Source organism: Panthera leo, chromosome D4 (assembly GCF_018350215.1).
Source record: "Panthera leo isolate Ple1 chromosome D4, P.leo_Ple1_pat1.1, whole genome shotgun sequence".
NCBI classification, from domain to species: domain Eukaryota; kingdom Metazoa; phylum Chordata; class Mammalia; order Carnivora; family Felidae; genus Panthera; species Panthera leo.
In genome coordinates this window covers 71722336-71780832 of record NC_056691.1, presented here as the reverse complement: position 1 = coordinate 71780832, position 58497 = coordinate 71722336, and the positions used below count along the sequence as shown (strand labels likewise).

The 58497-nt window shown below is 40.0% G+C and overlaps 2 protein-coding genes and 1 long non-coding RNA gene across 3 annotated transcripts; all 3 read right to left on the bottom strand.

Annotated features, from left to right (window-relative positions):
- Window positions 1-3933: 3933 nt before the first annotated feature.
- On the bottom strand, window positions 3934-10410 carry GNG10 (G protein subunit gamma 10). Its single transcript, XM_042912298.1, has 3 exons — window positions 10273-10410; window positions 5918-6049; window positions 3934-4884 (listed from the first exon to the last, which is right to left on the bottom strand). The coding sequence occupies exons 1-2, from the start codon at window positions 10351-10353 to the stop codon at window positions 5924-5926; spliced, it is 207 nt and encodes a 68-aa protein (XP_042768232.1). The 5' UTR covers window positions 10354-10410; the 3' UTR covers window positions 3934-4884; window positions 5918-5923.
- Window positions 10411-20210: 9800 nt separating this feature from the next.
- Window positions 20211-39992, bottom strand: LOC122204701 (dnaJ homolog subfamily C member 25). Its single transcript, XM_042912297.1, has 4 exons — window positions 39586-39992; window positions 26700-26852; window positions 23937-24407; window positions 20211-21429 (listed from the first exon to the last, which is right to left on the bottom strand). The coding sequence occupies exons 1-4, from the start codon at window positions 39916-39918 to the stop codon at window positions 21307-21309; spliced, it is 1080 nt and encodes a 359-aa protein (XP_042768231.1). The 5' UTR covers window positions 39919-39992; the 3' UTR covers window positions 20211-21306.
- On the bottom strand, window positions 36294-39135 carry LOC122204703. The gene is made up of 3 exons (XR_006195750.1): window positions 38694-39135; window positions 37777-37930; window positions 36294-37017 (listed from the first exon to the last, which is right to left on the bottom strand). It is a non-coding gene; the product is annotated as an uncharacterized LOC122204703 (long non-coding RNA).
- Window positions 39993-58497: the final 18505 nt, after the last annotated feature.

The window sequence follows — 58497 nt, the reverse complement described above, 5'->3', positions numbered from 1 at the left end:
ACTTCGATTTTTTTCTCTGAGAGCATTTCCCAGTGAGGTTTTTCATGTTCTAAAGAGACTTACTTGCTCTTAGATCCATTGCTGGTGATAGTGCTGCTCACTTTTGAGGGCTTTTGAACCACCTTACTTCAGGTTTCTAGGTTCAGCCCTAACTGTATAGGCCTCACCAGAACATCAGCTGTCCCTTCCAACTGTGTATGGACATATAGATACTCCTTCCCTTGCCACTGAGACTCAGGGTACAAATGGAAATCAACACCAGGGTGATCCATGCCTTGCCTCTCACAGTCATAGCTTGATTATCCTCCCCAAATAATAAGCCAGCCCTCAAACAAGGGATACAACAATTTCAATAAATAGAGCAGCCTCGGTTGGTGAGCTGGGGTGGGGTGGGAGGTAGTGCAAACGAGCAATCCAAAATGAAGACTGAAAAAGTACATGTTTTTCTGATTTTTGCTTTTTTATTCAGTTTCTTATGATTTTATCATACAAGATTTTTAAACTTAATACTTAAATTGAATTGCTTGTTTATTTAAGTTCATTATTTAAATTTTATATAGTCAAGTGTACACACTTTCCCCCCTCCTGGGTTTCCTGCCTTGCTTAGGAAGACCTCTTTTACCCTAGTTATATAACTATTCTCCTAATTTTTCTTCTAAAGTTTTTGTATTATCCTTCTTTAACCTATGTGGATTTTTTTTTTTTACATAATACAGGCCAATTTTATTTCCTTCCAAATGGACAGCCAATAATGCCAGCACCATTTAAGTAAATGATACTTTCCTACTGAATAGACAAAAAATCTATTACTAAGCTGTTGCCTATTCCTATCCCACAATATTATTTTCTTTTTAATTTTTTTAAAAATCATAGTTTTGATTCAGCATCTTGAAGTAAGTTTTAATACCCATTAAGGCATGTTTCACCCTCCCATGTTTTATACATACATACACACACACACAGAGTTTTAAAAACTATTCTTGGACACTTCATTTTCCGTATGAACCTTCTGATATTTTAACTAATTTCCCTTTAAAAAAATAGGAATTCCATTAATTTTATATATGAGTTTTAGTAAGATTGCATTTTAATGGAATTGTTTTAATATCCCCAAATTTTAGACCCTGTTAATAAAACGTTTTATTAATCTTGCACTTTGTTAAGTGTATTCTTAAGTATTTTTATAGTTTTGTCCTTAAAGTCAAAATGAGATATAATGCCCATTTCCAACTAGCTATTGCCAGTGTAGAAAATGCTTTTAATTCTTCTACATAAACTTTGTATGCAGCCAGCCCCTCACACTCTTGTCACAAATTCAAGTATTTATTTTCCTATATCCTCATCAGTTTTCAAAATGTACAATTGTATATAATCCATAAATAGATATTTCTTCTCAAATGTTTACCCCATTTCATTTTTTCATCTCACTGCATTAGGTAAGACCTCTAAAGCAATGCTGAACAATAGTAGCGATAGAACGTATCTTTGTCTTGGGTGCCTGGGTGGCTCAGTTGGTTAAACGTCTGACTCTTGATTTCAGCTCAGGTCATGATTTCACTGTTTGTGAGATCACGCCCCATGTTGAGCTCTGTACTGACAGCACAGAGCCTGCTTGGCATTTTCTCTCTCCCTCTCTCTCTGCCCCTCCCCTGCTCTCAAAATAAATAAACGTTTAAAAAAAAAAAAAAAGTATCCTTGTTTTGTTCTCAACATGCTGCTGAATGCTTCCACATTTCAACATGTAGTATGAAATTTGCCACTGCTGCTGATAAAATCTTTATCATCTTTCTTCTTCTTCCTATTTCACTAAGCCATGTAGTTCTTATCCAGAACAGCTACTGAATTTTGTCAAATGACTTGTTGGCATTGATGCTCTTCTTTAAACCACTTATGTAATGAATTATAATGACAGATTTCCATATATTGAACTAGCTTTGTCAGATTGTATCTTCTCTTGAATTTGATTTGCTAATATTTAGGACAAAGCTATATTCCTAAGTGAGACATCTATGGTTTCTTGTACTGTCTTATCAAGTTCTTGCTAAAGGAGAAACTGGAACCAAGAAACTATGTATGTATGTATGTGTGTGTGTGTGTGTGTGTGTATTACATATCAACGGCTGTACATAATAATGTGTACAACTTAATGAGTTTGGGGGTAAGTATACATTTCTGAAACCATTATCACAATCTATGCCATAAACTTACCCATCACCTCCAAAAGTTTCCTTCTACCCTCTTTTTATTTTTTAATTTTTTTTATTTTATTTAATTTATTATTTTTATTTGTTACTTTTACTTTTTGTGGTAAAAACACCTATCATAAGATCTACCCTCTAGGGGAGCCTGGGTGGCCCAGGTGGTTGAGCATCTGACTCTTGATTTCAGCTCAGGTCATGGTCCCAGGATCCTGGGATCAAGCCCAGCGCTGGGCTCCACACAGAGCTTGGGGCCTGCTTGAGATTCTCTCTCTCTCTCTCTCTCTCTCTCTCTCTCTCTCTCCCTTCTCTACAGAGGTGCAAGAATCTTTTTTTTAATATGAAATTTATTGTCAAATTAGTTTCCATACAACACCCAGTGCTCCTCCCAACAGGCGCCCTCCTTAATGCCCATCACCCACTTTCCCCTCCCTCCCACCCCCTATCAACCCTCAGTTTATTCTCAGTTTTTAAGAGTCTCTTATGGTTTGCCTCATTCCCTCTCTGTAACTTTTTTCCCCCTCCCCCTCCCCCTCCCCCATGGTCTTCTGTTAAGTTTCTCAGGATCCACGTAAGAGTGAAAACATATGGTATCTGTCTTTCTCTGTATGGCTTATTTCACTTAGCATAACACTCTCCAGTTCCATCCACCTTGCTACAAAGGGCCATATTTCATTCTTTCTCATTGCCAAGTAGTATTCCATTGTATATATAAACCACAACTTCTTTAGCCATTCATCAGTGGATGGACATGTAGGCTCTTTCCATAATTTGGCTATTGTTGAAAGTGCTGCTATAAACATTGGGGTACAAGTGCCCCTATGCATCAGCACTCCTGTATCCCTTGGGTAAATTCCTAGCAGTGCCATTGCTGGGTCATAGGGTAGATCTATTTTTAATTTTTTGAGGAACCTCCACACTGTTTTCCAGAGCGGCTGCACTAGTTTGCATTCCTACCAACAGTGCAAGAGGGTTCCCGTTTCTAATGGAGATTTTTTAAATGCTTGTTGTTGTTAAGACAAAGAATGGAACATGTTTAAATGTTGACAGAAAGGTTCCAATGGAGGAGTTGAAGATAAAAGAGAAAGGATAATTGACAGTGTAATGTCAGAGAACGTGAAACAGATCCAGAGAATAAATAGGATTAGAAGAGGGACACCTGAATTTTGATCAAATAGAAGAGACTCAGATCACTTAGATTTCGAAGTTTAGTGGCTGAAATTAAGGGAGTTTCCATATAATGGCTTCTATTTTTTCTATAGTAACACTAATTATGCTAAAAGATATTTTCATTTATTTATTTATGGATTTATACATAACTATTTCAAAGTGCAGGGGTGCCTGGGTGGCTCAGTCAGTTAAGTGTCTGACTCTCGATTTCAGCTGAGGTCATGGTCTCCCGTCCTGAGATTGAGCCCTACATCAGACTCCATGCTATAGACTGAACATGAAGCCTGCTGGAGATTCTCTTTCCCTCTCCCTCTCCTCTGCTTGTGCTCTCTCCAAAAAAAAAAAGAAAAAAAAAATTAAATATAAGTGTAAATGTTGCCAGAAATTGAGATTTCTCAGCAAGTTATACATACATCTTTTTTTTTTAAACAAAGTTCTACAAGCACTTATAAACAAAAATTTCACTTCCCGCTTCCAGCACTCAATTTCACAAGGCAACAAAAGTCCATGAAGCCTTAAAACAAACAAAATCAGACACAAAATGTTGCTGCCATAGAAAACGATGAATTAAGCAAAAAATTTTATTTCCAAGCTCATCAAAGATAATTACAAACACAAATCAAGTATCCTTTTAAAAGTGTCCCAAATTAAATCAAAGGCACATCATCAAAGTAAAACCTACTTGTGACAGTAAGAATTCATTTAGGCTGTAATATTTTCACATTATTTTGTTTTTAATCATTTGCAATGTTCTGAAGATCACATTTAAACATTTTTTTTAAAGACCTAATGTAGTTTTGTTTTGTTTTTTTAAATACAACCACAACTATAAAATAGAGGAACTTAAGAAGACAAAGACCAAATCTGGTTCATACACAGGATGGGGCAATCTCATACACAACACAACATGAATCTTTCCAAACAAGTTTGCTAAGAAATAGCTCCCATGTTTAGTGTTACAAATAAAACAATCTTCTCATTTAGGAAAATCAAGACATCATTTGATTGATAAAGCCTATTCTTCCCCCAGTTTTATACTTGCTTGTCTTTATTTAGAAACTGTAAATTCACAAGAAAAGAACAAGTTTTGTGGTATAAAAAATCTTAGGAACAACAAATTACAAATATTCAATTTTTTAACAAACAAAAATGTTTTCCTTCCCAAAATGTAAACATCCAGTAAATGAAACAAACATAATTTCCAGGTATAGAAACACCAGTAATTCGCTTATTAAAGAGGTGTATTTGGTGGTAACATTTTTGTCTGTCTTAAATATAAAAGAACTTTACCAAAAGAATCAGGCCATTATTATTTAAAGTCTACTCTTTCACCCAGTTTCCTTATCTGAGTAGAAACTCATCAATTTCTATAGAATTTTGGCTATAGGACCAGGCCATAGGAAAGGTATGAAATATCTAAAAGTCATTTGGCTGGAGAAAAGTGTTTTCTTGAGACTTGGAGGCAGTTATTCATCACTTTGCGCTTAAAAGCATTCCTCAGTGAACTTCTTCCCTACTGGAAACAGAATTGGGTAGGTTTTCACTTTAGTAAGATTTATACATAAAATTAACTAGTCATCATTTCAGGTCACTTTAGTGTTCTCAAAGTACAAAGTAACAATATAAAAAACATCCAAGCCACACCATTGAATGAGTAACATCCATTAAAGTGCTTTATAAAAAGGAAAATGCTATGCCAGCATAAGACTATTATTTTAATACCATAAATGTGAACATTTTCCATCAAGAGGTACAATAGTATCCGATAATATGATTACTTCCTTCTTGTTAATATGAATAATTTCCTTTTGCAAATATATGAAAAAAGGCCTAAGATGATTACTCACTGTATGAAAACCCCTCAGAACACATAATTTGAAATGTGTTGGCCCCAAAAGACTCTAGTAATCTATACCTTGACCTCTTCCAAAAAAAGGAAAAAAAAAACAAGTGAAAATGTGAATGAAACCCCATACAACACATTAGAACCTATGAAATTTCTAATATGCCACCAAAGAGGTGTTTTCATTTCAGTAATCAATTTTTAAAGTTCTTTTAATTCTACCCACACTTTTCCCTAATAGCTACATTTCTTCTTCCATTAAAACAGATCTATTGTTGAAAGCCTCCAGGAAAGAAATCACAGCTGGTGGTAGGAACAAGACTCCACTGCGGAGTCCTTAGTCCCCAGAGCAGCAAGTCAGCTGATAGCACCGAGCAGCAAATCACAACTCTGGGATGGTGTCAGGACAGAGACGGTGGGATTAAGGTCATGAAATTACTATCAGCCAACTCGGTTAAAGAGCTCAAGTACAGAAGGATATTAACATCTCAGGAGTTAGTACCAAAGAGGATTGAGACTCTCTTAATGAGATGTATTCCACAGGCAGCCACCTAGACTCACCTTCAGGGAAAGTTGTGCATTTTGCTATTCTTACTTTAATTCCCCCAACAATAGTAGATATTGAAAACTCTGTTGCTCAAGCCCTTGGGGAGCCCTGGGATAATGCCACAGCCCCTAGACAGCATGGTGGTGTATCATTACTCACCAGCCTTTAGAATAAAGCACAGGATCTGGGCTCCCGGAAGGGGTTGCTTCCAGCTGGAACACCTACAAGCAGGGCGTCCTTGCAGGCATTCTGCATGCAGTACTGTTGAAGCTCTGCAGCTGCCTGCGAGACCTGAAACAAAGGGACCACAGCTTGACATGCTGCTCACAGCCAGAGCCATCTGACAGCCATTTGATAGTCTGAGAAATGATCCCACAACTTGATAAAGGCCACACATCCTGTGATCTCCACAAGTCTCTTTTTTGATGAAAGTTCTAATACCTGAACTCGAAAGGGAAATGTTACCATTTCTATGATTTAGGGTTGCTTCTTCAATAAAGATAAAGCTGCATCTTTGATCCATTTAGAATCCTAGTTTTGAGACTGAGTTTGAGTTTTGGTAAAGAAAATAGCTCATTCTAGCACATCTGTTACAAATTTTCACTTATATAAAAAAGCATGCATTGATATATTCAGGTTTGCCATGTGAGCAAACTGTTTTAATGTTTACAAGGCTGGCACCTTATCCAGTCTGCCCAAAACAAGTGACAAGTTTTCTCCACCATGCTTTTGAAGCAGGATAGCTTATTGGTTATGAGCATAGCCTCTGGAACCAGACTGCCTGGACTCAAATTCAGCTCCATCACTACCTGTAGGATCTTGGGCAAATTAACTTAATTTCTCAGTTTTTGTTTTCTCATCTGTGAAATGTATTTTGTAACAGTACCTGACTCAGTGAGTTGAGACAATTAAATGAGCTAAATGCATGTAAAACACTTAGAATAGTGCTGACACACAGTCAGCAATACATTGTGGTAGACTGCAAGAACAGTCACAATATTTTGCAGTTCCTCTCACCAAAATGTAGAGTCTGTACCCAACCCTTGAATCTGGGCTGGCCTTGTGACTTGCTTTGACCAGGAAAATGTGGCAGAAATAATGGGCAAGTTCCAAGCCTAGGCTTCAAGAGCCTTTCCAACTACTCTTGCTGTGGTTTGAACTCTAAGACCACCATCCAATGAGCCCAGGCTAGCCTACTGGAGATCGTGTGGAGAAGAATCAGTGAGCCAGCTCCCACCACCTGCCTACCAACCTCCAGACATGTAAGTGAAACCATCCTGGATCATCCAGCTACCAACCAACCCTCCATTTGATTGCAGATCCATGGAAGAGCCCAGCAAAGAGCAAGCAGCAGAACTATACAGCTGAACCCACCTCAAACTGTAGACCTAAGAATTGTGAGTTAATAAATGTTGCTTTAAATCACTAAGTTTTAGAGAAGTTTATTAGCTTGCTTTTCCCTCAAAAGAAGTTCTGACATTTTCATGTTAATTATAATTGGAATTAATGGTTATAAAATAAGTTATTTATTCAAAACGAATTTAGAACCAATTATGCTCATGCTTACTAACTCTATATCAGAGGGAACAGATGAACTCCACACGTGATGGGTAGGAGGAGACTACCTTCCTGGATCCCTGGAGAAATGGGACTAACTGGACCCCATCCTACAGAACATGGTCAAAAAGTTGAGGGGATATGCAGAGAAAAATAAGAGAAAATTAAAGGGTGCAGCATTTCTCTAGCACCTTTATAGAAGAGACTCTGGAGGGGGTGGAATACAAGCCCAAACACTTAGAAGTTGTCACTGCCATTGGAGGTGGGATACCCAAAGTATATGACTTTCCTTCATTTGAGTCCATGCTTACACAGCAACTTCTGAGAGAATTCTCCAAAACAGAGAAGGGGTCCTTGGAAGGATATGGAACAGTCCAATCACTGGGAAGGGATGCCTTCCATTATATGCTAGAAAATTGATGTCCTGGTTTATTTACCAGTTAGCAAGTCTGCTCAAGAGAAGACATCTCTGGGTGTGCTGAGGGCATCCATTCATCACTGAGCCCTGAAATGAGGCAAACTAGACCTGGAATGTCGTGACTCCCAAAGGTGCTGCCTGAGAGAAGCCCACCAAACACCTGAAACCATACTACCGTGAGAACACCCCACAAATAAGCTTATTATCTGGGTGACCTTGAGCAATTGACTTGAATTCTCTCGGTCTGTTTCATCACCTATAATTATTTTTTAAATGTAGAAAGTATCTTCCCTGTCTAGTCCACAGAGTAGGCAGGCATCTGGCTCACAGGTCTCCTTTCCATCTCAGGGGCCAACATCATCTTGAACATTTTTCGACAATCCTAGTTTCAGTTCCCTGACCTCTTTTCCTCAAACAACCTTCTCCCCAGTGCCAAGTTACAGCTAAACCTGTAACTGTTCCACATCTGAAATTTTACACTTCAACATCCTACTTTCTGATCACAATCTCTCCTACCCATCCAGAATGCCGCTTCCTTTCTTCTTACTATTCAAAGGGTTTTACACGGATTTAGCTCATTTAATTGTCTCATCAACTCGCTGAGTCAGGTATTATTACAAAAATACATTTCACAGATGAGAAAACAAAGACTGAGAAATTAAGTTAACTTGCCCAAGATCCTACAGGTAGTGATGGGGCTGAATCTGAGTCCAGGCAGTCTTTGACCTCAGGGAGAACACCTCCTCCCCTTTTGCCCTCCCCATCACCAGCAGGCTGACTCAGTTCCTTCTCTAACCAGCCTAGGTTCAGCCTCTTCCTGGCTAACCCCTCAAACTCCTTGCCCTACATCCCCACCTCCATCTTTCCAGCATACTTCCCCTGATAACCCACTACTTGGATCAACTACTATTCTCCTTGAGTACTCCGAATCCCCAAGCAGGACATTCAGTCTCCAATCTCAAAGTAGCTGGGTCTTTAGAGTCATAAGGTGTCTACCGATGTGCCTGGTTGGGGATCCTCTTCCATTCCCAGCAGCACTTCCCCCACCCTCACTCTAGTGATTCCATTAGCTCCCTCCCCTCTGCCCTGGAGGTAAACTTCACAGAGAAAATCGTCATCCTACAAGTCCTTAAGTCCGTATGTCTAGAAACATCTATCTTCATACACGTCCGGATTTTCTTTCTTCCCGTCTCAGAAGGTGTGCCTCCAATCCCATACCCCCACAGAGTGTCTCCTCTACCTCCAATTCTCCTTCTCTATTTGTTCCTCCTCAACCTAAAAATCGTTTGTTCCCTTCCCTCAACCTCGAAATAAGGCTTTTCATTTTCTAAATTAAAAAAATAAAAGTTGTTTCCTCTTTAAAACCAGATTTCTTTTTTTAAAAAAGTCTGTCTACCCTATTACAATCTAGATTCTGCTTCTACTACCTATGTTATTAAAACCTCTTCTGTGGTCCGTAATTCTTTACCTTGTTTTATAATCTCCACTTATGGTCTGAAATTATTTTACTTGTTGGTTAATGTGTTTATTGATGATCTTTGCCACAATTATTAGCATATTCTCAGCACCTAATACAGTGCCAAATACAGACCAAAGGCACTATGGAGGTACTTGGAATATCACAGCAGGGTGTATTCATACATACGGACATACATTCTACATATGAACATAGGCTGAATACGTGTTCACGCATACGAACATACATACCCTCGTTGCTCAACACAATTACACAACAGATGCTTTCCAATCAACTGACTAAACACTGGCCACAGTGACTAAGATCCCAATTTTTGAAAATGCCTCTTTCCTCACTTCCTCTTGGTTCTCTCTCAGTCACATTTTGGCTGGTCCTGGGTTCCACACTCTGATTTCTTCGTTAATACACTGTTTTCACCCCCATACATTCTAATGACCTCTTTCAGCCTCTTGTTCTCTGAGCTTTGAGCTTCAAGCCCATGCGGCCCAAAACATGGATATCTCCGCAGAGTCCACAAGTCCAACACTGAACTCCATATTCCCCGATCCCGCTCTCCCTCTCTGCCGTGGTGCAGGGCCGGGCCCTACACCCTGTCACCACGCCGAAAACCTGAGCCCCGTCTTCCCGCTCTCGCTCTCGTCCCATCAACCCATCAGCGAGGCCGGTCCTCGTCGCCCCGCAGGCCGGCACCAGCCCAGCCAGGCGAGCCGCGCGGCGCGGGCATCCCTGGTCTGCGCGCGCGCGCCCCGCGCCGCACCGCCTCCCACACCCCGAGTCGCCGTCTGCGCCGGCAACAGGGAGACGCCCCCAGGGCACTCGACCCCGAGGGCGCGCCCGTCTCCCCCGACCCACCAGGCCCGGCCTCCTCCCTCGGGCCCGCGTCCCCGCCGAGCCGCGGCATCCAGCCGGGGCCGGGCCGCCGTCCTCACGGCCGCCATCGCGACCGAGCCGCGGCGAGAGGCAACCGGCCTCTCCTCTCACGGCTCCCGGGCGGCGGCGGCCGCCGCAGGGAGGGAGGGAGGTCCCCGCGCCCTGACCAAAGGGCGCCGCCGCCCGCCTCACCTTGATTCTCTCCACGCCAGCCTCCAGCTTGAGCTGCTCCACCAGGCGCTGCAGGGCGTTCACGCTGGCCCCGGAAGACATGGCGGCGGCGCTGAGCTCCGAGGGCAGGCGAGCCGGGCTGCGGGAGCCGCCAGGCCCCTAGCGCGAGCGCCGCCCCGGGGCGGGGAAGCCGCTGCGCCCGCCCCACCGCCCGCTGCCCCGCCTCTCCCGGCGGTCGCCCCCCGGCTCGACCGGAGCTGCAGGTAAGCGGCAGTGTGGGGTTCCCGAATCACCTGACACTTAAATCTCTCTGCTCTCTAAACATGCAGAGTTACCCGTTCTGAGCCTGGAAGCAGAGCCGCTCTGCGGGCCCACGGGGGGCTTCTGGAGGAGCGAGCGCGACCTGAAGGGGGGTGGCAGGGCGGTGGGGACCGGGAACGCGGAGACGCACCCCTGAGAAACCGGAGCCGTGACTCCGTGTGGCTGCAGCTAAGGTGGCAGAGGAGTTGAAGTAAGCTCATGAAGGCTCCCAGGCCACGCTGAGGTATTAGCTGGGAGAGACCAAGGACGGTTGGTAGGAGCCCCAGGAAACGGTAACAGGTCTGGAAATCACCTGGTACCGTTTCACGGGAATCCCGCCAGTTGACTGGATAGGAAGTAAGGTCAGCAGGGCAAAAATCCCAGGCCCTGACATCTTTGCGGAACGTGTGGAAGAAAATTAAATTCAGCCCCACCCCACCCCCACCCCCGTCCCGTCTCACCATTTAGTTATAACCATTGTTTCTGTTGTGCTGCATTCTTTTTATTTTTTTCATTGTGTACCTGGGTTTGTTTTACAAAACTGGCATCATTCCTATGTGTAAAATACATGTTTTGTGTTAATCTTTTCACTTATTGTATCATGAATACTGCCTTTATTATTATTATACATCATTGTACAGTGGTAGATCTGTGAGCAACACGGGTTTGAACTGTGCGGTTGCACTTATTCGTGAATTGTTTTCAGTGCAGTACTGAAAAATATTTTCTCTTCCTTATGATTTCCTTAATGTTTTATTTAGCTTTGTTGGAAGAATGCAGTATATATTACATACAGCATACAAAATACGTGTGAATCAACTTTGTGTTATTGATAAGGCTACCAGTCAACAGGCTATTAGTAGTTAAGTTTGGGGGAGTCAAAAGTTATATGTGGATTTTTGCCCGCATGGGATCAGTGCCCCTACCTGCCCGCCTTTGATACAGTTGTTCAAAAGAACTGTATCAGAACCCACGTAAACTGAGTAATGCAAAAACATAATATATTGGCTTGTGTACCTGAAGAGCCCAGGCACTTTAAAGTAGTGGATTTAATTGCCCAAATAGTAGCTTTGGGACTCTCTCTCTTGGCTCTGCTTTTTCTGAGTGTTGACCTCATTTTCTTCAATGGTAAATAGACTCTATAAGAGGTGCTGTGAAGAAAGGTTCTGTGTTTTTATTGTCCCAGCCTAGCAGACTCAGGAGCAAGAGCGCCTCTTGTCTCGTTGTTCCAACAAAAACCCCATACTGGATCTCATCAACCTTATGCAGTCATGTGCCCACCCTGAACCAGTTATTATTTGAAAGCAAGCACTGTGTAGTCAGAATGCTCAGATTAGCTGTGCCTGGCCAGGAGGAGGAGGAGAGATGCACCACCCGACTTCCCCATTTAGGACTGAGCCACTCATTCCCCCAGCCGCTGGGAGTAGCCACAGCTGATGCCTCAGCTAAGTCCCTCTCTGGGAACTGCCCTTAGCTGAGAACCATCCCTCCCAGTGTCAGCTCTCATCCACATTGACATGGGATGTATAAAACCCGAACCCCAACCCCATTGCCTCAAGTTGGAACAACACCGAAAGATGATCCACAGCTCCTTGCTGGGATCATCTGAGGCCTTTATGGCAACTACTTCACAGTTCATTCCTCCCTTTGCCCAATCCCCACTCCCTAGACTTTCCCACAGGTGTTGATTTTCACACTCTCCAGTAAACTTTCTGCATGAATATCTCCATCTTAGAGTCTATTTCTCTGAAAAACCCAAGCTAAGATACCCAGACTACATGAACTGAGAGGGGTAGGGGAAGAGTGGTTGCTCAAAGAAAAAACAGGGTGCTGATACCAGAAGGGGGCCAGGAACAGTGAGAAAAGAGATACCCTACATCCATTATTTTTAATGAGTGCATGGTGTTCCATGCACAACTGGATCATAATTTACCTACTGCCCTATTAACACTATGATGACCACCTTAAACATACAGCTTTGTGCATGTTTATTTTTTTTTGGTTGCGTTCCTAAAAGTGAAATTGGTGGATTAAGAATATAAACAGTTTCTTAAACTTTTCCCTCCTGTATCCTCCAGAAAGTGGTAGTATGTGCTATTCCCACCAGAAGACTGCTTATTTCTCTGCACAGGCACAATTCTACATTGTGGTTCTTTATCTTTATCAACCTAATAGATTGGTATGGCATCTCAAATCTTTTAAATATCTTGAGTGTTGAGACTGAACATTTCTTTGTGTGTGTGTGAACTATGTGTTTAGTTTTTCGGGTGTTAAAGTTTTTCTTATGATGAGCAGATTTGCAAATTTTGAAGCCCTCTCTAGTGACAAGTTCCCTCACCACAAAGAACTTAAAATACATGCTAGTCAAAAGATGAAAATACATGTTAAAAACATTACTAGATTGGTGAGCAATACAGAATAGAATGGTCATGGGTCGGGGCTCCTGGGTGGCTCAGTCGGTTAGGCGTCCGACTTCAGCTCAGGTCATGATCTTGCGGTTCGTGAGTTCAAGCCCCGCGTCGGGCTCTGTGCTGACAGCTCAGAGCCTGGAGCCTGTTTCAGATTCTGTGTCTCCCTCTCTCTCTCTCTCCCTCCCCCGTTCATGCTCTGTCTCTCTCTGTCTCAAAAATAAATAAACGTTAAAAAAAAAAATTAAAAAAAAAAAAAAGAATGGTCATGGGTCAAAAAGATGTGGCAAAGAACTCAGAGCAAAGGTATAGACCAGAAGGATTAGAGAAAACTCCTCATTAATGGCAGGACCTAGACTTTGAAAATATGTGTCCTGCACAGGGCACAGGGGAAGGGGAAAGCATTTCAACAATGGGAGAGCAGGCCATGTACAAATGGAATGAATGAACGAATGAATGAATGAATGAAGGCTCTAGGCGGTAATAGAAGATACACAGCTGTTAAGATTCAAAGTCACAGAGAACCTCAAAAGAAACAAAAGTTTATGGCAAACAGTGGGATAGCCACAGGGTAATAACACATTTTAGAAGTATTAATCCAGGATGAGGATACAAAATGAACTGAAGTTGAGGAAACAAAATGACTTCAATAATGGCTTTTTGTTTTGTCTTTTTGGTGGAGAAAGTGGCTGGGATGAGGCCTTAGACAGGACTATGAAGGAAGGATGGAGAACAAATTCAAAAGACTAAGTCAGGAGTACTGTGTGGTGCTTATAAAATGCAAAGGAAAGGGAGGAAAGGGTTCTGAAGCAGAGTGGGCTAGAATTGGTGCCTGTAACAGATGTCAGGAAACAGGCCTAGGTTTGAAGAGAGGAGTAAAAAAGATGAGTTTGGTTTAGAAGCCAAGTCTTCAGCTGTAATGCTACATGCCTCTAGGCTGTTGGAAATGTTGTGGCAAGATGTTGATGTGGGAGACATGTCACAATGAAAGCTGAAGCAGTGAGATTATCTCTAATTAGAAAGGCAGCTTTGGGGCTGCCCACACTGAGGGGACACATAGTACTTGTGTATCAGCCATAGGTAGATGTGTCCCACCTCCTTCCTTCATGCTATATACACCCACCATCTCTGCCCACCTCGGTATGACTGATTGTGCTACTCTTGGAGAGTGGTCGAATGTAGAAAGAAACACCAAAGTTTTAGCATACAGCCTCCCACAGTGATCCACAGACAAGCAAGCTTGGTGCCATTTGTAATTGAAGAGGGCAGACCATCTGTGTTTTGCTTTGTACTTTACCAAAATGTCTTCTCATCCATTATTTTCGCATCATGGAACTTCAGAGTGAAGAGACTCAGATAATGTAGTCCATCCCAATTATATTTATTTATTTTTTAATGTTTATTTATTTTTGAGAGAGTGCGTGTGTGGCCAGCACAAGCCAGGCAGGGGCAGAGAGAGAGAGGGAGGCAGGGTATTGGAAGCGGCGGGCTCCTCACTGACAGCAGAGAGCCCAATGCAGGGCTCGAATCATGACCTGAGCAGAAGTCAGACGCTTAACTGACTGAGCCTCTCAGGCCCCTCATCCCAATTTTAGAGGTGAGGAAAACTAACAGCCACTAAGGAAAGTAACTTAACTAGTATCTCACAAAGTGGGAGTAGAGAAAATAACTTTCATTTCAGCTTTCAAGAGAAGTCACTGCTCATCTGGAGGAGTAGAATCTGTTCCCACAGATGTAGTTATTTCTAGAGCTCTGAAAGGAGCTGAGGCCTGGGGACAAAGAATCCTTTCCCTCAGCTGAAATGAACAGATCACCAGTATATTATTTTAATTTTTTTAAGTGTTTGTTTATCTTTTGAGAGAGAGAGAGCATGCAAGCAGGGGAGGGACAGAGAGAGAAGGAGACACACAATATGAAGCATGCTCCTGCACAGAGCTTAACGCAGGGCTCAAACTCACAAACTGTGAGACTGTGACCTAAGCTGAAGTTGGACATCTAACCAAATGAGCCACTCAGGCACACCACCAATGTATTATTTTAAAGAATTTGTTACACATTTTTTTCTTGGTTAAAATAAGAATGTATAATACAAATCAAAACCACAATGAGATACCACCTCCCATCTGTCAGAATGGCTAAAATTAACACAGGAAACAACAGATGTTGGCAAGGATGTGGAGAAAGCGGAACCCTCTTACACTATTGGTGGGAATGCAAACTGGTGCAGCCACTCTGAAAAACAGTATGGAGTTTCCTCAAAAAGTTAAAAATAGACTCACCCTACAACCCAGCAGTTGCACTAAGTATTTACCCAAAGGATACAAAAATAGTGATTCAAAGGGGCACATGCACCCCAATGTTTATAGCAGCATTATCAACAATAGGCAAATTATGGAAAAAGCCCAGATGTCCATCAACTGATGAATGGATAAAGATGTGGTGAGTGTATACACACACACATACACACACACACACACACACACACACACACACACACACACACATATACACAATGGAATATTAGTCAGCCGTGAAAAATAATGAAATCTTGCCATTTGCAATGCCGTGGATGGAGCTAGAGTGTATTATGCTAAGCAAAATAAGTCAGGGAAAGACAAATACCATATGATTGCACTCATGTGGAATTTAAGAAAAAACAAATGGATATAAGGAAGGGAAGAAAATAAAAAAAGAGGGAGGGAAGCAAACCGTAAGAAACTTTTAATTATGGAGAACAAACAGGGTTGGTGGAGGGACATGGGTGGGAGACAGGCTAAATGGGTGATGGGGATTAAGACACCTGTTGTGATGAGCACTGGGTGTTATATGTAAGTGATGCATCACTAAACTCTACACCTGAAACCAATTTTACCATATATGGTAACAACTTAGAATTTAGTTGAAAACTTGAAATAAAATAAGAACTTAAAAATTTCTACTGTTTCTAAGAATCTCAGTACTTTTTAGAAGTGTCATTGTTCTGGGGCTCCTGGGTTGGTTAAGTGTCCAACTCTTAGCCAGTTGGTTAACTGTCCAACTCTTGATTTCAGCTCAGGTCAAGTTGGGCTCTGCACGGACACTATGGAGCCTGCTTGTGATTCTCTCTCTCCCTCTCTTTATGCCCCTCTCCTGCTTGCACTCACTCTCTCTCTCAAAATAAATAAACATTTTTTTTAAAAAGTGTCCTTGTAGAGGCAAATGTTTTGTTTCCCTTTTATGATCTACACAATTTTTCACCCTCTGACATGTGTTTTGTCACTTTTTTTTTTTTTTTAACTAACAGTGGGTTATTTTTCCAGAAAAGGGGCTTCAAATAACTCTTCTTCATAAAAATAATGATATAATGGGAAGGTATGTCTTTCTGCCAATGTTATGTCAAAATGACAATACTATATACCTTCGGTTTTCTAAAATAATTTAAAAGAAACAGGAAAACACATCAACAACTGTATTTCGTGTGACATAGTGTAACGTACCATAAAAGTTATTTCACTTCCTTATACCCATTGCATTATTTTTAGAACTTAGAATCATGAATCAGGAGCTAAACACTCACCAGCAGGTTTGTAGATTCAGCTTCTCCCAAGAGATTTTCACAGGCATTTTTGAGACTTTAGGAGGCAGTGGAACTTAAGGGTACTTGTCCTTTTGAACAGACATTCCAAGCATGCCTCTATATCTCATTGATAGTGTCCCTGTAGTAAAGGTAGGCCTTAAACCAGCAAGTAGCTGATCACTGTTTGTTGTCTCTGAAAGTTTGATTTTCTTTGAGTTGTCCTCTCAGCTGATTCACCCTCTATTCCAAAGGCAACAGGGGCAGGTAGCTGCCTCTAAAATCTACAGTTCCAACCCTGAGGAGCACTTTTTCACTCTAGCACAGTACCTTGCCCAAGGTAAGGGATTCAGATACCCATTAAAGGAATAAAGACACAGGGGTTTGTAGTCATCACTAAATACTCTCCTATTAACATAGATTTTGACAAATGAAAATGACTTCCCTGTTTCCTCTAAAGGCAAGAAAAAACTCATTTATTGAACACTTAATATATGCCAGCACTTTATTCCTATCTTGTTTAATTCTCACAAGAGTCCTGTGAAGTAGTTAGTAACCCTAGTATTAAAAATAAGAAAATGAAGTTCGGAGCTTACCCTGCCCAAAGTCAAGCTACTGGTCAGTTGCAGAGCCAGAAAACAAATCTTGGTCTATCCAGCTACAAAGCCTGAGCCCTGCTACTGCATCTGGCTCACTCTTCCTGAGGTTATAAAAGAACTGCCAAATGAGAGGGAGTTTCTCTATCCCCTAATGACACCCAAGGGGAGTCTGTAAAAAAAAACCCTAAGTCACTGACTTAAGACCATGTGATCCATTCCATACATAATTGTCAAAGATACTCTGAATCCTTTAAGTCCTAAGAATCTGATAAAAGTTTACAACTAATTATGTACCCTTTTCAAAATACTCATAACATTTCTCAATTGCAGGCAATCTAATCTATGTCAGACCCTAAACCTGTATGAATTTGCAGGCTTATAGTATTTTAAATCCTAATTATCTAAAAGATCCCCTCATTTCACAGATGAGGAAACCAGAAAGGTTAAATAATTTAACAAATTTTATTTAGTTATTAGGTTCTAGATTTGGCCTTTCCCATACTTAAATGTGAAGAGTATCACATTTTGGAAATAAAATACACTTTATCCATACACTAGTTTGTGTCAGTACTGATATTTACCTCCCTCAAATGTACAATTACAACTGAACAGAGATCATGTCTAATTTAATGTCTTAAAGTAGCTATATCTATTTTAATAATGTCTAATAAAAACCATTTCTCTTTACTTTCCACAAAACCTTCAGTTTAGGGCCAGCAGACTGGTTCATAATACTTACTTGAATGTTAGCTTAGCTTAGCAATGGCTTCCTTCCACTCAAGCAAAATATCTCCAAGGTTTGGGTGTTAAAAGGTTTACTGCACTGTCCAAAAGGGAAAAAAAAAAAAAGAATCTCAAAGTAAATGAATTATGATTTTCTAAACATAAACTCAATAGTACTAAAATACTTGTTAATTCTCTCAACTATTTTTTCATGTGACACTTAAAAATCCTACCTAACAATCATAGTTTTTAAGATAATACACATGGTACCTACCTAATAGATATGCTCTGAAACAGCAACTTATGATTGGTAGAACTTGGAGAATTCATAAAGAAATAAGACCACTGAGGAAAGGGTTAGTAGTGGAATCTGTTATGAAGATATTTGACATGAATATAATCCTAAGAATAATTTTAGCACAGACCTCAAAAGTATATGAAGTGATAGCAATGAATAGCTATGCACTATAGACACGTAAACGTCCATCAAAAAGAAATGGTTATACCCTTAAAATGAAGCATAAGGAAAAATTTCTAACTACTGAGGTGGGATCCTCTACCCAGGATTCTTCTCCAGATGGTTTTAAAATTCAGAAGCTTTTGTGGGTTTTTTGGTGGGGGGTGGGCAGAGTATGGAGACAATAAAGATATCCAGAGTACTTGAATAACTCTTGTAAAACAACTAATGGCTTTCTTCACTTTAGGATTTTGAAGCATAGTTCTTTTGTTGAGAGAGGAAAAGAGAAAAATCACAGTCCTTCTGTTAAGGAGAGTCCATTTATCTTCACCCATGCAATGATCCTGATTCCAAAAGAGCAACCAAACTTTTACCATGTGAGCAGGCTGGTGGGGGCAATTCCAGAAATAGTTTTCTAGAAAGCCATGGAAAATACAACAGTCTAGCAGGTACGCAAAATAATATCCAGGGGCGCCTGGGTGGGTCAGACAGTTAAGCGTCCCTTCGGCTCAGGTTCTCACAGTTCTTGAGCTCAAGCCCTGCATCAGGTTCTGTGCTGACAGCTCGGAGCCTGGAGCCTGGAGCCTGTCTCAGATTCTGTCTCCCTCTCTGCCCTTCCCCCACTCACACGGTGTCTCTCTCTCTCTCAAAAACAAATAAGCATTAAAAAATAAAAATAAAAAAAATAATATCCAACAGTTTGTATTAGCCAACCTTTATGAATGCTAACATTTCCAGTCCTTTTTTTTTTTTTTTTTAACGTTTATTTATTTTTGAGACAGAGAGAGACACAGCATGAACCGGGGAGGGGCAGAGAGAGAGGGAGACACAGAATCGGAAGCAGGCTCCAGGCTCTGAGCCATCAGCCCAGAGCCTGACGCGGGGCTTGAACTCGCAGACCGCAAGATCGTGACCTGAGCTGAAGTCGGACACTTAACCGACTGAGCCACCCAGGCGCCCCTCCAGTCCTTTTATTATTCCTTAGTACTAGGTAAAAAGTACCTAGAATACCACATGTTTCTTTGAAATTTTAACAGAGGGTTAAGTACCTATATTTCTTTTTGGTCCCTACAACCTATGGCACATATTTCTGTTCTTAGATGATAAACACTATTGTGTGTTAAATATAATAATGAATTCTAAGACAGGAGGTCGCTAACTGCAGATAACCTCAGCATCTCTGAAAGACATTTATCTGTGGTTGGGCATTTTTGAGGTTTGAAACATAGTTACCTATAATTTAGCTCTGTAATTTCTCCACCCTCCTAAAAATGAATACATGTATGAACCACTTTTATCTGAACACTTTTATCTAAAGTTTACAAAAATATAAATATTTCAGAATTTTAGAACTGTAAAAGGATCCTACTGATAGCTAGTTAAGCTCCTCCCCCAATTTTCCATTTAATGAGGCAACTGAGGCCCTCACTCATAGGTTAAACGACTGACAAGGATAAAACCCTTCCCTCCTTGCCTCTTTGTATATGTCACATTTAGGCTGAGCTCCTGAAAGCACTAGTTTACTTTTGCTACAGAGACTCTGCATCTCTATTATCTACACTATTCTTTTAAAACTATATGATACAAAAGCAGTTACCTTAATCTTTGATTTAAAATGTCATACCATGGGCACCTGGGTGGCTCAGTCAGTTGATTTCGGCTCAGATCATGATCTCACACTTCATGGGTTCAATCAACCCCCATGTTGGGCTCTGCGCGGACAGTGCAGAGTCTGCTTGGGATTCTGTCTCCTCTCTCTCTGCCTTCCCCTTGCTCATGCTTTCTCTCTCTCACTCTCTCTCTCTCAAAAACAAATAAACTTAAATATATATATATATATATATACATATATATATATATATATGTATATATATATATATATACACACACATAAATTAAATGTCATACCCACAAACTTGTGACGTATTGCAACCATTTTATTAATATGAAGCATTGAGATACATCCTTTAACAGGAGTATTGATTCACTACCATGATTGTGTATCGATACCCTGATGCAGTATCATACTTGCTTCAGTCAAATTATGTGTGAATTGCTTTCACTTCCACATGTATAAAACATATATATTTCATTGTTTGAAAGAACAGCACACAACCATGCACCTCCTCTTTCTGGCTTAAATGCATGTAAATACACTCATGTACACTGGATTTTTCATGGCTCAAAGACTTCATAATACATGAACAACTTTTCAGTACACTATTTCTGCTCCATCTTTTTTTTTCTTTAACTGAAGGGGTGTGGGGAGCAATACTGTGGTACAAAAGACCTTTTTACAAGGTCTCTTCTGGAAAAATGTTTGAGAATAGTTTTAGTCCTATAATGACTGTAATCAAGATCATCCTACAAGGACATGAAGGTAGATTCACTCTCCTGGAGAGTTTCTGATCTTATTAAGAATAGTACGACAGGGGGAAAATAGTATAAACACATTCTGGCAGAAGACTCTCCTAGAGAGATATTTTGAACATATTTCAATCCTAGAATGACTGTAATGAAGATGACATGACAGTTGAAATCATTTTGCTGAAGAAGTTCGTGTCTAAAGACACAGTGTATTTAAATGCTGTTGTAATTTTTTATGTTTTGTGAAAATATGAGAGGCCATGGAAGCAGAAAAAGGTAGCACTAGAACAAAGAATAAGGAAACACTTTTAAAGAATAAACACTTAACACATAAAAATTTTAAATGGTATCTAATAAATTTTCATGTCAAATATTTTAACTAAAGATACAAATTTTAAATGGCAACTAATAAATCTTCATGTCAGATCATTTAACAAAATCCACAAATAGATTATAAAAATTGAACAATCATAAATGTCTTATATATAAAGTTTTAAGGGAAAGTTTAAATTTCTACATTATTCTGTTTAATCAGATATTTGAGGAATTTTAAGTACTGCTGAGGAGCAGTTTTTACAATTCTAAAATAATTCAGCTATGAAAATAATGTCACAATTAAGGTTTGGCACAGTAGCATTCCAGCAATCCTCAGTCATCCACAAACGTTAACCGTCCAGGCCCTTCATTCTTCATCCATCTCCTGTATCGCTTCCATCTAGGGTCATTTGCCAATTTTTTCTTTAGTTCTTCCTCTTGTTCTTGTTTATAAACCTGTAAGTATAAATAACTCTAAATGACTTTACTATCCAAAGGGAAACATGTGTCATTACTTTTACAGCATATTAATATTTTTCAAATATAACTTCAGGTAAAAGTTTCCTGTGAATGTACACAGTCTTCTGAAGACCATGCATCTAAAAATACTAAGCAATTAAGCACCTTAACATTCAGGGTTAAATTAAAAAAATTTGTACAAGAACTTAGTAATTTTTGTCACCGATTTCTGTAACCTGAGAATACATTCGTTTCCTTACTGAAATCATACATCAGCTGAGTTGAAAGGGTGTAAACATTTCCTCTCCACAATTAATATCCAATATTAAAGAATCACACTATTACTTTAATACAATACTCTGAAAATTTAACTGATGACTTTCAGTATTTGTTAATGCTAATGAAGGGAAAAAAATGACCTTTTATATACACTTGTCTCCAAATTGAACTTACATCTACTTTTATCTTCGAAGAGAAGTTTTGGTTTTTCAAAATATTTTACTAAGGTTCCCAAAGAGGGCTAAATAAACCACAAAGGTATAGAACAAAGAAAATCTTCATGGATGTCAGCTGAAGCTAAATGGACAAGTTTTCATAACCAGTTTCATCAAATTGTAGAAAGAAATGATTTTACTACCAAGTTTTAGGAGGTAATGACTAAGATCACCTCATATAATTAACATATGATAATTCAGCCCAGGATAGTACTCCATGGAAAATATAGTTTTGTAAACTGGGCTGCTTACCCTACTTAAAAGAGAAAACTTTTCAAATAATTCAGGAACAAAACAGTATGTTACCTTCCATTTTTATGTTATTTACAAGCAGGCTAACTACATCTACTTGCGAAAACATTCTGGCAATTCATAGTAAGTTAAATATAATTCAGACTGGAACCCTACCTTCAGTAAAATCTATTTAGGACACCACCTATAAAAAGGAATGTTGGGGTGCCTGGGTGGTTCAGTCAGTTGAGCATCTGACTTTGGTTCAGGTCATCATCTCATGGTTCATGAATTCAAGCCCCAGTCTCATGGTTCATGAGTTCGAGCCCTGCATCGGGCTCTCTGCTGTCAGCGCAAAGCCTGCTTTGGATCCTCTGTCTCCCTCTCTCTCTGCCCCTCCTCCGCTCACGTGTGTGTAAGCATATGTTCTCTCTCAAATAAATAAATAAACTTAAAAAAAAAAAGGGAATGTTTATGAAACTAAAAAAAACCAAACACACTTCAGATTTCTTAAGAAGGTCTCACTGTATTATTTTTTTGTTTTGTTTTAAGTAAACTCTACCCAATGTGGGACTCAAACTCACAACCCTGAGATCAAGAGTCACACTGGGGCACCGGGGTGGCTCAGTCAGTTAAGCTTCAGACTTCGCCCAGGTCATGATCTCGTGGTTCGTGGGTTCTAGCTCCATGTCAGGCTCTGTGCTGACTGTGCCTCCCTCTCTCTGTGCCCTCCCCCACTTGTGCTCTGTCTCTCAAAAATAAACATTTTAAAAAAATAGGAAGAAAAAGAGCCACATGCTCCACTGCAGTGCCTGGATGGCTCAGTCACTTAAGCGTCTTTGGCTTAACTTTGGCTCAGGTCATGATCTCAGTTTGTGAGTTCAAGCCCCATGGCAGGCTCTGCACTGACAGTGCAGGCATGCTTGGGATTCTCTCTCTCCCTCTTGCTGCCCTCCCTCTTTCGTGCTCGCTTACTCTCATAAATAAATAAATAAATAAATAAATAAATAGGAAGATAAATAAGTAAATAAGTAATAAGTAAAGTTACATGTTCTACCAACTGAGCCAGCCAGGTACCCCATCACTGTGCTTTATTCTTATATTTAATAACATCAATTAATTTTACCCCAAACCTAATATAATATCATTATGATGAGATTACTAGTTCCTCTAGGACTTTAGCTAAGCAGCTGCTCACTTCAAGGTAACTAGTATAGATGACAATTATATAGCATTTATTAAACTGCCCAAAATTTAGAGGCATTTTTTTAAAAATAAAAGTTAACTTTTCATAATATATTTATTATACAGAAGATTCTGTGCTCATTTATTTTGAAATGAAGTTATTTCAACAAAATTTCCATCTCTTATTCCTTCTCTGTTTTGTTTTGTTTTTTAATCTCTGGCTAAGTTTACATGACTGAAAGAAAATTTGGGGAAGAACAAATTTTAATTAGAGCAATTAACAGAAAGTTGTTGTGACACCCTTGCAAACATAAATATTATCCCACTGCAGTTTAACACAACAAATTAGACCCTTCTTAAGATTTTCAGCATGAGTCAATTAAAGTATTTGAAGTTCATCTTTTAAGACAAATTACAGGTTAAAAACCCATTGTCCCACTACCAAATATAGTCACACTTCCAATAAAAACTGGATCTTTATTATTTAAATCTTGGATTTCAGAAATTGGAGTGCATTTCTGTGATCCGTTCTCATACACCAAATTTTAACTTCAAAAGTAAGATAACACTAAAATCCCAGCAGAGAGTACTCACCTCATAATTCTCTTTTATCCAGAGCTCCCGTTTAAGAAAAGTTTCTTTCTGATGATCTTCTAGACTATCAAACTGAGACTTTGACATCTTCATGGATTTACGTATGATATATAGTCTTTCTTCTTCCCCATATTCTTTGCCTTTGATGTTAAAGTTATAGATCCACCGGCAATACCAGACTATATATGAGCACAGGTGAAAAGGTGCTAAGAGAATCTGAAACAGGAGAAGATCACATATCTGTGGCTTCTGATAGCCTCCCTTTATATCTATTTTACTTTTTATAATGTTTTTTATGATGCTCTCCTCCTTGTCACGAATTTCCTCTTTGGACTTTTTGTTTCTGCCCTTCTCTTTGGCTTTTCCAAGCAACCCCTGCTGCTTGGCAATCTCCATGGCTTGGATACGGTATTTGGGCACTGTGGCTAGGTAGCTGATTGCCTTGTCGTAGCTGTTCCACCAGCTGAAAAACTGGAATATTTAACAAAGAAAAATGGGTCATTTTTACTACCAAAATGCATCTTGGTGAACACCTTCCCCCCCTCCAAAGCCATTCTGATTAAAAATAGGGATCTCAAGGGGTGCCTGCCTGGCTGGCTTAGTCTGTAGAGCATGCAACTCTTGATCTCGGGGTCATGAGCTTGGCATAGAGCTTAACTTAATTTAAAAAAAAAAAAAAATCGGGACCACAATCATCTTTCTCTGTAAGTAAAAGATAAAATTGAATAACACCCACATGTACATGGGATCTCAGGCTAGATAAATCAAGTAAGCCCTGAGCTGGGCCAAAAAGCCATTAATTCAGACAGGAGATAACCAAGATCAGAAGATAAATCCATGGAATCACACCATAGCTTTCATTTCACATCTTTATGAAATGACTTTCCCTAGATCACTATTAAAAAAATTCTCTCTCTCTCTCTCTTTTTAAGACTGTGAGACTGTGATCTACATTCTGGAGGACGAGTTAACTGGCAAAACTAGCCAGTAAGGAACTTGTTTAAAAAAGAGATCACAGGATATAGACTCAGGCAACTATATTCATTCCCATCTCTTTCCTAAGCCATCTAGACATATCACAGCAATGCTCATTATATTCTGAAGTAAAAGATTCAAATATGTTTGAGCTTGTATTTGACTGGAAAACATCTGGGACACCTGGGTAGTTCAGTTGGTTGAGCATCTGACTTCGGCTCAGGTCATGATCTCTCTCTCTTTCTCTCAAAACTAAATAAACATTAAGCGCACACGCACGCACACACACACACACATGGACTGTGACTGTAAAACATCTAACTTATTTCGTAAATATATACAAAGTGTTTTGTTAATTGTCAGAAAAAGCCCTACTCCTCACTATTCCACACATTTCATTTGCTGTTTTACTGAATGAATATTGCAGTTACACCGATAATATCTTGAAATATTATAGTAGCAATCTATTAGGACTAAGGAAAAGAAATGTTACTAGGATATCACATTATCTAAAACACAAAGGTAAAATTATCCCTGCTTTCCCCTTTGAAGGGAAAATACTTCTGCAAAAGCGGATACATTTAAAATACACGTTAGTTTTCAACAGTATTTCTATTTGTCATACAAAGTGATTCTCATTTCTGGGAATTAAGCTGGAACAGCAGTTTTCAGACTAGCAAATTGCTTCATTCTAATCATTTGACATGTTCTTTTCTTCTAGAGAACATAACAGGTGTGGTTAGTTTAAGAATAGTAGGAAAAACTCACTTAAAGCTGAAGTTAAATTTTTGTGACATTTAGAAGAACATGAAAAGTTACTACAGCTCTTTTAATCTGTTTCAGTAGTTTTCAGCCTAAGCAAGAGTGCCCTTAGCAGGCAGTGGAAATGTGTGGGACATTTTTGGTTGTTATAGTAATGGCAAGCACTTCTGGCATTTTGTGGATAGCCACCAAGACTTACTAGTTCACATTAAGAAGTTCAGGTTTGGGGGCACCTGGGTGGCTCAGCTGGTTAAGGGTCTGACTCTGGATTTCAACCCAGGTCATGATCTCACAGTTCCTGGGTTCGAGCCCCATGTTGGGCTCTCTGCTGACAGTGTAGAGCCTGCTTGCGATTCTCTGTCTCCTGCTCTCTCAAAAATAAATAAATATTTTTTAAAAAATAAAGAAAAAGTTCAGGTTTTCCCTAAATTTAATGAGAAATCATTGAAAAGTCCTACAAAAATAATGATATGATCAGGTTAACATTCACTCTGGCTGTTGGGGGAAATACTCTAAGTGGAACAATGAGAAAAATCTATTGTTGAGTTTTTTATAGTTAAATAATGACATTCATCATTAATTTCTTGGATTTCCCATTTACAATGATTCCAATGTTATCGATTGGTTGAACAAATGAATTATTTTTCTAGTCTAAAAAAATTAGTCTCAACTGCAAGTAAAATTTTATAAGAATTTATAAGTATAAACTTTATAAGAAGGTACTTCTAGGGGCGCCTGGATGGCTTAGTCAGTTGACTGTTTGACTTTGGCTCAGGTCACGATCTTGCGGTTCATGAGTTTGAGCCCCGCGTCCGGCTCTGTGCTGACAGCTCAGAGCCTGGAGCCTGCTTTGGATTCTGTGTCTCCCTCTCTCTCTGTCCATCCCCTGCTCGCTTGCTCTCTCTCTCTCACAAATAAACATTAAAAAAAAAAAAAAAGGTACTTCTAATTCAGTTTTAATGCCCAGTACCAGGCAATGTGCACTCAAACACATACACGAAGACATGCACCTCCATTAATACCAACCTGAAACACTGAAATAGCACATACACTGACCAAAAGCACAACTCTAACATCCACTTTGGGGGCTAAGCGCCTGCTGTAGTAATGATAGTAATGGCTATAGTACTCTTCTGGGTGATCCAGCATGTAGTCATAATCTTTTCGTGTTTCTTCATCCTGTAAAATAACAAGATACTCAATTTCATAGGACATTTCATTAAATGGACTTAGTTAAGTCAAACAGATAATCTGTTAAGTCAAACAGAATTTTATAATCATGTAAGATTAATCTGAATAAAAGGACTGAAACTATCAAAATGAAAAATTTCCCACCACTCTTCAAAGGCACACATAAATTTGTTTCTAGAACTTTAATATTAGGTATAAAGCATAATAAAAGTAATCTCTCCAAATCTGTAAGTGTTGTTAGTCCTCCTGAAAAAATAAAAACATTTTAATAGCAATTAACCATGATGTTTTAGGCAGCGTTATGGTGCTAATAAGGATGTTGTCACATTCTTTTAACTTCAGAACATGTTGATACCTACTTTCAATAATTATTCATAGGAACAAATGTTTATCTCCATTATAGATATTCGCCATCATTTTCCAGCCTTGTATAGAAAGTTTTCTGTTGAAAGCAATGATTAAGACAACAAAAAGCAGACAAAGCCAGTCTGTGCCTTATAAAACTGAATTATGCTCATCTCCAAGAAACACTGATGCAGTATAATGGTAAAAAGTTTAACTTTGTGACTTCAAGTGAAATCTTTAGCCTCTCTGAGACTCACTCTTCCTCATCTGTAAAACAGAGATAATATCTACCCTTCTAATTTTACAGGGTTATTTCAAACATCAAGTGATACAACATTATAAAAAACATGTTACAAATACAGAGTATTTTACTATTATATTATCACAGCCCAGTTCATAAATAAGGTAACATATAGATCTTTCTTAATTACACAAACACGTTGAAAAAAAAAAATCACAGCATTCTGAAATGCTGCTCTGAATGTTCACAAATAAAACATTTCTTAAAACCTCTAATTTTAATCAATTTCAAATAGAGATAAATGCCAATCTCTTACTGAGCTACATAGGTTGAAGAACTCTACACAGGGTTATGATTTGCTTCTTTATCACACAGGAAACCTATTTTGTCTTTCTTTTTTTTTAAAGTAAACTCACGGTGCCTGGGTGGCTCAGTCGATTAAGCATCCGACTTCAGGTCATGATTTCACGGTTGGTGGGTTTGAGCCCCACGTCAGGCTCTGTGCTGACAGCTCAGAGCCTGGGGCCTGCTTCGAATTCTGTGTCTCCCTCTCTCTCTGCCCCTCCCCTTCTCATGCTCTGTCTCTCTCTCAAAAATAAACATTAAAAAAAAAATTAGAGTAAACTCTTCCCCCAATGTGGGGCTCAAACTCATGACCAGAGATCAAAAGTCGCTTGCTCTACCAACTGAGCTAGCCAAGTGCCCCCTATTTTGTCTTATGTCCAAAGAGTGTTAAAGAATAAAACCACAACAAATTCTTTACTCTCTGTAAGGGAGGGAGTACAACAGAAACCATTATGAAAATTAACCATCTTATTTAACCTAGAGGCTGTCTTTCTAGCATGAATTATTTAATATTCATAAAATTGTAAATTCTTAACTAAAGGCATTTCAAAATCCATACCTAGTGCTTTACCACAGATGAAGGCTCTGGGGTCTATTCAGGACCTCCTGACCCTTCCCAACATGCAGTTTCTGAGATTTGAAATGAGTTTGCTAATGGCAATATCTCCTCTGTACCCATTAAAATCATTATATGTTTTCTAATAAGAATTGTGTATTTGAGCACATTCTCAGTGACAATTCTCTTAGATTCAGTACGTTCAAACTATTTTTTACCTCTGACTAGAATCTGAAACCAAATAAACTAGTATCTAGTATAATGAAATTTAAATATATTTAAAGTCTACTCTACCACACTATTTGGAGGCCCAGTATGAGAACTGTCTGTTATTTAGAGAGGGCTGAGTTCAGGCTGTTTTTATTTTCAAATTCACTCTTTGAATGTTCTTTTCTGTTAAAAAAAAAGATTTTCTTGTGGCAATTGGCACATGCCTCAACTGTCAATCCATTATTCTTTCTATAAGGCATTATATTTTATAGCTTCTAACCTAAAAAGGGCAAAACTTTTTAGGTCATACAGATAGCTCTGAAGACTAAAACCCACATATCTTGATGTATCTCATTTTGAGTACTTTAAGGCATCTTTTAAGAATTTTTCCATTCTCCCTCTAGTTTTTGCTTTTTGGACTAATTTTATAGAAATGTTCTGCTTTTGGCCTGAAATCTTTGACTTTTCATTCAGCCTCCCAATCTTGGTAGATGCCTTTTGAGATGTGTTTCTTCAAACACAATTCTTCTTGCTCCAACTTGATTACATGTAGTAGTTTTGAAACTAACTGCCACACTGATCAGATTCCTAAAGAACTCCAGCCAGCATCATTATCTACACAGAGCCCTTTGCCCAGCCTGACTGTACTCCACCTGGTTAAAGTATACAGCACTGTCTTTGAGTGTGACTGAAATCTGCTATGTGAATGTCATAGGTCCAACAGTTATCCTCTCGTCTTTGTTCTCTTAGTGAAGGTCACAATCCATAGAATGCAGATATCCCTATTCAAACATTTCACCCAGATCTTCTACCACGGTCACCATCTTCTCACTGGTCCCTAAATTTGTGACTTACTTCATTGAGTCCTGAGCTCTTCTAATAGGATGGTCAACTAATGTTCCAGCAACCAGCCACTCCAAAATCTGAACCTTGTGTCTGGCCTCTCTGCTGCAACCAGAGCCTGTGAAGTCTATTCAGAGCCCTCTAATGAGGCCTCAAATTAATTCCTGCAAAAGGTTTCAGGATCAAGTCTGACTTCACGGGATGGTTTTCTTTTCTTTGGGGTCACCATAAATTTATGACCCCGTTTTTGTCACGATTAAAGACAAGAAAGGTTGGCCACCTCCTTGTTATAGGATTTAATCAGCCAGAATCTTTACTCTTAGGTTTATAGCTTTCTCTCCAGATTGAAGAAAATTATCTTAGGCTGAGGTATGCATAATATACCTTGGAAGGTATTCAAGGTTGGCACAAATTGGAGAGTTAGTTTTCAACAGTCTAAGTCAAAATTCTACTCTCTAGTAGCCTACAAAGTTTAGAATCAACCTAGTAAGAATACTAGGTTACCAACGATACCAGGAATACTAGCAAGGATACCTGGAATACTAGCAAAAAAGAAAAGACAAGAGGCTGAGACCCAATTGAAAGCTACAGGTACATACATATTTTAAAACCATTATATTTATTTTTTCTCCCACCATCCTGGAACTCAGTCCTCAATCTCCAGTGATTCCCTGTGGCTAGTAAGTTAAAATTTCTTGACATGCAACAAGGCCCCCATAACTAGTGCACTCTTACCTAGCAACATCTCATCACTTGCCCTCTTTTGCCCATAGCAAACATCAGATAGTAATTTCTGAAATTTGGTGTGTTCTTCCAGTACAGCATGCCCTTTCATACCTATGTCTTTGAACATATAATTCTTTCTACCTCAAATGGCCATCCCTTTCTTCCAACCTCATGAGCTCCTATTAATCCTTTAGGACACTCTTATTACATATGTGACCTATTTATTATAGCACTTATCACATTGTAATCATTCGTTTTTTCTTTTGCTTGAGTGAGAACTTCTGGAAGATAGGTAGGGTGACACATTAATCTCTGTATATCCAAGGCCTACCATAGTGCCTGGCATTCAGTAAGTGTCATTTAAAAAATGAGTAAAATTTTGTAAAGGCTCTCCCTCACTATACACAGGTCTTCATCTCACCAGGAAGGCCGGTGATTATTTCACAAAAACTTGGGCTTAGCAGAAATGACTGCTTGATTTCATAGCTTATGAAAATATGCTACTGTGGCTAAAACAGCTTAAACCTTAAAACAGTTTAATGTCTTACCTTTCAATAAGGTAGTATTTTTTCTTTCAGCAATTTTGTGGATCTTAAGGTCCCAGGGTCAGGAGATTCCAACTTCTTTCCAAAACCAAAACCTTTATACTTGTTTCTTCCTCCTCTCTGTCCTGAGCCTTGACCAGCAGGGCAATAAGCTCCTTGTTTCTAATCTCTACAGGAAAAAATGGTGCTTCTGCTGGTGTCCACTCCACTCCCAATCCTCTTGGGCATATGCAGGAGGACTGGAACAGAACCACCAATATCTAGATCAAAAGTGAACAAGAGGAAACCCACAAGCAAAGAAAGCACTGAATCCTTCCTTCTCTTATGAAAATGATCATTCCCCCCGCCCACCTCCCCAGAGGCAAAAATATATTATGTTCTTGCCCTTGAAGAAATAATGAATTGTTTGGTCTCAATATACATAAATTGCAATAATTTGTATTGCAGCCACTTATACATTAAAACTTTTCTGTTACACAGATAGTAGAAACCATTTTAGGTTGGATGTTAAAGGCCAGGAATCAATAGTATATTAAAAAAACATAGTAATATTTTTGTTCATTCTTAAGAATATATATTAATCCCATTTTAAAAGAAATACACACACACAAATGATCCTTTAAAAAAAATAACATCTGTTCCTACATTTTTATCCAGGCCATTACATCCTACTACAGAGGAAGGAAATTCACTGCTGTCAGTTTCATTTCTCTCCCTGCTTCCTGACCCCAGTCACTATGCCACTGTCTTCCCATGTCTTCTCTTCTTTCCACATGTGACCTCAACAACTTCCACGATTTGCAGTATCACCTATATACTAGTGATACTCGGATTTGCTTTTCCTGTGTCCTCCTATTTTCAAATATCTCCTAAGCATTTCCTAAATGTAACATAACTATCTCAAAACAAACATGCAAATCTGTCCCTCCGTGTCAGTTAATAGTATAGTATCACCATCTACTTGGTAACCTGAGCTTTTAAAAACCTTGGTTATTTCCAAATCAGGGGCATAATTACACGGGCATTAAGCCTGTGCTCAATTCAAAGGAGGATAAAAAGACAAATAAGATAACGTCCTGGTCTCAAGAATTCTTCCATTTAGAACAATCTAGCAAGAAAAATGCAATTTGATGTGCTAAGGAAGAAAAGACTAACTCTGCCTGAGACCACTGGTAACAGAAACCACAGCAGAGAAGAAGTAAGTACTGGATCTTGAAAAGCAAGTACAGTGTAAAATCTGTTCCAGCCACAGGTAACATCAAGTGTTGAAGTACAGAAGCATCAATGAATTTAATGGATTCAGCGAAGGTTGCACAGTAGGGAAATTTAGGAAGAAAGTATAGTAAATGTGCCCAGGAAGACAGATTTGGATAAGAACCATGGAGAGGACCTTGTATGCCATGCTGAAGTGCTAGAGTAGTATCATCTGTGCTATTCAAAAACAAAATGTTTTAAAGCATGAGAACAATACCACTAAGTAGAAGTGTTTATTTTCGAAAGCTAACTCTGACAATATTGTGCAGAATGGAATGAGGGTGCCTGGCTGGCTCAGTCCGTTAAGCATTAGACTCTTGATTTCAGCTCAGGTCGTGATCTCATGGTTCAAGAGTTCGAGCCCCATATGGGGCTCCATGCTGATGGTGCAGAGCCTGCTTGGGATTTTTTCCCTCTCTCTCTGCCCCTCTCCTACTCATGCACTCTTGCTCTCTCTCAAAATAAATAAGCTTAAAAAAAAAAAAAAAAAAAGAACAGGATATCAAGTTTAGAGAAGATGCTAGAGAAAATAGTGGAAGATTCCGAAAAAGGAAGAAAAAAATTACTGGAATCTTTTCAATTCTTGGAGCCTCCTGGGATTATCTATTCCTGAAGGAGGGTTGCACCTTTATAGGGACAGAAGTAACATGTAGAAAACTGGAAGTAATGCAGATAATTCTTCTTCACAGAAAGATAAATTGTGTCCAATGGAATACAACTGACTATTGCCTTGTCATACTGGCCAGTTTTACAGGCACTTTAGTGTTCCCTGTTCGTGAATGTGTGGCAATTTTTCTCTTTTGAACTGATTTCAATATCTTAGTGGTTCCTTCATTAATTAATTAAATAAAATCTGACAATGTTCATTTTGTGTTTATATGAGTCATAATTACATCCTCTTTTAAAACGTATGCTTTAACAAACATAACAAGATTGACTTCTCAAATGTTTAATTTTGGGTAACTATGCTACAAAATGAGACACAACTGAAAATATGAACCTAGAGAACACAGATTTTAGAGTTGTCACAGATGTAGTTGAGTTTCACCAGGAATAGATTAGAAAACAAAAAGAAAAAAGAGTACCCAAAGGATAGAACTCTAAGGAAAAGCAATGCTTAAGGTGCTGGCAGAAGAAAAGATTATAAAGACTGAAAAGAAATGACTAGAAAGACAGGTGAAAAGGGTGAGAATAACACTGAGGGTGTTTAGGGAGAACAGCTTAAAGAACTATATGATCAGCAACATCAAATGCCACAGATCACACCAGGAGGGAGAAAGGAAGAGCAGCTCTCAGATCTGACACCTAGAGCACCACTGTTCACCTGAAGAACAATTCCAGTATGTGTGCTGATACACGTCAGTCTACGGCAGCTGGAAGGAAAAGGAGATGAGGAAGTAAAGATAGCCAACAGTGAAAAAAGAAGAAAGATGTGACAGTAGCTTTGAAAGAAGCAAAATTAAGTGAAAGGAATGTGAAATGAACCAACTAAGAGATTTTCAAGTTACCAAAGAAGAATGACAAAATTCCAGAAAATGGTGGAAATGAATTCAGTCAAAAACCTCCCCGTCTTCCCTAACCCATTCTCAATATTCTCAGAATTTTCTTCCTGAGAGAAACATCAGGTTGTGTTATTTCTCCTCTTTAAAACCTCTGGTAACTATTCGATACATAAAGTTCGAATTCCTGAACATGGAATAAAGGGTTGTTCATCATCTGATCCCAAACTATGTTCCAGTCTCCTGAAACATCTCCCTACCATATGCCTGACAGGCTTCTAACCTAAAAGTAGTAGATCCTCTAAAATCTGTGAAAAATGCAATAAGGGTCTCTGTGCTGTGAATATCTCAAAATGTTCTTTTTACCCATGATAAATCTGCACAGGCTAAATTAAAATCTCAAGTGCTCAGTTTCTGGCCAGAATTCTATCAACTCAGTAGTTTTTGTGTTAATCAAAAGCTCTGATTGGGTGTTGATAACATCATGTGTCAGGTAGTAACAGAACTAAAATTAAATATATCTGGTATATAGTCAGTCTTGGCCATAAGTAGGGAATAACAGTTGAAATTAAGGGATCAGTAAAAAATAAACACTTATGGACTCACAGCAGAAATCGTGTGTGTGGTGCATAAGGTACCACACCCTTCTTCTGGGCCCATGGGAGAAATCACTATCGAACATGTCCTCCTTCCTTCTCACTAAACCCAGACAAGATCTCAAAACCTTTACAAGTGTTTCAGGGAGTCATAACCAATCAGAGTTGACATGTAAAATGAAAACTATCTGCCATCAAGCTTAATTAAGTTGGCTGTTTATCAGCATCACAACTGTATTCAAAATATACATGTTTTTTATTATTTTTATGAATACCCAATTATTATGAATGATTGATTAATCTGGATAGATGCTAGGAAAGAAAAACAATAATTCTAAGAAGTGCAGTTAATTGTTCCTCAAAACAAAGAGTACTTCAGAGAAATATAATAAAAGTGATCATTGGTGGAGAAAATACTATTATAATACCTTACCAAACTAGATCTCATTCCTGGAATGAGTCTTCCATACTCATGACTCCATGTTTTTGTTGATCAGGTTTTCCGTCTACCAAAAATATCCCTTCACTGTCAACTGTTGGTGACTGTTCTAGATCCAGATCAAAGAGTACATTCTTCTCCAATCCCCAAAGAAGAAATAATTGTGTCCTCTCAGTGCTGCAATATAACCTACACATTTTTTATTATATAACTTAAATAAATAATAACCACACAATAAGTACCTGTCTCCTTGTTATGTTAAAAGATTAAAGGCAAGAACTGTGCCTTCTTCATTGTTACTGTCTCCTCCCTCAGCGCCTCCCTCAGTACCAGTTACAGAAAGGACTGAGTAAGAGAATAAACTAAGGAAGAACAATAAACAGTCACATAAAAGGGTAGGGTGTTCAGAATCCACCCCTTATGCCCAATTCTTCATAAGTGCTAAAGCTCTGCTACACCAATTAGACTGATAGAAAACTAAAGTGTTCTTGTGACTTCCCTGCCAAGACAAGGCTAAAGTAGTAAAAGGCTCTCACTACAGATCCCCTACCTTATCAGATAACCTTCATGCCAAGATCTTTTGGCAATACTGCCAAGATCTTTTCTGTTCTTTTGTGATTTTGCAAAATGGTGTCAAATTCTATTTTCCCATTTTCTAAGTGCATTCTTTCCACCTGTTCCCTCATCTGCTTACTTCTATGCCCTCCGTATTCCATCTACTTCATCTAATTGTTATCTACATTCAAAAAGGGTTAATGTTTTCACTCAAAAAAAACAGAATTTATCCTTAGAAATAGATGTGCATTTTCTCTCATGCGGGAACTTTTCATTCATAGCCATCCAACCTACTTTATCTATACCACTCTTTAAAACTACAGTTAATTTAGGGTAAAATACCAAAGTAGGCTTGACATAACAATGTCACAATGTCAGAAATCCACTTTCAATTTCTATTCAATCCGAATCTATCTCCAAATATGAGTTTTCATTTAACAAACATTCATTATCTGATGTGCCAGACACTGGGCTAGGTTCCATGGATATACATACAAAAAGGCAAGGAGATGGTTTAGTGAAGAAAGGAGGGCTACTCCATATTTACAGTGCAGTGTGATAAGTGCTATATCCACATAAAAAGATTCAATGTTGACACAGCAAGTGAGAGTCCATTTACTTAACTTCCAAAGTCCACAAATTCCCTGAATCCCAGTAGTCGAATACACTAAATACTATTTCATTGTCTTAACTTTGCTTATATGATGAAGCAAATATAACACAGTGTGTAAAATCATAATGGTTTGAAGTCCTGCTGAGAACTGCATTTTTAAGTTATTTGAAAATGTGAACTAAGCATGACTTGATGAAAGCATCTGACCAGTGCCTTCGCCATCCACAATTACCCATCCTTCTTTTTCTGGTTTTCCTCAGTATCTCTGTGCACAGGTAGAATCTGTTGCTAAAATAACAATGACCAAGTGTGATATCTCCTGTCTTACCAACTGTATTTAAATCCTGTTAGTGTACTTATTTTTTTAGCAACCACCATCTTAAAAAGCCTCTCTCTCTCAAAGAGGTATTTATTTGACCAAGACAACTTCAGTCATAAATCCACAAGAATTCACAAATATAAGTTCCCATTTTGGTGATATATTTTATTATCAACATTCAGAGATCCTTGGTTATTAGAAGTTTTGATGGAAAACCACTATAAGCTTATAATGAAGATATAATATAGCTTCTTATATCACATATATTAAAAATATTAAGAGACTTGAACAGACTAATAATAAGAGAAATCAAAAGGTTATCAAAAAATTATGGGGGAAGAAAAAAGACTCCTAGCTCCAATGAATTTATAAGTAATCATTTCAGATTTCAAGAAAGGAAAAATTTCTTTTAGATACACTGTTTCAAGATGGAATCTACCTGTGCATTTTACAAAGCAAATATAAAATCAACTTCTTCCATATGTCAGGAATAACTGCACATGGCTATGAAGGAGGACACAGTCTTCCCAAGTCCCTCCCTCTTTCTGGCTGGCTTTGTACATAAGTACAACTCTCACAGGGTTTACTGTTATTCTTTATGGAGAAAGATACAGCGCATACCAAAACTAGCAAACAGAACAGAAGTGGTCCCAGGTAGGCATCTGCTACCTCCATGAGATGATATGTGGAATTCTAGATAGGCTTCTGCATCTCCTTATTCCAGAGCCACTGGAACCTACCAACTCCTCCCACTATTCTATCTGATCTGCTCTTAGCAAAGGCCATGTGAACCTCTTATCCCTCACAAGCCCAGATTCCAGCCTGCAGATATAACTCAAGTAGTAGTTACATCCCCATTGCCTCAAAGGGATAATTTGAAGGCTGAAGCTATCCAAATTGGATGACCCCAGTTCACTAGATCTTTGCATTACCCAGAAATGAATTCTCTGGCCGCTTACTCACAGTTTTTCATTATGACAGAAATAAAACCTGACCACCCTGTTTGTTTTTAATAACTTCCACATACAGCAAATCAAAGTCCTTTTCTTTATTCCAGGAGAGGGAATCTGCAATGAAGTTTGAAAAAGAAAGGTTTCTGGAAGTGTTCCACTTTGAAGTCCATCTCTATAACTGTAAAACTGTTTTCATAGAGCTGAGCTAGGTCTGATTTTCAGGGTCCAAACCATCCCTAGACATCCCTTTCCTCTGACAGTAACTCTGAGTGGGGCTGGGGAAACTACTGCACATTCTCTCACTCCCTCCTCCATCAGCACAACTCCAATTGTTTCCTGTTTGGAGACATTTGTAGTACTGCAAACCTCTTGTTGGAATCAAGATTAAAAGTGTTACTTTTGGGGTGCCTGGGTCACTCAGTCAGTTAAGCGTCCAACTCTTGATTTCGGCTCAGGTCACAATCTCATGGTTCATGAGTTCCAGCCCCATGTCAGGTTCCACACTGACAGTGCGGGAGCCTGCTTGGGATTCTCTCTCTCCCTCTTTCTCTCCACCTCTCCCCAACCTGCTCTTTCTCTCTAAATAAATAAATAAACTTGAAAAAAAATTACGTGTTACTTTCTCCAGACATACCAGTTTTTAGCTGCCAAAAAGTGCACAAATTATTTCATTGAGCTTTCATTAGCCAACCAATCAACCCTAAACTTTAGGGGTAAAAACTTTTAGAGGCAACCAATGCAGATCTGCCAAATCAGCTTCCAAATACGTGTCTTCAAGAAAATGGCAAGAATAGTTAAGAATCTTGGGGTTCCTCCCAGCAAGAATTTATCTACCATCTCTCATTCTTGGTTCTCGTTTACTAACATGCTCACCACTCTCATGCCAAACCATCTCCAACCCCAGCAGAAGGCAACAGCTGCCAGTGTTTCTGCTGCCCTCTCTTCTGGAAGTCCTCCATCCCTCCAGTGCTTCCTTATATGCCACCAGGTCCTTCTGCCTGTTTGTCTGGACCACTAGATTTCCTCACTGCAGAAAAACACAGATTGGGGCTTTAGATGCTGGGTTGTCCTGGATGGAGAAGTTCTTTCCCATTTTTGGGAAGTCTTTCCTCAATCACTCTATATCCTAAATAATAAGCAACTAAACCCTCTGGTATCTGCACTTTCCCCATGCCCCACTCATTCTTCAGTTAATTGCCAGTAAGAATTACAATCTCAACAATGCTAGTCATAATTCAGCAAACTCCACACACTCATTAATATGACTCCATATTATATAAACTGCTCTGGAAAGCATGAATGAAAAGCCTTTAACTCCTTGTTTCAGTATTTTCAGCTCTGGGAAGCTAATCTATAAAAATAATCCATGGTTAAATTACAGTATACCCAAAGTAGTCATTAAAAGCAGACAACATAGCAACATGGAAAACTTTGACTCCAAAAAAAAAAAAAAAAAAAGGAGAGGGGCGCCTGGGTGACTCAGTCAGTTGATCACTCCACTCTTGATTTCGGCTCAGGTCATGATCACAGGGTTGCAGGGCAGCTCAGAGCTGAGTGTGTGTGGAGCCTGCTTGAGATTCTTTCTCTCTCTCTCCCCCTCTACCCCACCCCCACCCACCGCAAACACACTCGTGATCTTCCTCTCAAATTAAAAAAAAAATATATATATATATACATATATATAAATACATATATACATATATAAATATATATACATACATATATATATATATATATATATATATATATATTTTTTTTTTTTTTTTTTTTTTAAGGCTGGAAAGAAGTACCTTACAATTGCTGTAAATTGCTGGTACATTTGCATGATGGGGCCCTTGAAGCAGTTACACTTCCATCCAATAGGAGTTACACTTGTGATTCCTTATATGGTTTGATTTTTGCAGTAGGAGAAGAGAACAGGATCAGGCTAAATCTCCCCATCCCCAAAGGACTCCATAAAGCCTTTGTCAAATGACTACACACATATTCACAAACTTTTCCTGTCAAAAATTCTCAGAGTCTTGAATCCCAAGTCATTAAGCACCTATTTACAGGTCCTATACAGTGGATTTCTCACACTTATTCAATCCTCCTAATAACCCTCTGAGGAGGTATCACGGCTTTAATTTTGCATATGAAGAAACAGCTACTGTGACATATTGAGTCACTATCCAAGGTCATACTTGGGGTGTAGGAGCCAAGAGTCAAATATCCGGTCTTCTGACTGCTTGTTCATTGTTTTGTTTTTCTAGATCCGTAAACCCACGCTAAATGGCACATTTAATACCATGCCCAGAAATCAAGTTTCTGTCATGTCAAATTGGCGCCATCACAGTCATTCAATATTGGAGACCTTTCCTGTGTTCTATCACAGATCCTGGTAATAACAACTACCTTGCTTTACAAGTGTGAGCTACACGTTTTTAAAGCGCTTTCACTAAATCCTTAGATGCCCAAAGCTTTGCAAAACTGTAACAAAAAAGGAGAGGGCTGTCCCCCAAGGCCCGAGGGGGCTCCCATCTTTGTCAATGAGCCGTATGGGTTCTTTCGCGGGCCACGTAGGAAATCGCGAACATCCTAGATAGGAGTCGTGGCGGTGGCCGCGCCCGGAGTCGGGGTCACCGAGAACCCTGCTCCGCAGGCCAGGAGTCTTCGCAACCCATCTGGTCCCCCAGACCTCACCTTAAGAGTCTCGTAGGCGGTCGCCACCAACAGGAAGGCCTCTTCGGCGCTCTGCGGCGTCAGTCCCGGGCCCTCATCGCCAGGCTCAGGCCGGTAGCGGTCGGGGTGGTAGCGCCGGGCCAGCTGGCGGTAGGCCCGCGCTATCTCCGCCTTGCCTGCCGTGCGGCTCACGCCCAGCACCTCGTAGCAGTCGCGCGTGCCGCAGTAGAGCCCCTCCACCAGGGCCCCCGCGGGCCGCACCAGCAGCAGCACCAGCAGCAGGGGCGGTAGCAGCACCAACCAGCGCCGGCCGGCAGCCCCGGCTCCCCGGCGCGGAGCGAGCGGAGCCGCCATCCCGGCCTCGGCCGCTGCTCCACCACCCCAGCACCTCTGCCGCACACCGCCGTGCGCCGGGCTCCGCCTCCCCGACCTAACTCCACATCAGCAGGCACCGCCTCCGCGCAGGCGCACTGGGCACTGCTGCGACAAGCACTCGTTTCGCGACCGTTGCTACGGGAGACGGACGCCTCATCCGCCGGGCCGCTTCCGGTATGCAGCTGTCCGCTTTCCTAGCCTCAGCTGCTGGAGGATTTGTTGTTAGACTTAAAGGATGTCTCAGTGTCGCACGTAACCAGTGTGTGCAGAGCGCTTTACGTAATGTCCACGGTACCCTTCACACGCGATCTTTTCTACAGCCTTACTTCAGCTGCGTCAGTTGGTAGTCTGGCTCTCTTACCGTCTGGTTATCGCCGTGAAGATGTGTGCACAGGGTTTTAAAGCGAGTCCCGAGCCCCAGACGCCTTCCTTTCACTAGTCCCGTGCTGTCTTTCCCAAAGGAAGATGAACTTAGAGATTCTAGTCACTCTCTGCCTGCTGGGGACCCTTAAAGTGTTTCTCAGCCTCCACACTGGTAACATTTTGGACAAGATAAGTGTTTGCCAAGTAAAGGGCTGGCCTATGCATTGTAAAATGGTTAGCAGCCCTGACCTCTACACGCTAGTAGTACCACCTATCTGAGCGTGACAGTCAAAAATGTCTCCAGATATTGCCAAATGTGTTCTGGGTGTAGAAAAACAATACAGGCGGCTCACTTAAATTTGAATCTCTGACACAACAAATAATTTCTTAGTGTAATTGTATCCCAAATATTTCATGGGACTATACAACAATATGAAGAACTTTGCCTCAAAAAATGTGTTTCTATCATTCGCTTAGTACATATTTATTGAGTCTCTAATAGGAGCTAGGCACTGTTGGAGGCTCTGGGGACATAGTGGTGAGTAAGGTAGACAAAAGTTCTTGATCTCAGGGAACATATATTCTGGTGGAGGATGACAGACAATAAACAAGAAAATAAGTAAACTTTAAGATATAATAATTTCCTTTAAGAAAATGAAACAAAGATACACATATATGTATGATATATAGCATACATACATAGAGAGAAGAGAGAGAGAGAATTAATGAAACACATAGGAGAGTCACCTAAGCTGAAATTATTAGAGCCAGGGTCAATTGTTAGGGTCAATTCCAGGACATCTAAACTGACTTTGAAGGACAAATAGAGGATGACTTGAGGAATGGGAGTTAGGGAGTTTTGGGATAAGGGAGTTGTGAAGGAAGTACCAAGAAGGGGAAAGAGGCAGGCAAGAAGAGAACATGAAGCTTTTCAAGAAATAAAATATAGTCCATAGGACTGGGATGGGAATGAGGAGTGAAAGGGATGAAACCAGAAGCAGCCAGATTGTGAGGGGACATTTTATTCCATGTCGAAGAAGTTACTTTTTATCCTAAGAGCAATGGAGAGCCAGAGTGGAATTTTAAGTAGTAAAATGACACCTTCAAATTTGCACTTCAGAAAAATTACTCTGCTGAGAAAATAAGTTGGGAGATGTCAGGACGACCATTATGAGACAGTTTTAAGAGTCCAAGTAAGAGATGCTACAGGCCCATTTCAAGGTAGTACACTGAGAATAGAGAAAGCATAGTGAAAAGTTGAGGCACTTTCGTGAAACAAAATGGGCAGTTTAGGATCATTGGTTCTGGAGAAGGTAAGGAGAGGAATAAGTCATGATAATGCCCACATTTCTGGATTGGACAGCCAGGTGCCATCTCTAAAATAAGGAACACAGAAGGAAAGTGGGTTTATGGTGTAAGATGATGCATCCATTTGGGACATACTGTGTTTGAAATTCCATCCATGTCCACATCAGAGCATGGCATGTCCATATTTGAAACATTTGATGATTCTCATTGAACCTCACATCCCATGAGGCTCTCAGATATGCAGATTTCCCAGTCCACTTCCTCCATGCAAGCTCTTCTTATAGAAGCTCATTGCCACCTGTTCAGGCTCTCCTTCCCAACTGGAAGAACTTGCTGTTCTACCTTGAATTAAAGGAAATTTTCTACATTACAAATGTGATAGTGTTACTCTCACTCGACTTTGCCCTCAGATTAGAGTTCAAATACTTTAGCAGGCTCTCAAGATTCTGTGACAATCTAGGGCCTCATACACTCTGCTTTTGCTCACACTGGTCTGTCTGTGTAAAATATCATCCCTCCCCTGCTGCAGTCCCCTCCAACCCCCTATATCCTGCAGGATTTAGAGATAGTTTTCTTCTATTTGAACTCTCCCCTTGTCGTGTCATAGTCCCACAGCTGATTTGGAGCTTTGTACTCAAGATCAAACTAGCAGAGGAAAAGCTCACTTCAGAGCAGACAGAACTGTGGTGGATATTAATTTAGTGCCTCTGAGTTGCAATCTCACAATTCCTTGCCCTGGGGAACAGGACTCTGCAGACTGCATTTCCCCCATGGCCACCTGACTGTTAAACTCTACCTACAGAGGGTGCTGGGGCACACTGCAAGGCTGGAAAAGGAAAAGAGCATTGCATTTTTTTTCTCAAACAGATCAATATGCAAAATTCCCTGTTCAGCACCACTTTCTTTGCCACCATGTTGGTGATGGCTCCTACTATGGGTTGATTCATGTCTCCCCCCAAAAGACATGTTCAAGTCCTAACCTCTTGTACCTGTGAATGTGAACTTTTTGTTGGAAACAGAGGCTTTGCAGATGTAATTAGTTAAAATAGAGTCATGTTGGAGGCACCTCGGTGGCAGTTAAGTCAGTTAAGCATCTGACTTGACTTTGGCTCAGGTCATGATCTCATGGCCATGGGATGGAGTCCAGAGGCTGACTCTGTGCTGATAACACAGAGCCTGCTTGGGATTCTCTCTCTCTCTCTTTCTCTCTCTGTCCCTCCACCTCACGTGCTTTCCCTGTCTCTCTTTAAATAAACTTTTTTTAAAAAATGAAAAAAAGAAAATGAAGTCATGCTGGATACAAGTGGGTTCTAATCCAACAACTCTTGTCCCCTTAATAAGAAAGCAGCCAGACACACAGGGAAAATGACCATGTGAAGACAGAGGCAGAGATTGGAGTTACGCTACCCCAACCCAGGGAATGCCAAGGATTGTCAGCAGCTGCCAGAAACTAGGAGAGAGGCATGGAAAGGTTTGCTCTCAGAGGCCCCAGGAGGAACCAACTCTGCCAACAGCTTGATTTCAGAATTATAACCTCAAGAACTGTGAGAGAGTAAGGGTCTGTAGTTTTAAGCCAGCCAGCTCATGGTGATTTGTTACAGCAGTCCTAGGAAATGGATAAATCTCCAGTCAGGGTCTTAGTCACCACACGGGCGGCAGCTGTTAGCTTTCAGCAGTTTCTTCGCCACAGCAGCAGGCAGCCTGCTTCGGTGATAACCACACTCTCTCCTCAGAGCCAAAGGAATTACAGTAATATATAATAAATGCATGCTTAATGGATGATGAAAAGTTCTGGAACTAGATCATGGTGATGGCTGCACAAAATGGCTAAGATGGTAAATTTTATTAAAAAGAAATAGTAAATACGGGGTGCCTGGGTGGCTCAGCCGGTTAAGCAACCGACTTCAGCTCAGGTCATGATCTCATGTTTCATGAGTTCAAGCCCCACGTCAGGCTCTGTGCTGACAGTTCAGTAGGCCTGGAGTCTGCTTCAGATTCTGTCTCCCTCTGTTTCTGCTCCTCCCCCACTCACACTTTGTCTCTGTCTCTCAAAAATAAACAGAAAGAAAGAAAGAAAGAAAGAAAGAAAGAAAGAAAGAAAGAGTAAATGCAAAGGGTAACAGCTACCCCTGAGGCTAAGGGGAAAAGGAAACAAGGAACTCAGAAACTCAGAGGAGTGTCTTGCCCCACATCTGAGATTAATTCTTTTTATTGAGGTAAAATACACATAAAATTTACCATCTGGACCATTTTTGAAATGTACAGTTCAGGGGCACCTGGCTGGCTCAGTCAGAAGAGCGTGCGACTCTTGATCTCAGGGCCATGAGTTTGAACACCACGTTGAATGTAGAGATTACTTAAAATGAATTAATTAAATTAAAAAATAAAATTAAAATAGGGCACCTGGGTGGCTCAGTTGGTTAAGCATCCGACTTTGGCTCATGTCATGATCTCACATTCGTGGGTTCGAGCCCGGCGTCAGGCTCTGCACTGACAGCACAGAGCCTGCTTTGGATCCTCTGTCTCCATCTCTCTCTCTCTCTGTGCCTCCCCTGCTTGCTTACCTGCTCTCTCTTTATTTCAAAAATAAATAAACATTTTAAAATAAATAAATAAATAAAATGTACAATTCAATGGCATTAAGTACCTTAACAGTGGCCGACAGCCATTTCCATGATCTAGTTCCAGAACTTTTCATCACCCCCAAAAGAAATGCTGTATCTGTTAAAGCATGCGATGCATTTACTACTTCTTTTGCTCTGTAACCCTTAGAGCTCTCTTTAGCCCCCTTTAGTCACTATGGCTGGCACCATGAAGGAGTATCCCTAATCCAGGGTTAGAACTCCGAGGGAAGGGAAGGCAAACCAGAGGGCAGCCAAGGAGGGTCACAAAAAGCCAGGCCAGACCAGGGTCAGGGGGCTACATCCTGGTAAGAATTACCCTACTCAGAGAGGTGAACAAGGTGCTCTAAAAGTGTTGACCCACCTATGTCTCACTTCTTCTCTCTCACCATAGGAAACTCCATGAATCAGAATCTGGAATAAAATATCAGGAAAACTCCTATATGGGTAGTAAATTGGAAAATTTGGATGAGATGCAAAAGTTCCTAGAAATATATAAAACGCCAAGATTGGTGTTTATGTAAATATGAAGGAAACTGAAAAGTCATCAAATTTTTGGGGTTTGAGGCTGTTATTACCTGTGACTCAACTGCTTAGGTAAAAACATGTTCAATAAATCAGAAAAATCATCTGGGTAGGTTTGGTTGACCACTATAACCTATCTGAGTAATAACATCTTAAGCCAAAATATCCTTATTACTTACACTCTGGCCTTTGGTTCCACTTATTATAGTCCAAAGTTCAATATTAGATGATCACAGATGGAATTTTGAGATGCAGTTTCTACAGACCAATTATCTGTACCTTGAATTTCTTCCTAAGGTATATGAAAGGAGAAATAATAAGCATGGTAAATAGTGATTTCTTCACAGATAACCCTTTGCCAAATGACTTCAATGAGTTAGTAGGTTCATAGGCTAACCAAGTTTGTGATTAGCAACTTGATGACAACTGTATTTAGGATTCTGGTAATTGAGATTGAACTCTACATTATTTCTAGGCTTTGATAAACCATAGTGGAAAGTCATATGGAACACAATTGGTTTTAGAGCATCAGCATGGTCTTGAGACTTCCATAAACTTTATTTCACTTGATGTTAACTTGTTACATTTGGAATAAGCACACAAACTTGTTCCAAAAGGTAAGTCTCTATTAAAAGTAACATTTGAGGGATGCCTTGGTGGCTCTGTTGGTTAAGCCTCCAACTCTTGATCTCAGCTCAGGTAATGATCTCACAGTTCATGGGTTTGAGCCCCACATTGGGCTCTGCACTTACAGCATGGAGCCTACTTGGAATTCTCTTTCCCTCTCTCTGCCCCTACCCCACTTGTGCTCTCACTCTCACTCTGTCTCTCAAAATAAATAAATTAACTTAAAAAAAAATAAAAGTAACATTTGAAATTTTATAAGTACAAGCATAATTAATTTACACACATAGCAGAAAGTCTCAAAATTTAAATCACTCCCTTCAAAGTGGAGGAAGAAATGCCTTAATTCACATATATTTAAAAATGAAATTATGGTTTAAAAAGCTCAGTCAACTGGACTATGGTGGTGACTTAAAAAATACAACACCAAAGATTCGATCCATGAAAGAGATAATTGATAAGCTACACTTCATTAAAATTAAAAACTTATGCTCTGTGAAAGGCAAGCTCAAGAGAATGGATGAGTCACAAACTGAGAGAAAATATTTGCAAAAGACACATCTGATGAAGGACTATTATCCAAAATATACAAAGAACTCTTAAAACTAAACAAAGAGAGGGGTGCCTGGCTGGCTCAGTCAGAGGAGCATGCAACTCTTGATCTCGGGGTTGTGAATTTGAGCCCCACATTGGGTGTAGAGATTGATTAAAAATAAAAATCTTAAAAAAATAAAACACTCAACAATGAGAGAACAGATAACCTGATTAAAAGATGGGCCAAAGATCTTGACATCTCACCAAAGAGAGTATATCAATGTAAAATTAGTATATGAAAAGATGCTCTGCATCATATGTCATCAAGGAAATACAAAACAAAACAACAATGAGATATCACTACATACCAATTAGAATGGCCAGAATCTGAAACACTGCCAACACCAAACGCTAGCAAGGATGTGGAGCAACAGGAGCTCTCATTGAATGCTGGTGGAAATGTAAAATGGTACAGATGCTTTGGAAGACAGTTTGATGTTTTCTTATAAAGCTAAACATACTCTGGGACACTGGCTGGCTCAGTTGGTAGGGCATGCCACCCTGGACCTCACGCTCATGAGTTTGAACCCCACATTGGGCACAGAGATTACTTTAAAAAAAAAAAAAAAACAACAAACCAGGCACCTGGGTGGCTCAGTCAGCTAAGTGTCCAACTTGGGCTCAGGTCATGATCTCACTGCTCATGGATTCAAGCCCCACTTTGGGCTCTGTGCTGACAGCTCAGAGCCTGGAACCTGCTTCAGATTCTGTGTCTCCCTCTCTCTCTGCCCTTCCCCCACTTGCGCTCTGTCTTTCTCTCTCTCTCTCTCTCTCTCTCTCTCTCTCTCTCTTTCAAAAATAAATAAACATTAAAAAAAAAAAAAAACACTGCACTAAGTATACTCTTACCATATAATCCAGCAATTGCACTCCTTGGTATTTACCCAAAGGAAGTGGAAATTTATGTTCACACAAAAACCTGCACATAGATGTTTATAGAAGCCTTATTCATACTTGCCCAAACCTGGAAGTACCAAGCTGTCCTTCCACAGGTGAAATGGACAAACTGAAGTACCTCCAGACAATGGAACATTATTTAGTATTACAAAGAAATGAGCTGTCAAGCCATGAAAAGTCATAGAGGAAGCTTAGATGCCTATCACTAAGTGAAAAAAGCCAATCTTAAAAGGCTACATATTGTATGATTCCAGCTATATGACATTCTGGAAAAGGCAAAACTATATATGGAGACAGTAAAAAGATCAGTGGTTGCCAGGCAAGAGGGAGGGATGAAAAGGCAGAACACAGAAAATTTGTAGGGCAGTGAAAATGTTCTGTATGACACTGTAATGACAAGTACATGTCATTATACATTTGTCCAAACAAATAGAATGTACAACACCAAGAATGAACACTAGTATAAACTATGCATTTGGGGCGATTATGATGTGTCAATGTAGGCTACTTAATTGTAACCAATGTACCACTCTGGTAGAAGACGTTAATAATAAGGGAGGCTATGCATATGTGGGGCCATATGGGAAATCTCTGTACCTTCTTCTCAGTCTTGCTGTGAACCTAAAATTGCTCTTTGAAAACGTCTATTGGGGCGCCTGGGTGGCTCTGTCGGTTAAGCATCCGACTTCAGCTCGGGTCATGATCTCACCGTTTGTGAGTTTGAGCCCCGTGTTGGGCTCTGTGCTGACAGCTCAGAGCCTGGAGCCTGCTTCAGATTCTGTGTCTCTCCATCTCTCGGCCCCTCCCCTGCACATGCTCTGTGTCTCTCTGTCTCTCAATAATAAATAAATGTTAAAAAAAATTTTTTTTTAAGTCTATTAAAGGGGTGCCTGGGTGACTCAGTTGGTTAAGCATCCAACTTTGGCTCAGGTCATGATCTCCTGGTTCATGAGTTCTAGCCCCACATCTGACTCTGTGCTGACAGCTCAAAGCCTGAACCCTGCTTCAGATTCTGTGTCACCCTCTCTGCCCCTCACAAGCTCACTGTCTTTCTCTCTCTCTCAAAAATCAACATTAAAAAAAAAATTTAAGAATTAAAAAAATTCTATTAAAAAACACTAAGGGGACACCTGGGTGACTCAGTCACTTAAGCGTCTGACTTTGGCTCAGGTCATGATCTCATGGTTCATGAGATCAGTCAGTGCAGAGCCTGCCTGGGATTCTTTCTCTCTCCCTCTCTCTCTGCCCCTCCCCTCCTCAAAATAAAAATTAACTTTCAAAAGAAGCCACTAAGGCCATGCCTTCTAATTCTTTGTATTCTTTTAGTGTCTTTATGTAATTAGCATTCAATAAATACATTTCAACTGATGCACAAATTGTTTCATCTACCAGGTGAATAATCTGGGGAAAATAATTTAGAGTCGATTGGCTTTTTCTGTGTCTCCAATGGTGAAACAGTAAAGATAAGAAACTGCTCTAACCATGGATTTTAGCCTAGTGGATCTACACTGTCCAACTAGAGCAGTGGGGTGTTGTAATTCACACTCCCAGATAGATGACATTTGTACCACTATGCTAGATGACTACTGGCCAATCTGGCCAAAAGTCACCTGAAGTGAGAGAAAACCTTGTTATAATTTCTGGTATAAGACTTTTAAAAGGTCTTCCCATTCAAATTGAGCATACTTTTTTTCACACTTACATTGAATTGCTTGGCCCAAAAGTTGACTTGAATTAAGTGAACAAAAGTTACACCTACATACCCCCAAATCAATAAATGGTTGAAAAACAACCAATCTATATACAACTTGGGATATTATAGTGTTTTAAAGTTCTCTATACTTCTAAGGCAAGGAATTGGTACTATAAGATCTTTTTAAAAGATTTTTAAGAATGTTCTAAAACTAGGAAGGCAAAAAAAAAAAAAAAAGGCTAACTCAAAACCAGCATTGCTTTTGAACTTCATTTTGGTCATATCTGTTAGCCCAGAGGTCTGGTCATGTGAGTGAGGTGATTTATGGAGTCAGAACACCACCAATTTCATTGCCAAACCCATTTTTAAATTTTGTCAGACTCATATGAATATACCCTCTCTCTTGTTTTCTTTACATATGCCTATCTTTTTAAAAATTAATATCTGTTTCTTCCTTATCTCTTCTACCAGCCACCCACTTGAAGAATGGGAGAGTGGTAGTATCTGACTCTATTAATTCTTGCTTTTTAAACATCTATTTGCCTTTTAGCTATTTAGCCCACTCAGTCACTAATGTGGAGAAACTCATTTTACAATTCTCCCCTCCTCTGTTATTCTCATTGGAGGCAAGGACACAAATTACACAACACACACACCCCACTCTTACTGGGCTTATATCCTGGACCTGCTAGGTCATCAGGAAGACAGAAGCCAGTTGTGTATTTGCTGACCACCAGGAAACCACAGATAAAATCTCATTGAGAAGAAATTCTGGAGAGAACTCAACCTGGCCCTGTACCTCTAACTGGTTCCAAAGCACCCAACAGAGACTTATGCCAGTTCCAAATTGTCCACTAGAGGATGCTACCCATTCCTGCACAGTCAGTTATAAATGTCTGATGGATAAACCCCATAATTTACAATGGTTTCTGTTTTTCTTAGCCTTCCCTCAGAATTCTTGAATGAAGCACTTTTTAAAACCAACCATCTAATAAGGGAAACGAAACCTGATTGGTTGCATAGACAAAAGGGGAAAGCTAAACACAGTTCCAGCACCCACTCCCTGGCATGCTTCATAACAGGATGGTGGTTACAAGGATTTTGCACCAAAAATATAATTTAAACACTGGCATTGGCTCTGTTTTTAAAGGGAGGAAAAACATTTCCGATGTACAAACATATATCTATTTACTTTTTGTCGAAATAATGTGTAAACTTAGGTAAACAGTCACTTCAGAAATATTCTCCATGGTAAGGTTTTACATGGGAAGTTTAAGGACATAAGAATTTACTAATTAGCATAATACCCACTCAGATATGGATGGCTCCTGAGTGGAAGCAGGGGATATAAATTTGAGAGCCTTTAGTCTACAAGGGGTTTTTGCCTTTTTATTTGTTGTCGAAAGTACTCTAGTTGATACAAAAGAGGTTGATTATGCAGGAGAAAAGAAATAACCTAAGTAGCCTAAGAAGTTAGAAGGGATGCAATCCAAGTTCATGAACCTTCAGTAGGAGGAGATGGCTTCCCTCATCATCAGAGGAAGAAAAGGGAAGATGTGTACACATGCAGAGAAATTTGTAACTTTGACCATGAAAAGTCAAGGTCTCTGATCTAATGGTTTCTATTTTCTTAATGAAACCTAAGGTAAGATTATCTCTTAAAGGATAAGACTTGAGAACAGAAGTGAAAATATAAAATTGTTATCACACTGTGTGAGAAAGCAAATTTACTGGAGAATGACTGGGATTGTTGGGTGGGGTTGAGCAAAACCAGTGGTTGTGTGGTTTTCTCCAGTAATGTTTAGCTGCTCATGAGCAGATGTGAAAAAGGCAATCATTTTTACTCAGGGTTAGTATTATGCCAAGGTGACTGATAAAGGAAGAGAAAAGCAAGGAAGCTGAAGGCATTTGCTAGGCAGTAATTACAGTGAAGAACCTTGGAATCTTACCTGAACTAAGTTGGACTAAAATTCATACCCACTATGATAATGGTAATTAAAAGTCAGAATGTCAAAACCAGGGAAAGAAAAGCACATAAATAAAAGAACCCATAGGTTATTAAAATTGGGCTTTATGCCCTGCCGACTCTGCCAACGCCTCATTCCTTGTTCCTTTCCTGTCAAGAGGCTTTTCACGAAGCCTGACAAGTGTAGTGAAGGCAGTAGCAAACACCAGCATTGCATTTCAGCCTCAGCCAAAACAAACATGCCCAGAAGTGTCTAGCCAGAGCCCTTAGCCTCTGCTATGGGACCCAGCCAAGAGATGTTTCTTCTCCCAAGCCTTCCAGAAAAATCAAAGACCATAGACTGTTTGTTTTTAATTTTAGAGAGCAAACACAAGCAGGAGAGAGGGGTAGAGGGAGGGAAGGAGAGAGAGAGAGAGAGAGAGAGAGAGAGAGAGAGAGAGATTGAGTCCCAAGTAGGCTCCACGCTCTAGCCTAATGTGGGACTCAATCCCACGATCCTGGAATCATGACCTGAGCCGAAATCAAGAGTCAGATACTCAACTGACTGAGCTGCCAGGTGCTCCTATAGACCACTTTCTTACTGATTCACTTTTTCCTGGCCAAAGGCTTCTAGCTGGGCATGTAGAACTCTAGCAGGGAGGTGGATGTGTGTCATTAAACCCCACTCCCACACAAGCAGAATTTGGGAGGGCTAACATGGGGCTTGTGGGATGCAGGCAGGATGAGATTGTCCCATGGCCATGTGGAGGTGAGGATGTAAGGTGGAATTGGGTGGAGCAGACAGCTAAGCATCAGGGAGATGATACCCAGTACAAGATAAGGAGATAGCAATCAGAGACCCCAGAACAGATTACATGGCTTCAGAATGCCAGACAGGATTGGGAGACATTTCCTGGGATGATGGCGCAAAACCCACAATGATGTGTGAAGAGTATTAGGGGCTACAAGGCCATTTGGATTACACACGCTCTGTCTCACACCCAGGTCATCATTAACAAAGCAGAACTTGTATTTCTGTGGGTTTCCCACATAGAAAGTTTTAACGCAATACTTCTCAGTCTGTAAAATATGCATCTGAATCATCCAAGAATCTTGTTGAAACTGTAGTTTCTGAATCAGTAAGTCTGAAGTGGGACCTGAAATTCTGCATTTCTAACAAGCTCACAGCTGGTGCTGATGCTGCTGGTCAAGGGATCACATTTGGAGGGGCAAGGCTCTGGTGATCTATCCCCACAGCCACCCTCTGTGTACTGGGACTTACCAGGAGTCCAGCCTCTCCGGAACAACATTCTCTTGTTATCTATTCTATGCCCTCGTTAAACTTGGCGTGACAAAGAATGGTAAAAGACAGAGTAAATACACTGGGATCCAAAGGGCTTTGGTCTGACAACTTTCATCATTTAAAGAAAATGTTTATTCATTTTGAGAGACAGAAAGAGAGTGCAAGCAGGGGAGGGGCAGAGAGGGAGGAAGGGAGAGAATCCCAAGCAGGCTTCGCACTGTCAGCACAGAGCCTGCCATGGGGCTGAATTTACCAACTGTGAGATCATGACCTGAGCCACAATCAAGAGTCAGACACTTAACTGACTGAGCCACCCAGGTGCCCCCAACTTCCATCGTGGTGAGAGAACTCAAGTAACTGTGCTCCTCCTTCAGGCTTGAAGATATGTAAATCATGATGGAAGAACCAGGCAGTCCACCACTTAGGTTTTCTGTCTGGAGCTAGTACCACTAATCATTGTTCTAATAGTGTTTGACACACACACACACACACACACACACACACACACACTCACACACTCAGGGTTTCCTAGATGTCCTTCTTGGTGACTTGTATTTCTTTTAGGCCTGGGTCAGCCATCAGGATGTCAGTGGTCTGAGTGGACTGAGAAGTAACAGGGACAAAACTATATAGTTGCTCTGAAGTTGGGTGTTTGGGAAGAAGATGCTAGGAATTGTGCATCACACACCAGAATCAATGAGGAAGGGGTCAGTCAAGATATTGGAGGGAGTTCAGAAATGCCAGTTCTCTTAAAACACTCTTTACTCTACCCCTTGGCCACCGATCAGTGATTTTGGATAATGGCCAGATAGATTTAGATTCCATGGGTCATTTGGAATATCCTTCAAACTAGGAGATAAGATGGGGACCATAACTGTATGTGGAAGAAGCTGGATGGTGCCATGGTTGTACAGTAAGATAATTATAAATTGAATCCTTTAAATATTCATTTAGAGATAGGAGTGAAAAATGAAATTATTTTTATAATCATTTTTGTTTGCCAAATTGTGCTTCCTTATATATGACTGCATGCTTTTGTACTTTGTAATTGTCAGGAACCGTGAAGGGGTTGAGATTTTTACCTTCCTTTGCAAGCTAGCAAGTTAGCCTGCCACAGTTTCACAGATGATGGCAGAAGACACAGACTCCTTGGTCAGAGAAAAAGGACTTTATTATTTATAGCCCAGCAAGCAGGATGAAGTTCATGTTCACATTGGCTCCCCACCTGCACCCCACCCTAGCCCACAGGGGCAATATAGGGGAGCCCAGGTGAATACTGCACATGCAGTGGCTTGATATCACAGCAGAGGAACTCTGAGCTTAGGAAGCCCAGCTCCGTGCTGAATGTGGAGACTGCTTGGGATTCTCTCTCTCTCTCGCTCTCTCGCTCTCTCTCTCTCTCCCTCTCTCCTTCTCTCTCTCTGCCCCTCCCATGCTCACTCTCTTTATCAAAATAAATACATAAGAACTTTAAAAAGTTTTTTAAAAGATGGGGCACCTGGGTGGCTCAGTCGGCTAAGCTCGGGTCATGATCTTGCGGTTTGTGGGTTTGGGCCCCGCATCAGGCTGTGTGCTGACAGCCTGGAGCCTGCTTCTGATTCTGTGTCTCCCTCTCTCTGCCCCTCCTCCACTCATGCTCTGTCTCTATCTCAAAAATAAATAAAACAAAACATTAAAAAATATTTTTTAAGTTTTTAAAAAGAAAATTATGCTACGTGAAATAAGCACATCACAAAAAGACAAAAGCTATATGACTTCACTCATAGAAGACATCTGAAGAGGTCAAATTTGTAGACATAAAAAATGGACTTGTGGGTACCAAGGGCTAGGGGGAGATGGCAATGGGGTGTGGTCATTTGGAGGGTATGGAGTTTTAGTTTTCCAAAAATAGTTCTAGAGATCTGTTGCACAAGAACGTGAATATAGTTGACACTATGGAACTGTACACTTGAAAATGACTCAGATGATAAACTTTATGTTTTGTGGTTCTTTTCCATAATTTTTAAGAATGTTAAAACCATTTTTTGCTTGCCAGCTATATAAAAATTGTAGGCTGGATTTGACCAGAGGGTCATACAGTTTGCCAGCTCCTGTCCTAACCAATAGTACATATTCAGATTCATTTTGTATTTTCTCTTTCCCAGTCCCAGCCACAGCCTTCATGCGACAGAAAGGAGCTCTGCCACGGAATTACATCAGACACCAGCCAAGTGGAGAGGAAGGTGGGAAGAGGGACTAAGAGAGGAAACCAAGGTGAGAGAGTGACATTCCAAGACAAGTATATTTGTATGTACAAAATAACATTACTAATAGTTGTTTACAGAGATCCCATAAGTGTGATCTTTCCCACGTTTGTTCTTGCCTACAAGAGGAATCCATCTCACTTATATTGGTAGGTAACATGGAACAGTGAAAAGTGCAGGGCTTTGGAGCATGTTAATTCGGATTCAAATCTCAACCCTCCTACTGACTAGCTCTGTGAGCTTGTCTAACTGATTTCAACTCTTAGAACTTCAGGTTCTTTAGGCTTCTGAGGAAGATAATAATAATATTTGCTTCTCTGGACTGTTATGAGGATTATAAATACTAGATACTGGGGTGCCTGTGTGGCTCAGTCAGTTGAATATCTGACTCTTGATTTCAGCTCAGGTCAAGATCCCAGGGTTGTGGAAAATAAACTCAAAATGGATGAAAGATCTAAATGTGAGACAGGAAACCATCAAAACCCTAGAGGAGAAAACAGGTCATAACCTCTTTGACCTCAGCTGCAGCAACTTCTTACTCGACACATCTCCAAAGGCAAGGAAAATAAAAGCAAAAATGAACTATTGAGATCTCATCAAGATAAGAAGCTTCTGCACAGCAAAGGAAACAATCAACAAAACTAAAAGGCGACCGACAGAATGGGAGAAGATATTTTCAAATGACATATCGGATAAAGGGTTAGTATCCAAAATCTATAAAGAACTTAGCAAATAATAAAATAAATAATAAAAAACAAATAATCCAGTGAAGAAATGGGCAGAACACATGAATAGACACTTCTCCAAAGAAGACATCCAGATGGCCAACAGATATATGAAAAGATGCTCAACATCGCTCATCATCAGGGAAATACAAATGAAAACCACACTGAGATACCACCTCACTCCAGTCAAAGTGGCTAAAATGAACAACTCAGGAAACAACAGCTCCTGACGAGGATGTGGAGAAATGGAAACCCTCTTGCACTGTTGGTGGGAATGCAAACTGGTGCAGCCGCTCTGGAAAACAGTGTGGAGGTTCCACAAAAAATTAAAAATAGAAGACCAATGGAATAGAATATAGACTCCAGAGTTGGACCCAAAGATTTATGGCCAACTAATCTTTGACAAAGCAGGAAAGAATATCCAATGGAAAAAAGATACTCTCTTTAACAAATGGTGCTGGGAGAACTGGACAGCAACATGCAGAAGAATGAAACTAGACCACTTTATTACACCATTCACAAAAATTAACTCCAAATGGATGAAGGACCTGAATGTGAGACAGGAAACCATCAAAACCCTAGAGGAGAAAGCAGGAAAAAAACCTCTCTGACCTCAGCTGCAGCAGTTTCTTACTTGACACATCCCCAAAGGCAAGGGAATTAAAAGCAAAAATGAACTATTGGGACCTCATGAAGAAAAAAAGCTTCTGCACTGAAAAGGAAATAATCAACAAAACTAAAAGGCAACCGATGGAATGGGAAAAGATATTTGCAAATGACATATCAGACAAAGGGCTAATATCCAAAACCTATAAAGAGCTCACCAAACTCCACACCCGAAAAACAAATAATCCAGTGAGTAAATGGGCAGAAAATATGAATAGACACTTCTCTAAAGAAGACATCCAGATGGCCAACAGGAACATGAAAAGATGCTCAACGTCGCTCCTCATCAGGGAAATACAAATCAAAACCACACTCAGATATCACCTCACGCCAGTCAGAGTGGCCAAAATGAACAAATCAGGAGACTATAGATGCTGGAGAGGATGTGGAGAAACGGGAACCCTCTTGCACTGTTGGTGGGAATGCAAACTGGTGCAGCCGCTCTGGAAAATAGTGTGGAGGTTCCTCAAAAAATTAAAATAGACCTACCCTATGACCCAGCAGTAGCACTGCTAGGAATTTACCCAAGGGATACAGGAGTACTGATGCATAGGGGCACTTGTACCCCAATGTTTATAGCAGCACTCTCAGGAATAGCCAAATTGTGGAAAAAGCCTAAATGTCCATCAACTGATGAATGGATAAAGAAATTGTGGTTTATATACACAATGGAGTACTATGTGCCAATGAGAAAGAATGAAATGTGGCCCTTTGTAGCAAGGTGGATGGAACTGGAGAGTGTTATGCTAAGTGAAATAAGTCATACAGAGAAAGACAGATACCTTATGTTTTCACTCTTATGTGGATCCTGAGAAACTTAACAGAAACCCATGGGGGAGGGGAAGGAAAAAAAAAAGAAAAAAAAGAGGTTAGAGTGGGAGAGAGAGCCAAAGCATAAGAGACTCTTAAAAACTGAGAACAAACTGAGGATGGAGGGTAGGTGATGGGCATTGAAGAGGGCATCTTTTGGGATGAGCACTGGGTGTTGTATGGAAACTAATTTGGCAATAAATTTCATATAATAAAAAAATAAAAAAATAAAAAAAAAGATGTGGTTTATATATACAATGGAATACTACTTGGCAATGAGAAAGCATGAACTCTTGCCATTTGCAACAATGTATATGGAACTGGAGGGTATTATTTCTAAGTGAAATGTCAGAGAAAAGACAGATATCCTATGTTTTACTCATATGTGGAATTTGAGAAACTTAACAGAAGACCGTGGGGGAAGGAAAGGGGAAGAAATAGTTTCAAACAGAGAGGCAAACTATAAGAGACTCTTAAATACGGAGAACAAGCTGGGGGCTAATTTTTGGGGGGGGAAAGGCATTGAAGAGGGCACTTGTTGGGATGAGCACTGGGTGTTTATTGTATGTAAGTGATGAATCGTGGAAATCTACTCCTGAAGTCAAGAGCACACTGTATATGCTGTATGTTAGCTAACTTGACAATAAATTATATTAAAAAAAAAAAAGATCCCAGGGTTGTGTGATTGAACCCCACGTTGGGCTCCCCACTGAGTGTGGAGTCTGCTTAAGATTCTTTCTCTGTCTCTCTGCCCCTCTCCTCCTCTTGTGCTCTCAATCTCTCTATCTCTTTCTCTAAAATAAATTTTTTTTAATTTAAAAAGAAGAAAGAAATACTAGATACCAAAGGCTCCTAGTTGGTGCTGCACCAGCCACACGTCATAGTTCTGTGTGGGAAGAGGCATAATTGTTATCTCTCCAAACATAGTGTCTTATGTTTATTAAGGGATTCTTTCACTTATGAGACCAATATTACTATCCAGTTTTCTAATAATTTCACAAGCCTTATCTCACTGGACCAATGCAATGGAAGTTGTAGAAAAGACAGGGAAGACAGGTCTGTCTGTTTTTCAAGTGCATTGCCATAGAAAGCCATCAAGTAATTTCCACGAAACAAATAACGACTTTTGCTTTTTATGCTCTACACATCTGTATTATCTGAATTATTTGCATTCTCTTATTATTTGTGTGACTATATTGTTTTAAGTGGAGTGTTCCCTCAGCTCGCTAGATCAGAGCTCTTTGAAACCTAACATCAGAGCACTGAATTAAGATTTTGTCCTAAAGCAAAGTAAGGGAAAATCTTCCTTAATCCTTTAAGACATATTCTAACTAACTCTGTGATGATGTAACAGCCTTGATTGAGCTTAATCATCATAACACTCACTTCATTCATAAGCCTGAGCCACAATGACTGACTGAGAAAGAGATTCTGGTTGGCCCAGAGTGGTCACATCTTATCCATACCTTCCATTTAATGTCAAGCAAGTAAGTGTTCAAGGCAGACTTTGTTGCTGGCACTTTCTTTCTATAACTCTTATTTGCTTTACAAAGACTTTTCATACCTGTGATTTTATCAGCTCTTCCAATATTCAATATCAGAGAGTGTCTTTCTCATTTTTGAACTCTGATGTACCTTACCTGAAACATGCTTTGTTCACAATAGGTACTCAAGAAGTAATTTTTTTTAATTTGAGTATACTTGACATACTGTGTTACATTGGTTTCATGTGTACAACTTAGTGATTTGACACACTTATACATTATGCTGTGTTCACTACAGGTATAGCTACCTCTGTCCCATTACATCACTATTACAATATGATTGACTCTATTCCTTATGCTGTGCTTTTTATTCCCTTGACTTATTCATTCCATAACTGGAGGCTTATATCTCCCACTCTCCTTCACCCATTTTGCCCAATCCTCACCTCCCTCCCTTCTAGCAACCATTGATTTGCTCTCTGTATTTATAGTTCTGATTCTGCTTTTTGTTTGTTTATTCAATTTTTTTAGATTCCATTTGTGAGTGAAATCATATGGTATTTGTCTTTCTCGGTCTGACTTATTTCACTTAGCATAATACCCTCTAGGTCAATCCTTGCTGTCTCAAATGACACAATCACATCCCTTTTTATGGCTGTGTAATATTCTTGTGTGTGTGTGTGTGTGTGTGTGTGTGTGTGCGCGCGCGCGCATGTGTGCTGTTTTCCTTGTACATTCATCTATTGATGGACACTTA

Bases quoted from the DNA above. Each gene is read 5' to 3' on its own strand.
- GNG10 (XM_042912298.1), bottom strand. From the start codon at position 10,353: ATGTCTTCCGGGGCCAGCGTGAACGCCCTGCAGCGCCTGGTGGAGCAG. The intron at 6,050-10,272 runs GTGAGGCGGGCG...CCTTTGTTTCAG, and splicing joins CTGGCGTGGAGAGAATCAAG to GTCTCGCAGGCAGCTGCAGA.
- LOC122204701 (XM_042912297.1), bottom strand. From the start codon at position 39,918: ATGGCGGCTCCGCTCGCTCCGCGCCGGGGAGCCGGGGCTGCCGGCCGG. The intron at 24,408-26,699 runs GTTGGTATTAAT...TAAATATTCCAG, and splicing joins GTGCTATTTCAGTGTTTCAG to TTTTTCAGCTGGTGGAACAG. The intron at 21,430-23,936 runs GTGAGTACTCTC...TTATACTTACAG, and splicing joins GGATAAAAGAGAATTATGAG to GTTTATAAACAAGAACAAGA.